Genomic DNA, 63,143 nt, shown 5'->3' on the forward strand with positions numbered 1-63,143 from the left:
CCGGAGCAGCATTGCTCACACCCATGCAAGTGGATGGGGTACGGGGTCCGAACCCACATCCGCCCTCCAGGTGGCATACAGCTACTTTGCCTGTGGGTTGACACAGTCTGCGATTGGTATCCCCTCGATGAAGCAAGTGGATGAGCACCCTGAGATCCTCCTTGTAATCCATTCGTCAACCCACGTCAACCCACTCGATCCACCGAGCGAGCCCGTATCCACAAAGGCCAGAAATGTCGAGCGCCGCATCCGAGTCCGCTCGTGGGCGTCGGAAGAAGATATAGACCCAAGCTAGGTGACCATTCTCGAGGGTTAATCGTCCATCCGACCCACGGCCGACCCACATGCACAAGGATATCCACGGTCGAGGCAGTAAATGTCCACGCTCGTCTGCAAGTTCCCCCCGATATACAGCGGTGAAGTGGTGGGTGTAGCAGCCGCTGACCCACCTACCGATCCACATTGTGAGAATGACTGGGTCAGTTGGAATGACTCGACGGATTTCAGCAAGTGTGGAGCACCACCCAAAGCACCCGTATGGTAGATGCGAATCCACCCAGTACCGCAGGTCGTGTCCACTTACGCTTGAGGGTTCGAGTGGGTTCCGTATGTGGAAGGGCAAGCACGCTTTCGCCGAAACCTGCGCTCGGCGGCAGGCCAACCCTGTCAAAACATGGCAACGATGGATTGTGCGATGAGAAAAGGGCCGTGATTAAGCAACATGTGTATCATATAGCCTGACAAATGCCATGAGCCGAGAGCGTCATGCTACAGACCAACGACGTACCTTGGGCGCTAGAGAGACGATCTTGCCCCACCCCTTCGTCCTGAGGTCCGCGCTGACCACACCACCTATACGCGTGCCCAACATCTCCTTCTTGTTGTTCAACAACACCGCCGCGTTGTCGTCGAAGCGGATCATCCGGCCGTCCGGCCTCCGAACCGCCTTCCGCGTGCGGACGATGACGGCGCGCCGCACGTCGCCCCGGCGGACCTTCGCGGCCGTGGCAGACGACGCGGCGGCGGCGCTCACGGGTCGTGCGCGCTTGACGACGCAGACGATCTCGTCGCCGACGGTGCCGCACCCGTTGTTCACCTTGTGCTTGAGGACGTTGACGCACTCGACGAGGAGCGCGCCCGAGTTGTCCAGGACCTGCAAGAAACACCTTTCAGAGATCGCGTGGTGTATCTCGGTCGTTCGGACTGACATTGAGGGTGCTCTTGAGGCCAATCATGGCCTTGTAACAAGAGCCGGAGGTTGGTGAGAAGGAGGTAGCGTCACACGCGTGTAGAGAAGTAACCGAAGTAACAAACTTTTGTAGACCAAGTTCTCACGGTCAGAATCGCAGGCTGGTATTGCTCGGAATTCCTGCCGCCAAGTTTGACGTTGTCAACGCTCAGGTAGCTCGAGCATTCGCAGTTCATTTAGACTTGGTGCATGGTAGTGTATGCGACGCTCATGCAGCGGCGGTGTTGCCCACTTTCCACACCTCCATCCCGCCCTCACCACCGATACCGATGATCCCTCTCGCGGTGTCCCAGTCCACGCCGAGCACCTTCTGCCCGGATCCATCCCACGTCTTCAGTGATGCGAGCGCGCTTTTAGTACTGCGGAAGTCCCAAATGCGGGCGACACCGTCGTACGCGCCAGTCACGACCTAACAGCGGTCAACATGAGCATCCCCGGAAAGTGGAACAGGACAGAAAATATTGCGTACCTGCTGGCTGCCGGATGGGCCGACGCAAACACACGATGGCGTCGACGGATGGGGTAAGCTACCCGAGGACGCTGAGAGCGCGGTAGCATCTCCTTGCGAACGTAAGTCGTAAATGGTGACGAATCGATCCGTCGAAGCCGTAAGAGCCGTATGGCCATCCGCCGTCAAGGCGAGGTCAAGGAACGGCTTTTCAGACGCGTTCTACCGGAGAGAAAACGTGAGCCGGCATCGAGGACACCAGACGTATGGAACGTACGATAGTGTTCGTGCAAACTCCCATCTCCACGTCCCAGGAGCGTACCGTCGAGTCGAATCCGCAGCTGTACGCCACAGGTCCCGACGGAGCCCAAACGGCCTTGGACACCCTCGCCGTATGACTCTTCATAACCGCCGTAGGTGCCTTGCGCCGCGGCTTGGCCTCCTCGCCCGCCGAGTCCGCGACCTTTCTCCTCTTCCTGTTGCGCTCGCCGGTCGTATTGTGTATCGCGTCCAACGGCACCTCGTCCTTCTGCGGGATAGTGGTATCCCATACGCCGATGAGGCCGTCCCAAGAGGTAGTCAAGATGTGCGTTCCGGCGCTGTTCGAGCTCACAGAGGAGAGCGGTGCGGTGTGGAGGTGCAGCGAAGCGAGCGTCCGTGAGGACGGTGCGTCTGCGTTTTCAGAGTCGGGGCCGAGAGAAGGCAGCGACGTGAGGTGTGCGGTGAGGTCGTGAGAGGCGGTGGCTACTACGGGGGAGCCAGCAATACGTTGGGGTACGATGCACGCAGAGGTTATGGGGGCTGCGTGGAGTGCTACATCGTTTAATTTGTTTTGAGAGTAGTCGAAGGTCCGCAGGTGGCCGTCGTACGAGGCCGTAACGAAGTAGCTGAAGCGAGCATTAGCAAAAACGTCCCCTGCAGCATAAAGAGTCCAAACAAACCCTGGCACCTTGCAGGAAATGGAGGAGACCCAGTCCTCGTGGGGTAGCGATGACATCTTCTGCGGCGGCATCACGGATTCTATGTACTCGATTTGAAGCGTTTCTTCCTAGGTGCCTCCTTCGGAATCAGCACATGCAAAGAACGCAACGGTCGACCTGAATTCGCTCACCGTATTCGCGCCGAGTTCGCCGAGCGAGCCTCGCAATATTTCACCATCGATGAGGAAGTCGAAGGGGATCGGCCTAGCGAGAGCCAACGCTTTGTTGACGAGCTGCGAAAGCTGGTATCGCTTCCATGATGCCGGAATGAAGAATTTTTGTGAGGGCAAGGGGTAAGGTGTATGGGTGTGGAAGATAACGGGCACGGAGAGCTCAGAAGATGTCGAGGAGGATGCCATGGTTAGGCGAAGAGGCGGTACGTTGGGTGTTGGCCGGGTGCTGGATGCTGGCCCTGATATGCGCGGGTACAAGCAAAATGAGCCCCTCCTCAAATGCCTGGGAATATATTTCCTCTTCCGCGAGAGCGGTTATCCCCCGAGTTCAGGTCAACCTTGTAGTCCCTTCACGGCAACGACGTGCTCGCTCATCGAGGCTGTTGTACTCCAAATCGTCGATGCCACGACCAAGAATGACCACAGCAGGACAGCTTCTGATTATGGTTCCCGCCCTGCACAACGAGAACAAGGAGAGAAGTCCCGAATACGGATAAGGTGCGTCCTTCAGGATAGCACGTATAAAGACATGTCTCATCCTGAACGTATCACACCTTCAGGTGCTCATAGCGTCTGATAAGTGACACGACCTCTTCACCCTTCGCACACTTCCCTTTGTCCAAAGTACTTCGAGGCCGACGGGACAGCCATGCCTGAAACCACCCAATCTTTCGAAGGGCTCACGGAAGCACGTCAGCGATTGGAAAATCGTACCGTGTTCCGACACGACCATCGACACTGTTTATGCAATATGCCTGCCGAGATCATCAGGCGGATTCTCGATGATCTAGCAGCCATGGACATCCAAGGCCTGTTTCGCTGCTTCCAGGTTGGCCAACTTCTACTATCATGATGCCTTAGCTCAAGCGCCTCCAATTCGCATTTATGGTTAGACAGCCAAGGTGTTCTACAACGTCTATCGAGATTCGCTGGCACTGCGGTATAAGGTTGCTCTAGCTCTCGCGGGCAAGGCCGAAGGACAGCAAGCCTCTGACGTCCCGGTTGCCCAACGTCTGCAACGGTTAATGGAGTATGAGCGGCGCTGGGCACAACTCGACTGGACTTCGACCAAACGCTTGACAAATCGTGAATTGCTCGACTTTGACTTGCGCAGCGGATTCTTCGCGTCGACCATGCCAGACTGCGGCGTGTTGGCCATTTTTCAACTTCCCTCCGCGACGCGTGGCATCGTGCTGCGCGGTTCCGAGATGTCATTCGACTCTGATTGCATTCAACACGTCGCCGCGGACGCCTCTCAAGATCTGATCTGTGTCTTCGAGCAGCCGGAATATGCGTGGGTTTTTTGCTATGTGGTTCATTGTCCCTTATCTGAACGGGCTCTTAGACATGGCATTACGGACCACCTTATAGTATACGCGTTCAGCATCTCTACGGGCAAGCGGCATCCATTGGGGAAATACACCACAATGCTTCGACATCCATTTCCGAATTTCAGCGCACGGGACCCGTCAGTGTACGGAGATTATGCAGCTGTGTTACTGCATCCCCGGCGAGGCGCGCGTGTTCCGTCGAAATCTCGTGTACGAGATCGCAATCTTATCGTATGGAATTGGAAGACCGGCCAGACTCTAATGGTGAGTGTTCCATGACGTGGATTTACTCCCAAGCCGACCATATCATAGGATATAGTCGGAGAAATCCAATCGTACACTTTCCTGACCAACGACCTCATATTGCTCGTCATCATCGAGCCTCACGAGCCCACGCCTTTCTTCGAGCTCAGGGATTTGAGTGACGGCACCGGTACGCCTTGTCACTATAGTCACCAGCCGTGGCGGCTTCGCCTCGACTTCCCACCCACTCACCAGCCCGGAACCATCACAAACTTGCGTCTAGCTGCCAACGCTGGTCCCAAGTATCCCAGAGTTTCCGTTCCATTCTATACACCACATGGCAAGGGCATTGTCGCAGCCACATTCGATGCCTCTTGCAACGTCCAAGGCGACAAACGAGCGCATCAGACGTCGTGGGCGCTCGTCATGTACCTGGAAGACTTGATTAACTTCGCCACTCAAGCGCGTGATGTGCCTTTCGGGCGTATAACCTGGAGCGAATGGGGGCCTGAGTTCACGCGCCTGACAGAAACTCCCGCGCAAGGCGGGGACGCCCGGTGGTTGACCTTCGGCTACAGGATGGCGCTTGCGAACTCTGACCCTTCTGGGATAACTGTGTACGACTTTAATCCCTTCCTGGCGGCTTTGCGCAACGAGATGAAGGATGTTCTCAAACATGATGCTGAAGTGAACATCGTCACGGAAGTAGAAACTGTCGAAATGCCTCGCGTATGGACCGAGCCCGTTACCACGTCGTTACCTTACTCGAAGCGCATGCACCCTGTGGACGGCGAGATCTCTCGTTGTTCCATTGGCGAAGACAACATCATCCTATCTGTGGTACGTTGTCAGCCCTCTGCTTTCTTCGCGTCCGTTTTAAGCGTCCTGGTCGCTAACATGAGTCCATTAGACATGGGAGGATAATCAAAAGGATCCTATGGACAAATACGAGGAGTTGTGGATCTTCAGTATATAGCCCCAGACGTCTATGTAGCGTATTCATTTATATTTATGAAAGATCAGCCTGGCTGGCTCCCGACAAAAAACCTGAGGCGACTTGACTTCGTGCAAACTGAGCACAACAACAACGTTGCCATCGGCCTAGTGCTAGATGCGCGTAACATGGGACGCCGCGTTGCTTTCAACCCTAACCGCAAATGCTGTCACCTGTTGACACGGCCAATGCTGTCCGGGTTCCTGAATCGAACGTGTAGGCTAGGGAAACACGGCCGGATGGACCATGCAGCGGCAAGGAACGTCCTCAACCGAAAGAAGGATATCTCTGAACGATCGCCCATTGTCCTACGTATACGATGCTAGAGCAAACACAGCGCGCATGGAGGTGAATACACACCCATATAGATAAGGGCAACCTCATCGCTGATCACCGTTCAATCGCAAGTCGCTCGAGTGCGAACAAGGGCCTCCCTAGTAAACAGCTGCTTTCACTGTTCTGGTCGCGCTGCTGAAGGCATCAAGCATGCATATATCCCGAGGCACTGAACCTTCAGATATCGTCCCAGTCAGTGCGGAAACTGAAGATGTCCTCATCGCCGAACACGAACGTGGCCGCTGCTTGTGCCATCTCCCGGCGGAAATCATCGATCATATCTTGGGCGACCTGGCGACGCTCGACATAAAGTGCTTTTTCCGCTGCCTGCGAGTGAGTGGACTCGGGGCGTGCTCTCAAAGCTCACCAGGATCTTCTGTCTGATCATACGATACTTAGGTGGCGAAGATTTTCCTTGATGTGTACCAGAATTCGGCGCCGCTGCAATACGGGGTGGCACTGATCCTTGCGGGCAAGAGTGATGGGTTCGAGAGCTGTGATATGCCGGTCCCTTCTCGCATGCAACGGCTGATGGAACACGAGAGACGATGGGCGCAACTCGACTGGAGCGCGCTCGAGCTCCTCTCCAAGATGGACGCGGAGAAGTTTGATATGCGCAACGGGGTTTTCGCTCACAACCACTTGAGCCCCCATATGGTACCCATCTTCCGACTTCCCTCAGCAACGCGCGGCATCGCGATGGTCAACTGGTGCCTATGGTTGGATGAATTTAGGGTTCGAGACATTGCTACGGACGCTACTCAGGACCTGATCTGCATTTTCGAGCACACAAGGCAGTGAGCATGTCGTGCGCGCCGTTTCCACGTCAGTAGTCTGACTTGTTGTTCTTCAGGCCTCATTCACCGAACCTTGTCAAAGTGCACACGTTGACCCTTTCCCACTCCCGGCCGCATCCTCTAGGACTTGCCACTGCGACGTTTCAGCATGCATCAAAGGGTTTCCAAATTTCGCAACCTTGTATATACGGAGATTATCTAGCTGCGCTCATGTTTTGGGATGAAAGCTTCGAACCATTCGCGCCAAGTACGCCCGGCGACCGGCTGACTGTGTGGAACTGGAAAACGGGTCACCTTCACTTGGTGAGCGATCCATGTTCTGCGGACCTACCCGACGTGCCACCAACAGCATCACAGGATTTCATTGGGAACATCGACTCGTACATCTTTCTGGGTGATAACCTCATCATGCTCAGTACCTTGAACCGACTATCCAAGGATGCGCCCTTCCTCGAGATCAGGAGCCTGGTTGATGGGCCCAGTGCGCCCAATAGCCCGCACACCCAACTCTTGCACGGCCTCCGCCTCGACTTTCCTACCCCGGAGTCGACCGGATCATATCGCTTTGATTCGGTTGTGATCACCAGCAACGCTGGTCCCATACGACCGGGCGCTCATCCTCCGACGCCGTTTTACACACCGTGCGGGAAAGGCATCGTCGCGATCGTGATCACAGCTACTGACCGGGAAGATGATCACTGGCAAAGTGTATTTGTTGCGCACCAAGAGGATCTCGTTCGCCTCGCCGCGAAGGCTCACGACGGCCAGTTTACGCGCCGGAGGTGGAATGAATGGGGGCCACAGCTGACTCGAATGGTAGCAGAGCCGGGCCTGGATTACGATGATCACCGCTGGATGGTCTTCGGATACAGGCTGGTGGCGCATGACCACGACCATTCATACACAGTTTATGATTTCAACCCGCTCGGTAAGGCTTTGCGCCAGGAGATGAACCGCCATGGCGTGCACGTTGTCGGAGAACAGTTCGTCTCGCGACCAGAGACCGACGATACGTTGGGACCTTTCGCGGGCCCCATCACCACGTCTTTGCCGTACTCGAAGCGTGACCTCTTGTTGGACAGCAAGAACCTCCCATTCGACCCCGATTTGGTACAGTGTCTCATGATAAGCGAAGATAACATCATTGTGCATGTGGTATGTATGTCGTACATTCTGGACAGCCGCCGGGATCGCTCATCGTACTGTACGCAGAGGTGGCCGGATGGTCAGGAGAACCTGGACGACACAGAGGACGAATTCTGGTGTTACACCACATAGGAAAACTCCTATCCCAAGGTTTCCGGATACGCGGTTACAACGTGTAACGGAAGCTTGGAGCTCGGTCCCCGAGCGCCCGAAGTTGTTCCGGGGAGTAGTTGGCGACGTTCGTAATGGAGCGTGCCCTGCGCTGATTGATCTTCATGTACGCCAGCATGATGACTGGTACGACGACCAGACCGATGCCAACAAACATGAGCTCGATGGCATCTATACCACATCAGTATATCAGCATGGCTTATGTGGATCGGAATGCAACTTACGACCCAACACGTATTTGGGAGCATCCTGAGTGCGATAGATATTTGACGCGACCACTCCTGCGAGTTGGTCTGAGGAAGAATCGGATTATCTATTCCAGCTGGTGCTTACCCCCAAAATTGCCTAGCGCGTGGTTGAGCATATGGTACACTAATCACGATATTGTGGCAACTCACCGATCCCTACGTGTAAGGCGATACCAGCTCCTCGTTTATAATGCCCTGCAATATTGTTTCCTAACCTGCGCTTCTGATTAACGATCGATGTGTCGGATGGCAGGGAGGCTACAAACCATGCTACAACTCCGGCAACTGTCCCATATCCCCCTGCGACGCTGCGGCCGACGTGAGCGAGGTAGTCTGTGTGAAAGAGCGCCGATAGCCTTACATGAAAAAGGTCCCGAAGTACTTGACGCCTACATGGACAGGCGCGATGTTAATAGAAAAACCGATGAGGCACATGACCAAGCCGGCGAGGATGAACGGGGAGCGTTGCTTCAGCTTGTCAGAGTAGTAGGAGCAAGAGATGATTGTCAGAGCTGCGTCGTAACGTTAACGTAAGATATGGTTGGCCTAAGAGTTGTCCATACTTCCTAGGGCGTACGGCGGAACCGTCAACAACTGACTGACAGTCGTGCTGAATCCAAACCTATGACAGGATTAGCAACAATCAGTCACTCGAGAGCTGGGCTTCCACGAACCCATTTATGATAGAGCTTATAACGATATGATTAGTAAAGTCATTAACGAGCTGCCCATGGATACATACGGTAGGAACAATGTGATGCCGAACACTGGGCCCAAGTTCAGTGGACGCGAATGAGGGAAACGTCTATTACGAACCTGGTACAATAACACACATGTACACGATTATATGCGCCCACACTTGCCAATCACACAGAGCGGCAACGACGTGGCGTGGCTCAAAGTGTTCTTCCTCCCCGATTGCGGAGTTGTCATATCCTGTAGATAATGAAATATTAAAAGATGTCATGCAAGTATTCATATGGAACCGACTTTTCTTCCATAGAACGTAAGCCCTCTCCTTTTCCGTCAGGAACGTAGCCGACTCGGGAAAGTCGACCATTACTGACCATGGCTGTTAGCATGAACGTTGCAGGATGGGAACAGAGGGAGTGATTACCCAAGAAGGCCAAGATCCCGATGCCTACAGTGGCGGAACCTTCAAGAATCTGTGTGGCATTGCATCAATGCCCACTCTCATGGCCATAGCTATTGAGTCGTACGAATATCCATGACCTGGGAAAAAAAAAGTTGGCTCGCTTGCGACAATCACATTTCAGAGAGGATTATTACCACCCCAGAAGTCCGTGTGTTCCGCTCATGAAGCTGATCGCGAAGGCGAGCAAGCCAGAGAAGCCGCCTGCGCCGCATTCAGGTGACAAAGAGGCGTGAAAAACAGTTCAGCTGACCGGCCACAGTTGCCGCACTATAGAAGAGTCCGAGGCGATATCTACTCGGATGCGAGAGTCAAATAGATATCCCATTGAAGCGGAGATGGCGCAGCGTATGACGTACTGTAACATGTGTCGCGGGTACCATATGGACATGCTGTTGATGCACAAAAGTCAGCTTCGTTCAATTGCCGTGCGGGGCTTCTACGCTTGTAACTCACTAGTATGCGACCCCAGGAAAGAACCCTGCACAGCGAAGCAATCAGCTACGACGCATGATGATGATCATACGGGTGGTGTAGAGTATACATACCTGCCTCGGCAACTCCAAGACATGTACGGATGCCCACTAACTGGGGATATCTGTGTGCATGTATGAGAGCGAGGACCCAAGAGCGCTGACGCGCATCGTACGTCTTGGCTAATCCCATCAATGCGCTGTCGTGGACGCTTAGCCGACGGCTACACACATGTAAGTCATGATGAAGCTTACGTTATGGTTCCCCAAGCGACCTATCATCGACAAAGGGGGAGATTATTACCAGCCCTTTGAGAGTAGGTCAAATGCTCACGGTTATTCCTGGTAACCACCTGAGAACGGTGAGTAAGGTATCCAATGACATGACAAGACGTACGCACCTTGAGGGCCTGAACTTCTTCAAGACTAGGCTGGGGTTGCGTTAGCCCGGGAGCCTGAGAGAAGCGTCCCGTTGTACCTACTTTGATGGAAACTCAAAGAGACAGTATGGCTAGGAGATATATGAGATCGCGCTCCTCGTGATCCAAAGGAAGCAACATACGATGAAGAACATCATCTATAGCATAACATGTTCCAGGTAAGAACTAGCATCGAAGCAGAGCACTCACAAGTGTGATGTTGTACCGATGGCCAGTTAGGTGCAACTGGGTCAATAGCCCTTGCAGCTTCGCATTCCCTGCACACGAAGATGAGCGCTAAATGCGATGAGAACGAACGCTGTGCTTACCGATGTTGCCTAGTACGGGGTCAGATACAAAGATCACAGCGCAGAATCGTCACGCACTTCGATCGACCTGGGATCCCAAATACATCAACCACATTATTGGAATGAGTCGAAGATCGATCTTGCGGTACAGCTTCCGTTCTTCTTCGGGGGTGAGCTTCATCGGCGGTGGTTGGAGGGCCTCCTCGGGTCGTTCGGTGTGCGAGCTGCCGTCGACGGTCTCGACCATCGCATCTACCGCAGGCTTCTCATCCTCTATGGCGAAGCGCTCCATGCTGGTGTCATCGACGATGGCCATGCTTGCTGTCGAGTAAGGGACGAAAAGCGCGCTCAGGCACGCCTCTCGAGGCGCAATCTCAGGTTCAGCACATAAAGACGGTCCAAGATTGCGCGACTGTGGGGCTGGGATAGCCCGAGCCTGTTTTGGTGCGTGGCGAACGCCTGCACGAGAAGGCGAAGAAGCAGAAGAACGCGGCAGATCGATTTAGACCATTGTGAGGGCACTCGTGACCGGCTTGAGAGGATATTTACTATCGTGGAGTGTATATCAACGTCCCTGAGGAGATGTGACTGCGCTTGAGTTCGCCGTAGCGTGCGACAAGGAAGGGGTGCGGGCGGGGGGTCGCGACGAACATACCCGCTTCGGCGTCAGCAAAGACCGCGAGCCGCGTTCGTCGGGGAGCCGGTTCTCATGCCAGCAAGCGTCAGGGAGAGCAAACAGGGAGACAGGTGATGTGTGAGATATGCGACCATGATATCGTGTTTATTGCGGCCAGTCATCGTTGGTGGTCGTCGCGTCCAGGAGAGCGATGAATGATCACGTGGACCTTCAGTCAGACCGTGGCCGGCGGGATGGATAGCAGCTCACAGCCCAGGGGGTGAGCGCATCCCATGTTCGCCATCACAGCGGCCAGCGAGCAGGCCAGTCACTGCCAGGACCATGGCCCCCGCCACGTCCAAGGGCCTGTTGCCTGTCGCATGCCGATACGGTGCGTTCGTCCCACTGCTCACCGCCGCGCAGTAAGTAATCGAGCCTGTGCCGCCCTACAGTCCCGCTCGACCTCTGGTTCACGACCCATCTCGACACGAGGTGGAACTGTAAACAGATAAAGCACTGGATCCTCTCCAAATGCCTCCCCGAGAGCAACGCCGACCCGCCGCGCGCGGTGTCGCCCATCACCTTCGCCTTGCCGTCGGAGGAATCCCTGCCCTTCGGTTCCGAGGGCGCATGGCTTGATCTCGTCGAGGACGACGAGGTTCTCTCATTTGGGACGACGAGGCACAGCAAATCCACTCGGTCTCCGTCCACCCACAGCTTCGACGATGCCGCTTCTCCGACGTCTTCCACGTCCGAAACGCCCCTTCATCTCAAATATACCGTCCTCGCCTATTCTACCGGCCAGATCCTCGAAGATCAGGCGCACTTGGAATGGTATCATCTGCGCCCGCACGAGCTTCTCGAGGTCCATGAAGCCGGCGCCATCGCCTCGCTTCCCCGTCGGAACATCCTCAACTACTCCGAACCGTACTTCGAAGCCCGCGTGAAAACCGTCAGCGTCTTCTGGTCCGGGCCTTCGGAGGAAACGAAGAGGGCGTACCAGCGCAACGCCCTTCCGGACGGCGTTCCGGTGCCGAGGCGGCACAAGTCCAGGTCGGAATGGGCAGACCGATGGGTCGTCGTGCGGGGAGGAAATCTGATACTCTGTCGCGATCGCATGGTGAGAAGTGTATTACCGTCGCCCGATGCGTTCGCCACGCTCATATCAACCGTGGGCAGGAGCTTTCCCAAGCCTACCACTTCCCCGTCGCTTCTTTGAACTCGTTGCAGCAACGCGCAGATGACCCTCTCGTCATCCGCGCCTCGTTCGGCCCTTCCCCGAAGGCCCACGATCCCGAAGCGGACTCCTCCGTTCCGTCTTCCCCCGGCCCCGGCACGACTCCGCCTCTTCTTCCCTTGACGGAGCTTCAGGGTCGGAGAGGAAACACCACCCCGAGACAGATACCTACCCCTCACAATAGCCTAGGAAGATCGAAGAACAAGCTGAGGCCGGTTCCTGGCTCTTCCGCATCGACGACTACGCGTACGGATGACGAAGATGTCGAACCCAGTACCAGAAGTGCTGCGACGGACTCGGATCGTCCCGGTGGCATTGGCGTCAGTGAGGGAGCACGGGTCGAGTTGACCATGCTAGACAAAACTGGTATTACGTTCTATTATCATCGCGAAAATCTGGATGCTGAACAGCTCTGTAGCCCACGAATGCCTGTTGCGTACCCTACACCGGCTATGCCGCGACCCGGACCCTCTGGTCTGCCACTCCGACTTTCTCCCGTCTCAGAACCCATTTCATCACTCCGAGGGACTCTGGAGCCCGTCGTCCAGCCCGCCCGAACCATCTCACTCCCAGCGGCCCTTTAAATTACGCGTGCACATCGACGAACCCTATATGCGCCACACGGTTCGCTTCCCGGAGTGGCGGCAGGAGATCGCGACGAGGGCCCGTTGGGCAGGTATGGGCGTCCCGGCGGCACGGGAGCGTGTCCCACCCTCTTCTTCTTCGAAACGAATATCGTGGCCGGAGGTACTGAGCGCTCAAAGCCCGGGATCGGACGACCCCTATTCGGCCACCGTCCGCGGCGGGAGCTCCGCGACACGCGCGAATTGGTCAGAAGACGAGGCGGAGGCTGAGGGGGAGTCGGAGGAGCCCCCGGCGAGCCCGTTGTCTGCGTTGACTTGGGGAGGAGAAAGTGCGAGCGGGTCGGAGGACGGCTCGACGCGCAGCGAGGTCGAATGGGAGGGGTGGATGGACGACCTCGAACGGCAGAGCGCGATCAAGAAGGGCAAGATGCGCGCGCTCTCGTCGTCCCCGCCCAGCGCGCCTCCGTCGCCGCTGCGGACCCGGACCGTAGGCTCGCTTTCGTCCTCGCCTACTTCGGGCCAAGAAGACCTCGCCTACTCGGGCCCGTTCGCGCGCCAGATGGAGATTGACCACGACCACGACCCGGAGCGGACGACGACAGCGACGTCAGCTGCTGCTGCTGTGGCGGGCAATCATCTACTGCGCCATCCCGGTCCGAGCATCATCAGGAGCACGGTCACCGCCGGGAACGCGAACAGGAAACGAGGCGGCGCGAGCAAGGCGGACAAGAAGCCTAGCTCGTCAAAGGGCAAAGATCCTGCCTATGGCGTCTCAAAATCGAAGAAAACGGCGACGAGGGACGAGCCTCCCGCGTCCGCTGCGGCCGCGCCTCGTTTGCGGAAACCCACGTTGTTGCGGCGCAACAAGTCGAGCCATTCGATCTCGGCCAAGTCGAACGTCAGCAGCGCGTCGGAGGTGCCGGTACTCAGCGAACAACGTGACGGTCAATCCGGTGATGGTGCTGGTGCTGAGGGGTCAGGAAAGCTTGGGATCGGACGGCGGTTGTCCGTGCGGTCTCGCACGCAGAAACCCCGCCAGGCGGCGGGGGGGTAGAGTCACTGCCAGGGTTCCGCATTACGAACGAAGTCTGGATTACTTTTTCTACGGAAATCCATATTTCATATAAAATGGCTGGTTCAGATGCGGTTGAGACATAAAGTACAAACATACTTTCAACGGAATAATATATCCTTATAAGGGAGGTCACCTGCCATATAAGTATATATTACTTGTGCAAGCTATCTTTGTATTGAATGTAACAATCACATTTGAACCAGCCATTTGATATGAAATACGGATTTCCGTAGAAAAAGTAATCCAGACTTAGTTCGTAATGCGAGACCCTGGCAGTGAGTGGGTTATACCGTGCATATGTGGAGCTTCGCGTGCGCATCGCGACCGCACTAGATCCGAGACAAGTAAAACAGACCGGTAGCTGTCCAGAAACCCACTGATGTAGCCAACTGTGTGATTTCGTGCAAAACTGAGTGCTGAGTGCTGAGCGCTGAGCGCTGAGCATGGGCTCCGCTATTTATTCAGTCGACATAGAGCTTCTTTACCAGATATTCTTCAGGCAGAGTTGTATTCGCCATGTCCAGCCACCACCCGTACGCGAGCGCGTGCGAATGAATCACGGTCACATGACCCGCCAGAACAAAGGGCGCGGCGACGGTCCAGTGGCTTCGTGTTGTCGGTTTGACCCACAACCACACTCGCAGCCTTCTGAAGGAGTGGCCCTTACTTGCCCCCAGCGGTGTCACCGAACACAGGGCCACCAGTTGCTCCTACTATAATAATCTCAGTGAGCATCATGTTTTTCGCCGCCAGAGTCCAGCCGCTGACTTCGCCATGTCTTCTCGCAATGTCACTCCCCCCCCGCAACCCAGAGGACCATCAAGCGCCCCCGTCACCTGTAACTCAACCCCTTGCAGCGCGAGCCGCTTCACCGGCGAATACACGCACTCTTCAACTAAAGCCATCACTAAAGCCGTCACAGTTCCTGCCATCTCTCACTCTCTCAAGGGAGCCATGCTGGACAACGTCACTGGGCTTCTAGACGTCGTTTTTCCGAACTCTGAACTTCCTATGCGCCTTGACCACGCACTTGCTTACGTCTCCGATCCTGAGAACGGGTCTGACTGCCTCTATCGCGAAGGCCAATGGACTGGTTTTGCATCGCTGCCGGCCCATAATCCCCAGTCGCCAGGAGAACGTGAAGAAGCCGTTTCCCAGCAGTTCAACGCTATTGCGGACGCTGTATCACGGTGTAAGGCCTTCCGCCCCTCTAAAGCCACCGTTCGCTGTTGGACGGGTCACTTCGCCACCAGGCCTTTAGGCGATACCAACCAACCGACGTTGGAGGCCTGCCAGAGGTACCCGGACGGCGTGTTACTACCTCAGGTCTACCGCGATCGTCCCGGTGACGCTCTCAGACAGGATGCTGTGGCGTTTTTGGAAGTCAAATCCGGTAAGGATGGCGCCACCCCGGGGACCAGCTCCGCGGGGGAGCTGAAGGAGAACGTTCGATTAGCCTTTGGCGCTCAGTACGACAGACGCTTTATCCTCGGGATCACCCTGGTTTCAGATTCAATGCGGCTCTGGCGTTTCGACAGGGCAGGAGTTCTGCAGTCGAGAGAGTTCAATATCCACGACAGTCCTGACGACTTTCTTCGTGTGGTGTGTGGGTTTGCCTTCGCCAACCGTGACACTCTCGGCTTCGATCCTACCGTCTCCGAACCCGATCTGTCTGGAGTTCGGACGATACAAGTCAAAAACAAGCGTTACAAGATACTGGACGTGTTGCATATGTCTGGCACGCTCAGAGGTCGAGGGACGATTATCCTCCGTGTACGCTCCGGGAGGAAAGGAGGCATGTATATCATCAAGGATTCGTGGGTCGATGTTAGTCGGCCAGAAAAGGAGTGCGAAATTCTGGAGCGCGCGTCCAAGGAAAAGATAGAAGGAATTGTGCACATGTTGACTCATGAGCGGGTCAGTTTTCACGGCGCGGTAGACTCGACGAAGACTATTCGCGAGAAGCTGCACATGGTCGAAAACGTGGACAAAAAGAGCGGTCGCGCGCCCGAGACGCGGGAGCATTATCGCCTTGTTCTGGAAGAATCAGGACTTTCTTTGCGCCACTTCGCTACCCGTCGAGAGTTGCTCAGTGTCTTGATAGACGCCGTCGAAGGTGAGCAGTGTCTTGATCCCAGGCGTTCGTAGATATCTGATGGGATCGTCTGTAGCTCATCGTCGAATGTACGAAGATCTTGGCGTGTTGCATCGTGACATCAGCTTCCGCAACATATTGATTTTGGACGCCGAAGATGACACAGAGAAGAAACAAGAGGGAGAGCGTCCAGGTCGCCTAATTGATTTTGATTACTCCAAGACCATGAATCGACCCACCGATAACGATCCGGAGGAACACAAAAATCATCGTTCCGTGAGTTATACGTATCGTCTGTGAATCGTTTCTCTAACATCGACGTTCGCACAGGGAACGTTGCCATTCATGTCGGTTCACCTTCTTGCCAGCGAGACGCCGATCGAGCCAGAGGTGCACCATGATCTAGAATCCTTTTTTTACGTCCTCATTTGGGCGTGTATCGTGCTGCAAGGACCGGGACGCTACAGAGAACCATTCGACGCCATGACTACCCAGTTGCAGGACTGGCTTGCCGGAAACGCGGAGAGCTCTATCTCAAATGCGAAGTTTGGTCAAATAGTTTCTACGAACTCTTTCGAACGGCTGTTGTCGGACTTCCACCCATACTTCAATCCCTTGAAGCCCACGCTCAGGGCGCTTAGAACCGCACTCAAAGTCAACCAATGGGGCGACCCCAATGGGGAGCGCTCGACATACGACGAATTTCTCGCTGCGCTCAGGTCTGGTCGCGATGCTTTACCTCTCGTTGATGACCCGCCACCGATGGCCGGGCCTGTGGTTGCGGACCAGCGCCGTCCTCGGAGACAGGCAGCCGTCCGCAGTCACACGACGCTTTCCTCAATGGCTTCCTCGAGAGGTCAGAAACGCAGTCGCCAGGAGATCGAAGACGAAGATGAAGCAACTTCAGCGCATCAGAAACCCGATTACCGCAGCAGCAACCATAACGCGGGCTCGATTGGCACCTCCCTATCGGGAAAGAGGCGCAAGTAAACCTTTAAGGGTACTTAGCTGCTTTAGAATACCTCCCTTAATATTTACACGTACTTCAGCTGCATATCATAATACTGTATGTTTGCTTCTTAAATTGTACAAACCAATGACACCAGGAACGCGCACGGAAGCGGTACCGCAACCAGTCTCTCGATAGCGAGCGTTTCATCGTGCAGCACGAACCCGCTCTTGAACGGGTCCTGCGGGTCCTGATAACCATGGGTACGCTAGGTGCAGGACGGTAACCGACGGCAGCCTGGATACAGAAACTGGGTAACTTTCAATTGCACGCACTGTGCGTGATATATAATGTTCTAGGCTGTGTTCGAGTAGAAAAGCGCCACTCACCTTCGCAGCTTGAGCCGCATTCTTTACGTTGACGTGAGTATCGCATGGAAGTAGCAGCTAAAAGGCAGTAATGTCACCCTGCATCGCGGTGCTTACCGATTTCCGGGCTGAGAGATAACTAAGGCAAGCTCAGGCGATGCCTTCCTTGACCTCGTTAATGACGAACTCGAGAAATACTCCGCAACACGAGCTCGACCTTTGTTAACTCGCACATACAACTATCGGTATCGTACAGTAATGCGTATGCAGTTTGTTGGCCGGAGGCGTTATATTTGCGATGTCCAAGATGCGCTCGCTGTCACACCCCTGTACACAGTACAGCCTACCGTACGCGATTGCGCGTCGCGTGAGAATGAGTCACGGTCACATGACATTCCGGAACAACGGGCGGGGCGACTCTCCCACGCCGCTAACGCTACCGCCGCTCGCCTGAGCCATAGCTGGTACTCACTGTTCTCGGTCTTCCCGGGACCCATGCATCGACGCCTCCTCAGGCCTCAGGGTTCATCGTACTAAGATACATCACCGGTCACCCCGCGTGCACCTCTTTGTTACATGCGAGTACGATGAACATTCGGGACTGCTCTACCACCCCGCGACTCTTCGCGTGCTGACTGGGATGCTGGTGTGTTCGGTTCTTGTAATCTCCATGCCGTACCCGCTTAATCAGACGCGGAAGCTGATTCATGCGAACGAAGAATGTACGCCATACCCATTCGCGACCGCGCATCTCCTTCGTGATGGAGCGTCGATATAAAGGCTTGTAGGGGGTTGTTTTTTCACGGCAAAAATCAACCGGATCTCTGGCGTTGACCTCCTCCCCCGGATTCCCTGCGCCAACTCCAAACACTCCCTCACCGTTTCGGTTCTCAGAAGATGTCATCACCGACGCCAAAGCTGTTCCAGGAGATCACGGTTGGGGACGTGACGCTCAAGCATCGCGTCGCATTGGCGCCTTTGACGCGCTTCCGCGCGGACGTCAACCATGTCCCGTTGAACATCGTGCGGCAATACTACGAGCAGCGAGCCCGCATTCCTGGCGCGTCCCTCTTTTCTTCGTGCTCCCTGGCCACTCTGTGAACCAACCTCGGATTGATGTTACGCAGGCACTTTGCTGATATCCGAAGCTACTTACATCGCCGCCAAAGCCGGTGGCTACAACAACGCGCCAGGGATCTGGAGCGACGCTCAGATCGACGCGTGGAAGAAGGTACAGTCGTCGCAGTTTCCTTTGACCAGGTTGACGAACGCTGATTTCGATGTGCTTCCCGCAGGTCACCGATGCGGTACATGCACAGGGGTCTTTCATATACCTCCAGCTCTGGGCTCTCGGTCGCGCGGCCAGCGGCGACGTGCTCAAGAGCGAAGACCCCAGCTTTGACGTCGTCTCCGCATCCGACCTGCCCATCACCGGCTCTAAATTCACCCCGCGATCGCTGACCACGGAGGAGGTGAAGGAGTATGTGCAGTTGTACGCGACCGCCGCGAGCAACGCTGTACACCGCGCCGGATTTGATGGCGTCGAGGTTCATGGTGAGCGAGCATTGAGTCGAGGCGTAATGTTGACTCGCGCTAACGTGGGATGTAGGCGCCAACGGCTACCTCGTCGACCAGTTCCTTCAGGACAAGAGCAACAAGCGTACGGATGAGTACGGTGGCTCCATAGAGAACCGCGCCAAGTTCGCTCTTGAGGTCGTGGACGCGATTGCCAAGGCCGTCGGACCTACCAAGACCGCGATTCGTCTGAGCCCGTGGGCCGATCTCCAAGGTATATCCCATTCCTCCACTCTGAATCCCACCTCTCTCAACATCTCGACAGACATGCGCTTGGACGATCCGATCCCGACGTTCAGCTACGTCGTGCAGCAGCTCAAGTCCCGCCAGCCGGATTTAGCGTTCATCCACGTCATCGAGCCGCGCGTCAAGGGCACGGTCGATATCGACGGTGGCGCGCCCGCGGGCGAGTCGAACGACTTCATTCGCGAGATCTGGGCTCCGCGCCCGCTCATCTCCGCTGGCGGGTACAACCGCGAGCTCGCACTTAGGAATGCTGAGGACAAGGGGGACATTATCGCGTTCGGAAGACACTTTATTGCTAACGTCAGTCTCATCTTGCGAGCCCTCGGCTAACTCAAGGATGCTGACACACGGTGGCTAGCCGGACCTGCCCCTGCGCTTGGAGAAGGACATACCGCTGCACCCGTACGACCGTTCGACGTTCTATACGCCCGAGAGCCCGGTGGGATACATCGACCAGCCGTTTGCGGATCAAGAGACGGAGACGTTCGTAACCAAACTCTAGATGATCGCAGAAACACATTACATGATAGGAGAAGTTCGAGTTCGACATGTATACCCAAAACCATTGTTTCCGATGGCGTTGAGATCTTATGTTGTAGGGTTAGGGTCGCGAACGTCGGACCTCTTCCGCTGAAACGGCTCCCGCCCCGGGCCGCTCGATGCAGCGTTGTCCTGCTTCAATCAGCGATAGTCGCTTGGTAACCTCGACAGCGACCTAAATCCTCTGGCTCCAAACCTGGTCAGGATAAGAATCGGTGAAACGCGGAGGCATTTCGAGGACGCTCCGTTCACGTGTGATAATCATGCACGCACCGCTGGCCTACGACTCGTCGCCGGCCCGTCACAAGATTGTTCTCTCAGGCCGTTGCCACACAAGGCGAGTAGCACTAGACAAGAGCATGGGTGAACGAAGCGAGTTGTGATGGATGGTGTCAGCTGGTGGATTGCGCGCACATCGTCCGCGCTGAGGCATTAACCTCAAGTGCTTCCTGCTACATAAAGAGAGCCTGGAAACGTTGGACATGGTCAACCATCATGCTACGGTGGATCGTTCTGCTGTGCCTTTTTGCAGGCCAGGTGTTCTCGGTCGCGACATTTACCAATCCGATGTATGCAACAACGATTTTTTACCGCTCCTATACTCACCTTGCCTCCGTAGAAAGCAGACCGATGGCTCTGATCCGTTCATGGTATTCCATGAGGGATACTACTATCTGACTACGACGACCTGGACAAACATCCAGATCACCCGTGCCACTGTAAGCTCCACGAACGGCCTGCGCAGTCCGTATTGGGTCTAAAGAAGTGCAGACTATCGCAGGCCTGAAAACCGCATCGCCCAAAGTCATCTGGACCGATAGCACTGCTTCTAGGTGCTGCAATATCTGTAAAAAGTCATGCTGCCTTTCCGTGGATGTTGACTGACCGAATGTACAGGGGCACCCGAGATTCACTGGGTAGATAACGCGTGGTACATGTTCGTAATCTGCCGACGTCAAATATCTTCGTGGTTAACTCAACACCTGCCACCAGATACTACGTAGCTGGAGAGAGCGACAACATTCAACAATCAGTTCATACACGCCATCAAAGGCTCTTCGTACGTACTCAAACAGCCCCCTCGCCGAATCATAGGTTCGAAGTTTCCCTTAACAGAAATATTATCTGGGACTCCACCTGGAGCTACGCCTCCCGCATCGCCATACCTAACCGAGATGTACGCTGTTCTCCGGCGTTTCATCAGTGATTCCTGACACGTTGCAAGGTGTGGTCCATTGATCCGACGATTCTCGTCTACGGAAGCAACAACTATTTAGTCTATTCCTCTTGGGATGGAGACGATCAGTGCTTGTACATTGCGTCAGTCGCGAAATACCTTCTATACAAACATTGTCTGACATTTGCCGTGTATCTACAGCGAAATGACCAGCGCCACGACAGTCGGCAACGCGGTCAAAATCTCCACCCCGACCTACAGCTGGGAGCAAGTCAGCGCGAACGTCAACGAAGGCCCAGGTACGTCACTTCGGTTCGCCGGGCATCTTACAGAACCTCACTGTCGCCTGTCGTATAGCGCCGGTAAGCTGTGAAATGCCTCGATTTGAAGAAGCACTCCGTTACTCACTACGCCTGATAGCTGTATCACGGTGGGAATACTTGGATAATTTACTCCGCCTCCAGTTGCGCCGGAAGCGGGTACAAGCTCGGCCAGCTCACGCTCACGGGAACTGATCCGCTCAGCGCGTCTTCGTGGACCAAATATGTAAACCCAATTTTCCAGTCCGCGAATGGGTATGCATCATGGCGCTTCCGTCCCTGCGTGCTAGCGATTGACTGACGGGATTACTTCAGTAACGACGAACCGGGCCACAACGGCTTCTTCCTCAGCTCGACAGGGGACGAAATTTATATCGTGTTCCACGCCTCGGCGACGGATCCGGCCGTGTGCGATGGCAGCCGGTACACGATGGTTCAGCCTGTCTATTGGTCGGTGCTCTCTTCCGCTGTCTGTGGACCTCGACTGATAAGTTGTCACCAGGCACACCGATGGGACGCCGAACCTTGGCTCGCCCAGGGCACTCACGGACGCCATCCCGGAGCCCGACTAACCTTGGGGTATGCTGAGGGATCCGGATTCGCTGGGGAGGATGGGGTTCTCCATGGGAGTTGACGTATTTTGTATCACTGGTCCCGCCAGTTGTTTTCATGACATTGCCACGACAACGCGTGTACATGTATAGCTATTTCGAATGAAAATTATACGAGGTTGTGATGTAAACGGTTAAAGGAGGGTGAGAAGCAGTGTAATGCAGCAAGGCATGGGTCATAAGATGTTGTACGAGAACATAATCGCCATCTAACAAAAATCGGTAGGGTATGTTCAATGCAGATGGATGAGAGGATTAGCATCTGACATGGCAAGCTGAACAATTAGGGGGTACGTGTACGAATGAAATGATGCGGCGCGATTAAGGCGAGAAATACACTTATCATCGGAGCATGACGACACAGAACATGGGAACAAGAAGGGTCGGGGAAATGATAAAACGTTCCGACACGCCTCGGTTTCTTCAATAACGTGACCCAGGGCCGTACGCGAGTTGTCCGTATTCATCGTAGTACGCAATGTCGCGCAATGCCCTGCGAGCTACGTTGAACGCTGGCTGGCCCCTCAATGGCATATCAAGGGTTAACCCGGCCTCGACCATAGCGTCGGGAGGAGGTATGGAATCTTGCACGGCGTACGGAATAAATTCGCCGACGTCGCCGTTGGAACTCATATTCGGCGACAGCGAGCGCTGCGTGCTGAGGTTGGACCGCGCGTAAACCTGGTACTGCCGCGTTCGCTTGTGTATCCCCCGCTTCGATTCTGTGGGATATTCGCATACGAGCTTGCGGCGGGCGCATTGACTAACGGTCACAGTGTCAGAAATGTTTTGTGCGAACAGAGACATATGTTTACTCACTCGCAGGTACGGTCGCCGCTGGATTCGGGAGGCTGGCCACAGGCAATTTTGCGGTCCCGGCAGAAAAGGCAGGCGAGGATGCGCCTGGGTCTGCTGCTGCTTGTCTGGGTCGGAGCCGTCTGTGCTTGGCAAGATGCGTGAGTCTGAGCATCCTGAGGAGCATTCGCCTGTGGCTCGGGCCCTCGCAAGAGACGTGTACTGGTTTGCAGTCCTTCCAACAAGTCAGCGTGGTCGACGTGCTTCTGGACATCACGTAGATTGTGCTGAAGAGGTTCACAGTCGTCGATGGACCGCGGAGTGTAAGAGCGTCCGGTCCCGTGCGCCCTTCGCGGTCGCTCCTGTGCGCGAGACCGAGATCTCGTGGACGGACCATGAGCATGCTCGGGGAGGGGATATGGCGCTGAAGGCGAATGAGACCGGCGGCGCACAAGTAGACTTCGTTTGACCGAAGAGCCGATGGACGGCGCCGCGTCAGCGCGGTCGCTCGCATGAGCAGGCGGAGACGGTGCGATGCGACGGTAGCGCGCAGTCGAGGAAAACTGCTCCAACCTCTGGGTCCGCGTCGGCGGAGATCTCGCGGCAGACGGCGGCGGTGAAATGGTCTGGGGCACGGCATTGTCCCCTTCGCTGAAAGGAGCAGGGTAGCTATAGTCAACATCGTAACCTCCTCCATCCATCGACGGTATCACATGCACGCCGTGTCGACTCGCATAGGCTGCATCCGCGGCCGACAAGGTTGGGGACGGGGGCCCGTAGCAGAAGCCTACAGGTATCCCATCGAACTCGGATATCCAGAATCCGTTCTCGTCAGCGAATACCACATTAGGATCGGATCGAATGGCGAGAGAAGAGAACAAGCTCGGCAGCACAGCGGTATGAGACCCGTGTGGAGACACGTCCGATCCTGTGGAGGCTACGGAGGGCGAGTAGGACAGCTAGGCAGCGACGAAGGGGGCTCAGGACGCGCTCAAAACGATGCACGGTGGTAAGCTCACGTCCGGTTCCGAGTCCTGATACGGGCCGTGGGCAGTTGCCAGCCCATAGTCATCCATCGCAGGCATGGGTGGAGGCGGTCGCTCGTCGTCCACAAAAGGACCGTGCAAAATGTCTCTGTCCGGTACTATACAGTACGCGTTGTCATGCAGGGCAGCCCAATGGCAGTGATCATGGAACGAGTACGCATCCATCGGGTCGCGCGGGTCGCCTGGGGCGAAGGTAAGATCGGCAGTCGCCTGGAGGAACCGCGAGAGGGAACGACCGAGGAATTCAGACGCGGTCGCTCATATTCTTATTCTCATCCTCGGCGGATCCAGGGCGGGGCTTGAGCACGAGCCCTTCCGCTAGAACAGGTCCAGAGAAACGAACGCCACGTGCTCTCGCGCCTGCAAGCGCCCATCCGCGAAGTAGCAGGCGGCGCTGCCTTACCTCTTTCGCTTCTGCTACTCCCATGCTCACCCTCGATCGCGACCGCCGGAGCGTGTATCCAGCATGGCGCTGCCGACACATACTCAAACATACCCACTCGTGCCGGGAGCAGGAGCGCCTTCGTACGGCAACATACACTGTTTTTACGTCGCCCAACGGCATGCTCTCCGCCAAGCCATCTGCCATGTTCGCCCACGTTACATTGTCTCTGCGACGATGCAGAAAAATTCGGCCCTCCGAACAGTTGTTCATGCTCCGAAACGTGGAGCGCCGTAAACCAACTATGGAGACGCTCACGGTTATCGATCGATTCACAACTGCATCGCAGATGCCTTCTCGCCCCCTTTTCATACGTTTCGTCTATGGATGCATCCGACAGAGTTCATGGAAGCATGCAGCTGATCACCACTGGCTGTATTAAAAGAGTTTCATTATCTTCTGGGCCTTCAGTGCTGCTATCACTTTGACCCCCTAACCCCGCTTACCCCACTCGGGGCGGGATCCGGACTGTCCGGTTGAATTCCTGGTGCCTGTTCTGGCCACAACGAACCTACCGCATTGGGGAGTACAGCGTCGCGCGATGATCTGCGTCATTCCTCGCTTCACCCAGCGTGTGTGCTCAACAGTCAGCGACGAGCAGTCTTCCTGGCTGTCAGCGGTCAGCAAGCCCGAAAGTCCCTTACGCGTGGTCCGCCCCTGGTTCTATCATAATTGCTCCCAGTTCACGCGGTACAGTCTGGCCGCAGTCAGTCGGCGGTGCGCCTCGGCAAATCAGCTTGGTGATGTCGGAGATAACGACATGCCTCCATTCCAGCCTATTCTGACCGTTCTGTTCTTCGAGTTCTAGTTGCGGTTTCTCTTCACCTCAAACAGTCACCTCGAGCCATGAATTTTCACTGGCTTCTTAGGTTTATATTGGCGGCGACATCCATGCCTAGGACATGGCATCCGCCTGGACCAATCGAACGTCTTCAGATCGCTCGTAGCGGGGTCAAAACATTCCATTCCTGCCAATATCTACCGTCAACGTTCTTCTTACCCCGATCGCTGCCTTTCTGAGCTCGCTACTGTGCCTTTGAGAGGCCGTTGCCAGCCTCCGGGCTATCTCCTGCTACCTTGCGACGCTTAGATGAAGTTCCATCGAAGGAGCGTCATGCAAGTGCTGTGACGTCTCGTTCATTTTGTTGCAGGTATTCTATGGCGCCCCTGTTCACGCTGACCGTTGTTTCTATGAGCTTGGTCGTCACGTTCATCTTCTCGAAGAACTTCCAGGTTCATTCACCAAATTAATCCCGGCACGCCTGTGATCCGCATTTGTGAATGGTCGTGCTCGGAAATACCCCGAAGATGACATGCGTTCCTGTTTCGAGCTCTGTAATCTTGGACTTTCGGCGCTCTTCTATCTGCACATTGAGATCCACCCTGCGCAGTCCGATACCCTCATATCGATGGCGAAGCATCACATCGCGCTCACCGTACGATTCTCCGTATCTGCCTTCGGCGGCCTGTTTGGGGCGTGTTAAAACAAGGTTAGCCTTCATTCCAGGGCACGTCGTGGCATTCGTCATGTGTTGCCCAAATTCGCTCGGATAAGCGTCTATCCAGTCACCGAATGTATGCAAACCGTCGCATGGTTGATATCGACTCTTCACCGGGTCACTCGGAGCTCAGAAAATAATAGGCCGCTTTTTTGGGATCAACGTCTCTAAGGGGCTAATCGGCATCGATCTCTGAGAACAAAGAGCTCATCCGGATCAATACAGTATTGGTACCGCTCGTACTGGGAGACAGCTAGGCCGCAACGCCCATCCTATCGCACCTGTTTGCTACCTACCTGCATTTTGGAGACCTCGAGCCTGCTTCAAGTCAGCGCATGTTGAACATTGGATGAAATATGCTTCTCTCCGACGACACATCGCCGTGCTTCTTCTTCCCCCGTTCCATCGGTCCGGAAGGAGATCCACCACCGGCAGAGATTCCTCAATTTTCCTCCAGGAACTCGTATATTGAGACTCACTACACTTGTACTGCATAGAAGCATGCCGAGTAATTATTCGGTCCAGGCGATGCTAGGGCCGTTGGTCTCGAATCGGTCGTAGGAGGGGCCCTATTGACGTAAATAACCTTTTTTTGGGTGGTACGTCTGGGACTGTATGAACGGCTTCCTTTCAAGTCCTGCCAACTGCCTTCGCTGGGAAAGAGACTGCTCCTGCGATTTGCAACACTCATCAACCGGATGCGCACGGATCTCAACTACATATGCACTTCACTCTACGCTGTTGGCAGCCAACGGATCATTATTACTATATCATCCACACGGCATCGCTTATGCTCTTCTTGCTGGGTATGGTCCTTGACACGACCCGGCGAAGTCACGGAGAGAGTACGCGGTTCAGCGGCTATTTTTTCATATTTTATTATTATTTACAACCGCATGTTCGAGCTGTCTGCTGTTCCTGCATTGATACGGATGATATCGACGAAGATTGTTCGTCCGACGGTTAAACGGGCTAAGCACGCGACCCTGACCTCCCCGATCAGCTGGACAGCAGCTAGCTGATACTCGAGAGGTGTAGGTATGAGCGTGATCTCTAGAAATTTGAACATACTTACTGCAGCACGGTGTGCCGCAGCGGTCACAGAGTCAACGCAAGATAAGCTCTTCACAAGTGCGAAGCATATTTCCATGACGACTTCGCAGTTTCCTTGGGGGTGAGCGAACACAAGGAAGCCCTCTCGTTAGACTGCATTCACGTGTGATCTGGCGAAGAAGCCATCGCGTACCGAGCCTCGAAGCCTGTTCACCCATTTTTTTTCTTTCGAAAGATCGGCCAGATGCGTCCAGGGCGCCTTCGCCTTAATTACAAAGATGCGACGGGCTTGATCTCAATTCATCACGACATCGTGCAAACGCTTCCGAGAAGCATTGGACAGTCAACACCGACCCAATATCCTTGTACAAGACCGCTACATAGTGACGGAGCTTCCTCCCGATTTTAATTTTATATGCTACGTTCCAATACGAGGCCCTGTGCAGTAATGACAGCTAGGATAGGAAGAATGAAGGGGGTAATTATGCCACACAGAAATAAACACCAGCTCATCCGTATATGCTCAGAAATCGCGAGCCTTGTAGTCACTCTGCGCCTCATGATCGAAGCCGGTCTGCCTGCCGCTGTCGTCCTCGGCTACCGCAAAGGTTTCCATCTAATTGGACAAATTTAGAAAGAACACAGGTGACGGTGACGAGTAATATATTCACCTTCACATGAACACCGGTATCAAGACCCGTTGCACGTGGCGCAGTGACGCGTCCACTGGATAGTGGTGCACTGCCGCTGCCGCTGCTAAGGAAGGCGGTTCAATTGAAGTCACCTCGAGAGGAAGGCGATGCGCTCACTAGACATTCAGTGACTGGCTGAAGTTACTCAGCCGGCGGAACGCGCGGGTAGCGACGATCTGAGTAGCTGGTGAGTATCGGCCGAAACACGACGGCCGGTCCAACTCACAGTCGAGGCCGTGGCCGCGGGGACGACGAACATGATGCTCATCACCGCATTCAAGTTCATGACCATGAATATAGTTGCGATGGTGTTGGCGACGAATCTGTATGCGTTTCGCAAGGTAAGAGACGAACGAGGAGCAGGCTCGAACAGAACACATACGCGATCACGAAGTAAATCAGACCGTCGGTGAAGAGGAGGCGGGTGAGCGAGCTGTGTCCGCTTCGAGGTCGTGCCAGCTTGACTGCGTTGAGGAGCATCGTGACGAAGTCAAAGCACATGGTGTATATGAATAGAATGATGCTGATTTTGAGGTTTGTATGCGTCACTGCACACCCGCCCGTACCGGGAACGGAGATGGCCGTCACTGAGAGACCTGTGAGAGATCGTAAAGTTAGGATTGAATTGAAATACGAAAACAATGCGGTCACGCGTACCTTGGAACAAAATTGCCCAGTGACCCAAGATGACGAGGACTAGCGCGCCGGTGAGGATCTTGTTGTCTGACCAGACGGCCATAGTGCGAATAGCAAGATTGAGAGATGGCAGGGCAACCGACGCATCGCCGACAAACTGGATGTACGTGTACAAGGGTGTACATTGCAGCGTAGACCTGGGAAGCAGCGATGCATGTAAGCAGAGCATACGCTACTGAACGGTAGGAGGCGACGTACGAGTGCGAGTTTTGTACAATGGCGAATCCAATACATACTCCGACCATACTATATCGATTGAGTAGGTAGAAGATCTACGTTTCCTGAGTAACCGACCACTATCCATGAAGAGAATTAGGACGTACCATAGGCCATCGGAACCGGCGCTTGCCAGTAGCGATGTCCCAGTCGAATTGGAGAGCAGTGGCCCACTCCCATAGGTAGAGACCGATGCAGGCGTGCACGAGGTTATTGAAAACCGCTATAATTCAAATTGATAATAATAACGAGGTAATCTGAGATTCATCTCGCATCGGGCCTACGCGACACTCACTGGCGTCCTGAGTGATCTCTGCCTCCGAGTTCCAGTCGACCATAGCGCTTGTGAAGGAAGAGGGAGCGGGGGGAAGGAGGGCGGGCGCGTTTTCATTTCGGGGATTACTGCACGCTTTTCAGTGACCCTGAGCCGTCGGCGACTTCTCGTCAAAGGGTGGGCTAGAAAGGTCCCGCCCAAGAAGCGTCTGTGGCGGCCTAAGCGAGAGCAATTCAATTTCGGTTAGCAACGGTGCGAACCAAACTCAACTTTACGCACTTGTAATTCCGAAGCACATCTTCGTGGACTTGGGTGTCCGTGCGCGATGGCTCGAAGACGAAGACGAAAGTATTGTATGGGTGTACGATACATCGCAAACGTCGGGGCATACGAAGGCTATCTTTGGGCCGATCGCGTTGGATGAGAGGTTGATCCCCGCCGCGGCCAAGGCAACATCACGCAGCGTCGAAGCGCTCCGAGATGTGTTTGCCGGGTCACGTGAGCAACAAGCTTGAACGTTTGCCGAAATGTGGGGCACCCCTGCAGGGGATATCTCACGTCGAACCGCGAAAAAAGCTATGTTATTGCGACCGAAGAATGGCCCGCTGATGCGCTCATGGAGTTTGAGTGTGTCTCCACACCAGGACGCGATACGCTGCGCCATCCGTTTCCATGCAAATGAGCACCCGCCTTTCGTAAGTAACGTCCATCGTGTGAGGGCATCGATGTCGTTCTGATGTCACTTAGGCAAGCCTTCTCCGTGTCGCATATTGCAGTCGATGGATGAACGAGGAGTAGTCGGGCAGTCATTTTGCACCAGAGCCGACGAATTCGGGGGAAGTTCGGGAATGTCAATGTAGACGTGGGGAGCGGGCGGGATTAAATTGAGCACACATACAGAGACGAAGCCTTCCACACAGTGCTTTCCATTTTTGCGGGATTCTTTCGAGAATTAAGTGCCATCCCATTCAGATGAATTGCCTGAGTGGCGTTCCTGGTAGGAGGAGTTTCACAGGCAGTCCAAGCCCTCACGCGAGTTTCAAGGGTATTCTGTCTACACACGAGATCCCCGCCGTCAGCATATATTGCCCTGTTGTCTCAGCCACCAACGGGAATGCGCACGGTACCTCGGGCAGCGCAAAGAGACACTGAACGGCGAATCAGACAAGACCGGTGGATAGGAAGAAGGCGGGTTGGGAGGCTATCGCCGATATGCCGCCCACAATCTTGATTGCGGCTTTGAAGAACGTTAACCGTACAGAGTATGATAGCTGAGCCAGAGTTACAGTGCCGCTTTGAAAGCAGAAGTGAGCATAATTGAGGATCCGAGACACGCATGAGGGCGGGGCGCTAGGGGGTCGCCCTGACAAAGTTATGGCATGCCGCAGACGATGCCTTGTCAGAAAGACATCCAGTAGACATGGGATGAGAAGCAGGCGCAATGATACCTTTCGGTGCCTTATTGCCTCTGCCAGATACTGAGACAAGAGGGGTGTCTTGGCGAAGTTGAGGAGCAAAGTGAAACCATGAGACATTCTTACGGATCAAGATATCTCCCACGCTTAGTTATGTAGGTATGTTGCTCTTTCTCCGATCCATCCTCATCTATTCATGCTCTACGCTCAGAAATGCTCCCTTTTCGAAGACTTGAGAGTTTTGCTGGTATCTGCACTCATGTAAGAACTACGCTGCGAATGATTGCTGTACACCCAGAGGATACCAGCCAGCATTTGGCTGTAGCGGTCATGTCTACCCTCATTCCTGTCGTAAATTCCTCCGTGACCGTTCATTCCTCTTTGCGACTATCTAACACAAGAGGCTCGCCGCTGGCCGAGCAACTCTGCCCCTCCCCTGCTCGGTGAGACCACGTGGTGAAACGACCTAACGACTATCGGCGGCCTGCCCATCTCTTCTCGAAGTGAGCGTCCACCGGTCCGTGAAGTGTGATATGCCAGGTCGTCTACTCGGAACGTTTGTCGAGCAACGGGCTCGAGGATCAACAGGCAAGGCACATATAAAATCACCTTGCGCTTTTCGCGTCCCAGCGGGGCGCCACAATGGCACTCCGTACGGCGTTCTTGGCTCTCGCAGTGATCTCTTTACACGCTTTGCAGATTTTGGCGGCGAACGTCAAACGCGCACCGGCTCTGCCATCCTGTGTCCTCAATTACGCGCCGTACTCTCACCTGTGGTCCGAAGAGCAATGGTGGCCATCGGACATCGCCACGCACGTCCAGCACGTCGTACCCCGAGGTCGACTACGTTGCGGTCGCGCCGTCTGTGACGCTCGCCAACTTGTCCTCCCTCGCCTCGGACGTGTACCTCACCTCGAAGGACGACGTGGAGGACAACCCGGTGTGGCTGCTGAGCGCGTTCAACACGCCGAGTTCGACGGGTTACAGCGCGGCTCCGGCGACTATCATCGCGGTCGAGAAGAGCGATGAGCCGACTGGTACGCGGTCCGCATTCGTATGCCAGGGAATGAGCTTTGACCGATGGGGCGATCAGGTCCGATCGGAAAGAACTTGGCCCGGACGACGGTGTGCGAGAAGGACGATTGCACGATCGTGACTTCGATATGAGCGAGTAGACCCGGCATCGCAAGTCTTGGTGGATTCGGGCAGAGGCGGCGTCTCGGACCGCGTACGTGTGCGCATGTATCATAGGGCGGAGATGGATCAAAACCAGAGTAAGTACGATGAGCAGACGGTATCGGATCTTGAGCTCGAGCTACTGCTGCGAGGCCGTACGGTATGAATCGGAGGGCACCGGGGGCAAATGAGAGAGACGGCGATAATATAGGAGGGCGATGGGGCGGCTAATGCGATCTGAGAGGGCGTTGAGGGGGCCCTAAGCGTTCTCGGAGAGTCCCAGGCCAGCGTAAACGGTGTAGCCGACAGGAGCCATGGCGGCGTCGGGGGCCAAGCGGGGCTGGGAACGGGGCGTTATCACGCGTTCAATCCGGATCCGCGGCCGACTTGTTATGTGCATAGACCACAGACCTGATCAGCTCCAGCTGCTCCGCCGCATACGACCTGCGCTCCCTCCCACCTCTGACCTCCACCATGCCATCCCCGTCTGGCACCCCGTCCGTCTCGCGTCGCGGCAGCGGCAGCGTCACCCTCCCCACCGGCCAGACCCTCGCCTTCCACACCCGCACCCAAGATGAGAAGAGCGAAGATCTCCCTCACGCAACCAAGAAGTACGCCCCGATCCAGCTCGTGGTCGTCGCCCGGAGCTGACATACGTGACCCCCCATGCATCTCCAGGACCATGGCGGATCACCTCCGCAAATACGAAGCTCTGTGAGCACGGATCCTATCGGCTCCCGTCCGCGAATACGAGCAGACGGACGACCCTCTCACATCCTAGCTTTACCCTCACCCCGCAACGCATGCGCATGATCGTCGAGGCCTTCAAGGAGACCCTCGAGCTCGGATTGTCAAAGCCGGAGCAGGTCGTGGTACGCCGATCCTCCTCGGTCAGCTCTGTTTAGCAGCAACTCATGGAATGAAGCCCATGTTACCGACGTTCGTCTTCGGCTGGCCGACCGGCAAGGAAACGGGCGACTACCTCGCCATCGATCTCGGCGGCACCAACCTACGCTGTTGCTTGGTCACCATCGGCGGCGATGGCAAATTCGAGATGACGCAAAGCAAGTACCGTCTCACGGAGGAGCAGAAGCAGGAAGGTACGTAATCGCCGCTTCTCCACCCCTGCACCTTCCGGTTACTTTCCATCTGCCTAGGCGGGGAGTAGAGGGACTGACTCGTGGATCACGCCGTGTAGATGGCCAAAAACTCTTCGATTTCTGCGCCGAGTGCCTGAAGACCTTTATCGAAACACACACCTACAAGACCGGCGACTCGGAAGCAGGCCTCATCAAACGAGGAGATATCCTTCCTCTCGGCTTTACTGCACGTCGCTTTTCCTCCTCGCGTGATGGCTGTTGACTGGTTTTTCCCGATATTAGTTCTCGTATCCATGCGTGTATGTCGTCCTTTCCCCCCTGTCATTCGCACCTGAGCTTAAGGACTGTGTAGCCAAGAACGTATCGATCACGCTGTGCTCATTCGCTGGACAAAAGGCTTCGGGGCGGCCAACACCGAAGGGAAAAACGTCGCGGAGATGTTCCAGAAATCCCTCGACCGATACGTGCGTGCCATAAACCGCTCTCTCTCCTCTGGACGGGATTGCTGAAGGGATAACGTCATATTGACAGCAAGTGCCGGTGCGCCTCACCGCCGTCATCAACGATACGACCGGAACACTCATCGCCTCCCACTACGTCAACCCGAGGACACGCATCGCCGTTATCTTCGGTACCGGCTGCAACGCGGCCTACATGGAGCGCATAGGCGACATTCCCAAGATCGCCCACCTCGGCCTCGATCCGGATGCTCACATGGCGATCAACTGCGAGTGGGTGAGTGCAGCTTTGATCCCTTCGTCTGACGAGGACGATGCTGATTCACGTGTGCGTGACGCAGGGTGCATTCGACTCGTTCGAGCATGAACATCTTCCGAGGACAAAGTATGATCAGATCGTGGACGAGCAGTCGAACAAGCCCCATGAGCAGTCGTTCGAGGTAAAGAGAGCCCATCCTGCTCCAACACACGTCGAGCTGATGAGCACATCCGTGTGCACTAGAAACTCATCTCGGGACGGTATCTGGGAGAAATCTTCCGGCTGGTCGTGTGCGAGCTCATCGATCAGGGTCAAATGTTCCTCGGTCAAGAGACGTACAAGATCGAGATAGCGTACTCGTTCGACACCGCTTTCCTATCGCTCATGGAATCGTGAGTTCGCCGTTCGCCTTCGTTTCACAATCTCTCCGTGACGGAGCTTGACGGGGACTGCCTGTCCGTTCAGGGATCCCACCGACGAACTGCTCATGATCATCGGCGTCTTCTCCCACTTCTTCGCCCTCGAGACGACCCTGGCCGAACGGCAGTTCTTCCGCGCGCTCGCGAAACTCATCGGCAGGCGCGCGGCGCGGCTCAGCGCGTGCGGCATCGCGGCGATCGTGAGCAAGATGGGCTACCTCGAGGAGGGCTGCGCGGTTGGCGCCGACGGGTCGCTGTACAACGTGCGTTTCGTGGCTCGTCCACGCACACGCTGAGAGAGAGATGAACGGAAAAACCTCTCACACGCGTCGTTTCTCCTTCTTTTGCTATCTAGAAATATCCCGGGTTTGCGGAACGCGTGCACGAGGGTCTCCACGATATCTTTGGCGAGAAGGGAAAGTGGGTGTTGTGCTTCTTCTCCGCGCATATGGTTGGCGTCATGACTGATGCTATGATTCAAGGAATATCGTGACCTACCACGCCGAAGACGGCAGTGGTGTTGGAAGTGCTATTATTGCTGGCGAGTGCACCCGCTACTTCGCCGTCGATATCTTTCTGACTCGCGTCGTCGTTCAGCAATGACGAAGGCCCGTAAGGACGCGGGAGTGTTTACCCACGTCTAAGCAAAGGAAAATACAGTGCACCGGATATCTAATGGATGGCGTGTATACTCGTGATGTGTCGCGTTGACGCCGCATAGACAAAACGAAACGAACAATGTATTCCTAGTGATCCTCTATTGCTGAACGTCGCTGCTCTCATTACTGGAGCTATCGATGTTGATACATACCGAGCCCGGGCTCTGATCATAGCGTATACCTGAAGTCCGGTGCTCGGTCGCCCAACCTCCTCAGTTCGGCCGGATCGTAGTCCACCCTCCCGTCCGCCTCCGCTTTGTCCCGGCGGGCGTTGATGCGGCGGTAGTTGAGCACGACGATGGGGACCGCGATCATCCCGATGCCGATGTACATGAGCATGATGCCATCTGCGGAATTCAATGGTTCAGAAACAAACATGGGGCGACGAGAGGGAACCGATAACGTACAGCCAAGGACGTATCGTGGAGCATCCTGAGCGCGGAAGATGTTAGACGCCACGGCGCCTCCGAAGTTGCCGATCCCAATCTGCATCGCCGTACCGACGCCGCGTTTGTACTGGCCCGAGAGGTTGTTCGCCAACCTGCGACATCAAGGCGTGAGGGGTTTTTCCAAGGATGCGGCGCCGTTCGACTAACCATGCGACCACAGCAGGAAAGGCGGAATAACATCCGCCTACGATGAAGAAGGTCCCCACTGCACGGGTCCTTGAGATCGTGTCCGAGAAAAAGTGGACGAAAGCGACTCACGGTACTTGGCACCGATGGACACGGGGGAGATGTTGATGGAAAACCCGATGAGACACATGATGTGGCCGATGGTGACGAACGGGAACCTCATCTTGATCCTGTCCGAGATGTTCGCAAAGATGATGATGAGGATCGCTAGGACGTTCGACGCGAGTGTCAGAATCCGCAAACTGGTACGCCCGCGCCACAAATACACGTACTCGCAAAGACATATGGTGGAACAGTCAACAACTGAGTCGTCGCCGTGTCGAACCCGAATCCGTTGATGATCGACCTGAGATTCTTCAAATCAGTATGAACGCCCTTCAGAGCAGTCTCTTGGACGTACGGTAGGAACAGGGTGATGCCAAAAACTATTTGCAGCTTCAATACGGGTCGAACTTGGGATAGGGCTGCAAACTCACCTGGCGTGATGATTGAGGTATGCACCAGGACATGTAACCACACCTGCAATAACCGTAAAGTCCCATCGTCAGGTCGAAAGCACTGACCGACCGACCTGCCAATCAGTGAACGCGGCAATCAAATGCCGGGGCTCGAAATGTTCCTCTTCGCCGACGGAGGAGTTGTCGTACTCTGTCGCCAAGTCAATCGGGGCAGAAAACATCGACCATTGACACGCACTCTTTTTGTGGATCACATAGGCTCGTTCTTCAGGAGTGAGGAACGTTGCAGTGTCCGGAAAATCGAACAGGACTGTGGAGCGTGTCGGTCCCGAGCGCGATTCCAATAGTGGTCCAGCATGCATACCGAAGAAAGCGATGAAACCGACCACGATAGTCAATAGGCCCTCGAGTATCTTTGGACGTCATCAGTAAGAGGGACAACGAGGATCGCAAGTAGTGGCGATCACTCACAAATATCCACGACCATCCGAGGAAGCCGTCGGTGCCGCTCAAGAAACTGATTCCGAACGCCAGGAGACCGGAGAATGCACCTGGGTACATATATTCCCGTCATAGAGCGTTCGCGGTTCGACCCTGACGCGCTTACCAGAGGATGCGGCAGCGCCCCAGAATACTGCTATCCGATATTGAAGCTTGTAGCGGGGGTACCAGATGGACAAACTGTCGCGGCGATCAATGTTGGCCCACGCAGCGATCAAATCGGTTGCTCACTAGTAGATAACGCCAGGGAACAGACCTTTATCACACGTCAGACATTTACGGTCAGGAGTAGACTGCGAACAAGAGACCCACCGGCCTCCGCCACACCAAGGAGAAGGCGCGTGCCTACGAGCTGCGGATAACTACGAAATTTAAAGTTCATCAGATGCCGATGAACCTCGCGGGGAAGAATCGATCACGCACTTCTTCACAAATCCCATGGACACCCTGTGGGGAAGACCATGTTCACAAGGCCGTCACCGCTTAGAGGTACAGCGCAGCTTACATTATGATGCCCCATGCAACCTGGGAGTGAACAGTGTGTGAGCATAGGCATGCTCCGGGACGTAGACAAAGCCTCGAACCGTGATGCCAGGGAGCCATCTGACCGTAGTTGTTCATGATCAATGTGTTGGGACGACGAAGATAAGACGCACCTTGAAGGACGAAGCCTCTTAAGGACTAGACTGTGACCACGAGGGATCAATGGGACGTTGAGGGGCACGATTGAAGACACATACTTTGCCGGGCATTCAAACAGACAGTATGGCTGATTGATGCACGCGGTGAGCACACAAGGGACCTCGGTACAATGCACGGACGTACGATAAAGTACATCGTCTACGTCGAGGTCAGTTTCGTAACAAACACGCTTGAGATGGCTCCACATACCAAAGCAATGTTGAACTGGTTACTGGTCATATGCAACGAGGAGAGGATTCCTTGAAGTTTGGCATTCCCTGCGCAGCGTAGCACCGATGAGCATTGTTTATGCGTGGTGGTTTGGGAGATGTACCGATATTTCCTTCGGGAAGTTGAGCACGATGCCGTAAGAAATCGAAGCCCTGTACACATACCTCGATCCAGGAAAGATACCAAGTACATGGCGGTGAGCATGGGCATCAACCGGATGTCGATCTTCCTGTACAATCTCTTTTCCTGCTCGATAGTGAGCTCGGGAGGAGGAGGGCCTTCATCGACGCTCGGGGCCACTTCCTCGAAGACCTCGATGCGTTTCTCGAGGCTGGACGCGGAGGCACGGGTTTCTTGGGCGATCTCCTTCATGGTGGGCGGATCCAGGTTGGGTTAACCCCGCATCCGCTGTAGATAAAAGGGCAACGATTTGATAATGGACCCAAACGGCCGTTACGCGGAGTCCTATCCGCGCGCTTGCATGCCCCCCGTGTGCATCTTGAAAGCGAGGGGAATGGGAAAACGGAAGCTAAAGGTGGAGCGCAGGGATCAAGAAAGGATGAATGGGGAACCCGGGACGTTGGGCGTTCTGTGCCTGCGTTGGACGCTAGAATAGCTGGAAGCCAATGGCAGCGCGACGAAGCGTGAGCCGGCCTCATATGACCTCGTCTTCTCGGACCGTAGCACGGGCTCGTCCAGTGAAAACGGCCTGAATGTGGTCGTGGATGGCAGTCGCGGCGTCTGCTATCTTCACTGCATGCATATGTAGTCCGAGAGCTGGCGTGCGCTTCCGCTCGCCCCTTCTTGCGCATGCCAAGAGACAGACGACGGTCGAACAGTTAGACGTAATGTGGCGCGGCAAGTGGGACCTTCGAAGAGAGCTTATTTCCCGAGCGGCATGTGAGGGCGGGAGTCGGGACGACCACGTCGAGGTGGCCGCTTGGGTGCTCGCAGGCCCAACGGGAGACGAAGACGTCCCGGTCCCAACGAAGGCGAACGATGCACAGGACCACGACGCGGGCCTCGCTAAGCTTGGGCTATGAATAGCACGTTAGCTGCCACCACGAGGGCGCGTCCGACGCCATTCACTCGTTATCATCGACCGCTATGTGCAGGGCGGGAGTCCTTCGTAGCGTTCTGTGGGTGGCGGTCAGCAACGTCACCAACAAAAAGTGCCCAACACGGCAGTCGAACAACTTGCGGCTATAAGGAAACACTCCTGCCGGCCTGCTCTCCTCTGACCCGGCCACGGAAAAACAGCACTTTTTCGTCTTGTGGTTGAGTGAACATCGCCCGGGACCAACACCGACACTGTGTTCCAGCGTGAGCATTCAACCGTTTCTTATGATACTCCATCGTCGTGATTGGATCGTCGAGATCTCGATGGACGAGACTGACAAACCTCAAGCCGCGGCGATCTGACATGCCGACGAAGCCAATGCGACCGCAGATTGCAGTGGATCTCCGCGATTTGAGAAGCGTCACCCTGGCCAACGGTCCTGCGTGGAGGCCGCTTACTACAGTGCTCCTAAAACTGAGCGAGCAACCCTCGAGGGAGAAGGGTGATCGACGACAAGCACCTCAACCTTGGTTTTGTCTCTTGCTCGTACGACCACACGAATCGATAGCTGGCTTCGATCTCCCATGGCAATGAGGAGGATAATAACAGGAAACGACAGCAATACAGTGCAATGGGTGGGGTAACATCGTTGCAGGTGGGTTCCTCCATAAATAGATGAGAGGAAGGAAACGGTCACCGTCGTCCGTCCTCGGCTTCCGAGTATAGTGGCGGAGGCGCGCTCCCGAGCTCCATCACGACCGCCTGCTGCACGGCCTGCATGCGCGACATCTCGGCCCTCAGCCTCTCCACCTCTTCCCGCCATGCCGCATCGCCCGAGGACGAGGACGAGGACGGCTGGGCGGCGCTCTGGCTCGACGAGCCGGATCCAGACCCCGCGCGAGCGAGGAGGCGGTCCTCCTGCTCTTGCATCTTGCGCGCGTGCTCCTCTTCGAGGGCGGCGTGTTTGGTCCGGACCGCGTTAGCGCCTTCGTCGAGCTCTTCCGGGGGCGAGAGAACGATGGCAGGCGGAATCGCCGCGTTACCGGTCCTCGCCGGCTGCGATGCCGTCGCCGTAGTCGGTGGAGCTATGCCCGACGGTTGCGGCGATCCGTTACCAGGAGGATACGCATGGGGCGCGACGTGCTCGTGAGACGAGGTGGAGGCCGTTCCCGGGGAGGATGGAGCGCCCCACGTTGGTCCACTTCCACCCGAGTTCGTGACCGATGGCCGACCCTGCACATCTAGAAGCTGCTCCCTCGACGCGTCAGGCCGGCCACGCGCGACGGCGGCGGAACCCGCGAAGGGGAAAGAAGGGTATGCCGACGACGGGCCGTGGCCGTATGCGAAATCGTACCGTTTCGGCTCGTCGTCGTCCAGGATCGGTTTTCCCGCAGCGACAAAGTCGGCGTGGTTCGCACGTCTGCGTCTTCGCGCGCGTAGGCACACCACCAGGATAATCGCAATAGCCGCTAGCGCGACGGCGCCGGCGACACCTCCGGCGATAGGTCCGGCTGCCACCGAATGAGTTTTCTCGCGAAGGGATGCAGTGCCGGTCGTTCCGGTGGCAGCAACAGAAGACGTTTGAGACCCATCGTCCCCTCCCGTCGTCGTCGTCTCCGCCGAGGTCGAGGTCGCCGACGCGGATGAGCTTGAGGCACCCTTTTTGCCGTCGCTGTAATCACATCAATCGCAATATCGAGACGAGGGCGAGGTGGACTGACTCGTAGGTAGCAAAGTCGAAGAACGTGTGCGATTCCCCCAGAGATTGGATCACGATCGAGTGGTTCTTGAGGTCGAGGCCTTGCTTCGCGAGTGCGGACACGTTGTAGTTGAACGTGAGTTCGTCCGTAGCAGATCCATTGGGTTGATGCGTGAAGGTGCCGGCGGAGGATCCATCGAGAAGGAAGGAAACGTTCGTGTTCGAGATAAACTCCGGGGGCGTCTCCTTGTCGATGTAATCTGAAGTCATGAAGAAAATCTCGATGGCGGTACCTGTAAAGCAGCCATCAGATGAGCACATCGATAACAACGTTAGTGTACGCGCCAACAAAGTGGAAGGTAATCAATCGAGGAGCATCATTTGGACTGTCGCTCTGCGAATCCGTGTACGTGCCATTGAAGGGCAGGTCCGTGTACGGATCGCAAGCGGAACACCCAGAAACCGCCGTATCCCAGTCACTCGCGGGGGTATACACCGGGACGACACCCGTCACGAAGTCACCGAGCTGGTCATCGATATATTGCAGAACGCCGTTCACGCCGCCGAAAAGACCATGTCCAAGGACCAAAAACGCAAAGGAGCGACGAAAGGCGGTCAGGGAGACCATCGACTGCGACTCGCTGGCGAGCAACCGGTAGGGGAGAGACGAGGGAAGAGCAGAACGCAAGGCAGCACGACGGTGAGGATGATCGACGAGCTATATCCCCCGGCAAAGTGCCGCCCGTATCTGCCATTCGATTGACAGCCTGGAAACGCTAGCACCGCATATGCGTATATTCTATAGCTTCACTCGTAGGTCATGTTGTAGGGAGAGGGCATAACCAGCCTCGATGTATGATTACCCCAGAGCGCGGGAGATGGCGGGATTCAGCAGCCAAAGGAGTTGGAACGCAGGAAAGGTCGAATAGGGCACTTTGGCGGTGCAGGAGTGGCGTGGGAGAACCGGGCTTTCGTTCGATTTCTCCGACGTATTCGGGACTCAGCAGTACTCAGTAGTATTCAGTACTCTCAGCGCTCAGCCCCTGTACCATCCGCATCGTGCACGAAAGTTGTGCTTGCCTTCGAATCGTCTGTTCCATCGCTGTCTCGACGATACATCTCCCAGCACTGAAAAACAATCGGCGACGCACGCGTGCTGAAAACTTGACATCGACCCGCACCATCGTGGTGGTCAACCCGAGACGGCTTGGGTGCATTATTATGCACCCCTAGAACCTGCGTCAAAGTCGGAAAGGACCAAGCTGGACAGAAGCGATCGTCTGCTGTGGTGTACACTCCCCATTTTCTCAACTCTGATGTAGTTGCGCAAGCAAAATACTGGCGAGTCCGCAATCGTGTCGCACTGCGACCATCTGTACAGCGAGAGGCAAGGACAAGGCACTTTATATTTGATATCGTGATTTCCAGGTTCTCCTAATACAGCTCAACCAATTCTCAACCATTCCTCTTCGGCACACAGCGCTCGTAGAATCCGCAAAATAGTTTCTAGGCACCGGGACGACATTCAGCAGCAGCCCGCACCACGAACAAAACACCCACAGAACTCATCAGACGACGGTGCCGGTCGAAGATGGTGTGGCAACCCAGGTGACCACAGAGGTGCGCTCGACCATCCAAGGGGCTTGGTCGACGAGAGTGAAGTACTTCTTGGTCGCCGTGTACGTTGCCGGCGATGTGTCGATGCTGGTGGCGGTCACGGAGACAGTTGTCGTCGCGTCAGGTGCGGGGTTCTGGCACGGATGCGTAAGCTATTGCGGCAGAGATGTCTCACAAGGACTTACAGGGGCTGCTGTGGCGACGGCAAGGAGTGCGGCGAGGATCGACAGGGTGAACTTCATCGTCGCAAAGTCGAGTGGGAAACTGGGAGTCGTTCGTTGGGAGATCCAGGACGTCCTAGATATGGGAGGGCGGTTGCGCGGTCTATAAGACCGGCATACTGTGCAAGGTTTGCGACCATCGGCGTCCGCGCGCTAGTGCAGATGAAACGGGCGGTACTTCTGCGCAAAGGTCGTGCCTGGTATGGTCGGCGCTCCTCATTCGGTCTACCTCCGGTGCGCCCCTTCTTCCCATCGAGAGGCGCTAGTCGGAGTGATCGATGCATTTATCAGGAGGGCCTGAGTCGTCATCGTTGTTTGTGCCAACCAAATGGGATGGTCTGGGAACTCGGGCGAGTTCAGGTGCCCCGCCGCGTCCGACGGGCGCGAGACTGTGCAGGGCACACCGGTGCCAAGGCTGGTGTGGGAATATGAAGGGTTCGACGTGGGAACGCACAATTAACGCGCTTTCAGGGCGGTCCATGACATCGACAAAGGCTGTGGTCTCTCGACGTTGCCTGGTCGGGCCAGGAACAGGATGACAGGGTCGGGCGCGGACCTGCGTCCCGAACCGGATCGACTACCGCGGCATCATCGGGTCCGAACGGCGCGACTTCTCAGGATCTTCGCATACGGCCTCCTCGGCACAGGGTTCCACTTTGAACCAAGGCGATGGACGGAGGGAAAGTGGAACAAGGAGATGGACGGAGGGAACGCAGCATGTCAAGATTGGTGCTGAAACTTGGCAGAGGCCATGCGGACAATCCGTATTTCAGTGATGACAACATTCCATTTTAACATTGTACGGCCACAGGATTTGGTACCAGAATACCTCTGTCGGGTGTGTGACATATTGTCAACCGGTATGGCTGTCAGCATTCCAGAGGCTATCCAACGCTCGCTCCATTCACGCTGTCGTTGAACAGGATGTCATACGCTAGCAGCATCACAGCGCTGAAGGTCGCTTTGCTCCCCAAGGAGCGCCTCTTTTTGACGCGCAGTTTGCAGTGCCACCGGCGTGAAGATCGCTCGCCGCCCAAACTGCGTCTCCATCTGATGCCGTGTTTGCAATACCCATGACGGCGATGCAAAGCCATGGATACGTTCTCGGGGAAGATGAGCAATCATAACCTCGAACCTTTGCGACAAAGGTAGAGCATGTGCGCACACGCCGCATAAGCGATCGTGAATGCTACGATGATCATCAGGATCTCAATAGCGCTTCAGCAGATTCAAATGTCCATCTCTTAATTGATATTAGACAGTATCGAACAGTGTGGAACTTCGGATTCCATGTCAGATGTATCGTCATAGAACTTTGGTGAGTGTTACTCTTGAGTTAGCTCGCTCCCTCATTTCACAATGCGAAGGGATATTTAGCATCGGCGGAATGAAGAGTCATCAATCTGTCTTTCGAACCGCTTTACTGGAATCTATTCCCGCCATCACTTGCTCCCCGCTACCACCGGAACTATGGACGTGATTGTGGTGACCGGCGATGCTGTGCCACCCGACTATGTATGCGCACCCACTACGCTTATTCGAGCCTACTCAGGGAGATTCTGCGGGGCGGAATGCTACAGATCAGCTTGCATGAGCGCCAGAAGGGCGAGACCGACGCGCCCCGACACCCAGGCGGCACGTACACCGTACCGTCCGAGCAGATCCGGCGTGGCATGTCGGCGTTGAATGGTACCTAGATCCTGTTCCGTCGTATGTGGAGAAACACGTTTCAAGCTTGCAGTCACATCGGGACGGTGGTATAAGTACTGCTCACTGGGAGACCAGGAAGGACAGCAGCTTGCGGCTACACCGTGAGTCCGAAGCGTCTTTCAAACACCATATTCTTGCGGTCAGCATGGGACGCTTCCAACTCTTCAACGTCGCTGCTGCCCTGCTTTCGTTCGTTGGCAACTCGCTTGCTGGTATCGGCCCCGTCGCCACGATTCCCATCGTGAACCGCAATTTATCGCCCGATGGGTTCCAACGCTCGTAAGTAGCAGTTGACGACGACGAAAACTCCGTTTATTTACAATGTTACAGGACTGTGCTTGCCGGCGGTACCTTCCCTGGACCAACAGTCACAGGGTTTAAGGTGTGATAAATACTGTCGGCATTGCCAGCTTAGAATAACACCGTCCAGGGAAATGAGTTCAAGCTCAACGTCGTAAACCAATTGCAAGATGTCACCATGCTGAAGTCGACCTCAATTGTGGGTGTTGATATGTTATCACAATTTACCGAGAAACTGATACATTCACATCAGCATTGGCATGGCTTCTTCCAGAAGCATACCAATTGGGCTGATGGACCCGCCTTTGTGAATCAGTGTCCAATCGCTACAGGACACTCGTTTTTGTACGACTTCAAGGTTCCAGATCAAGCTGGGACGTTCTGGTACCACTCGCATCTCTCCACGCAATATTGCGACGGGTTACGGGGCGCATTTGTAGGCGAGTATTGCTGCTTCTTGATCACTGACTTCGCCTGAACTCGATTATGCATACAGTCTACGATCTTCTCGATCCGCACAGACTTTTGTACGATATCGATGATGGTAAGTAATACCCGGTTGCACAGGCTTTTTACTCAACCTCTGACTGTCTCGAAGACAGCACCATAATCACACTCGCGGATTGGTACCATGCAGTTGGTATGTTTTTTGATTTATTGTATGTATTGAATTGAGATTGATAAAGTCCCCATTTAGCCCCCACCATTGCAGTAGGGTATGGTCACACACCCATGTTGTTTTGACGTGTACTGAGACCACATAGTGTCGCGGATTCCACCCTGATTAACGGACTGTAGGTGAATTTCGTTGTACCACGAAAGCATATACTAATGCTACAACCGAAGCGGCCGTTATGCAGGTGGACCGTCGTCCCCTCTTGCTGTTGTTCACGTCATTAAGGGTCTCCGCTACCGCTTCCGCCTTGTGAGCACCGAGTCATCCCTGTGATCATCGCCACGCAGTAACACGCTATATTAGGTTTCGATTTCATGTGATCCGAACTTCACGTTTCAAATCGACGGTCACAAGTTCACGGTGCGTTACCTCGGGGTTTCAGTAAATTTTAGACGTTGAACGATGTTCATTCGTCCTAGATCATCGAAGTGGACGGCGTCAATACGCAACCCCTTGTCGTGGATCAAATCCAGATTTTCGCCGGTAAAAAAATATGTCCTTGGAATATAACAAACGATCACCTGATGCATACGTGTGTAGGCCAACGGTATTCGATTGTGATGAAGGCGGACCAACCTATCAACAACTACTGTATGTGACTTCTATATTTCGCTTAAGGGCACAGACATTGATTAGGACTTCAACCAGGGATTCGCGCGAATCCCAACAATGGCGCAGCGCAAGGATTTGCCAATGGTATCAATAGTGGTATCCTTCGCTATTTGGGCGCCTTGCCTCGTGAACCCACGACCCCGCAAGACACGCCCCAGGCACCTCTTGTAGAGGCTAACCTCGTCGTAAGGATGGCCAGACTACATGTCATGCACTCGTACTCACGCTATTTTAGCCTTTGGAGAACCCTGGAGTCATAGGACGCAAGTGCGTCGATTGCGCGGATGTCAATTACAATCTGAAACTGGACTTCGTGAGATATTATCCACAATCTTCCAGCAACGCAAGGCTCATATTTGACGTAGAACCTGCATGGTGACTTCAAGTTCGATATCAATAACGTTACATTCGTGCCTCCGACTGTGCCCGTGTTGCTTCAAATCCTAAGCGGAGCGCAGACCGCCAGTCAGCTACTACCGACTGGAAGCATTTATCCATTACCGAAGAACTCCAGTATCCAGCTATCACTTCCTGCGGGGACAACCGCTCCGAGTGCTGGCGGACCCCACCCGTTCCATCTTCACGGGGTTAATTACACTTCTCGTTGATTACTCTCAATACTCACTCTTCAACCCAGCATAACTTTGAGGTCGTGAGATCCGCCGGGCAAAGCACGTACAACTTCGACAATCCTCCTCGTCGCGACGTCGTCAGCACGGGTGTTTCTGGTGACAATGTTGTAAGCGTCTCTCGCTTGTTGATAAAATATTAGTCCTCTAAAAAGAACTCTGCAGACGATTCGGTTCTTCACGGACAATGTCGGTCCTTGGTTCCTGCATTGTCATATCGATTGGTATGGGCATAACCTCGGCGTGACGATGTGATTACTCAACTTCCATTTCAGGCATCTCGAGGCTGGCTTTGCGGTAGTCATGGATGAAGCTCAAAGCGATGTCAAGGCACAAGTTCCGGTTCCCGGTATGCCGATATTGGCATCGCCATATTCATCATCTGACTATTTCCGTCAGCTGCCTGGGACCAGCTTTGCCCAATCTACGATGCACTTAACCGTGAGTACCCTGCGAAAGCATCACCTACGACGACTAATTGAGGTGTCACACTCTTAGCCACACAGATTGGTGGCATCAACTGAGCAATATATCTATTTGAGCAGATCTATCCTGGATCACCGAGTGGCCCTGTATTTCTGACCGCAGTGATTGTGAATTCGTACTCTTCCGGACTAGTCTGACGGTTTGCTGGTTGATTTATGCGGCTATTTAGTGTTGTAAACGCCTCGCTTTGATACATGTACATTGAGTAATAATAACTGGTACATAATATCTAGGGTCAAACGTAACTGTCATTATTGTCGGATGAATTGCTATGTACTTGAGAGCAGCTATAGTGCGCTTTCGGGCTTTTTTCCGAAGCATCGACCAATAAGCTCTCGTTATTGCATCGCGAACTGCGAGAATTGAAGATGCGCCCTAATCCCACTGGTACTATGCTGCAATAGGAGATCCAGAATTCGTTGGTCAATCTCGAGGGAAAAGCCCATTGCACATACACACGATGCTCGTGCTACTAGCGAGGCACCAGGTTCATCGGAATTGTAAGGATCTGTGCATGAACCTTGAGTGAGGAAGAAGGGTTAGGTCGCCGATCTCCATGTGGAGAATGAGATGGAAGACAGCACTACGGTTCCGCTTGGACCATGCACTGAGTTAACGTGCCAGGGCATAGCCATAGACTACTTCGGTCTCCTGCCGATGTGTTGCGTTCGCAGAATCGCCGAATCGGGTCCACTAGGATTGCACACCGATCGATGATGACGCAGCACAACATCCGCGACCGCGATTGCACATACAAGAGCAGCACCGGTCCGCTGATAATGAGAGCACGAAGTGCAGTACAGCGATGCTATAATCGTTTCACTGCCAGGGCAGCTGTGTTGAAACCCGAGAGCGATGCCGGTGAAGCTGCAACGCCGTGATATTGTCGTTCAGACGCTGTCGATCCAATATGGCTCCGAGGGCGTCGCACGTCGGCATTGGGAGGCCATTAAGGGACATGAACTTGGCGTGTGTATGGACGATGATGGTCATTGGTCCATTCGAGTAGCGGCCCCTGGGCGTCACCGAGCGTGGGCGAGTCGATGGAAGCACGCGCAGCCACCGGTGCGTTCTTTGTTTCCTGCGGTCATCCTTCCCACCTCTGTCACAAACCGTCTAACACACACTCGACCCCGGAGAACTCGGTGCTGCTTAGACCGTCTTAGACCATGTACCATAACATCACGGAATAGGAGACCTTTCGCCGGCTCCGGTGTCCTCGGATGATTGGCCGTCATGCATCCGATGCCCGTATTTGCCCCGCAACGCGCCCGGGCGCACCTGGACGCGCCGACATTGCGCTGGGCGCTGGGTTCCTGCGACAGAATCAATCCGCTCAACACGGTGTGCCGGTATACTGCTAAGCACGGGCAATGATGACTTTACTTACTGATCTTCGTCTCCCGAGTTCTGTGCAGTCCGTACCTGGCGTCCACTCCAGTGCGGCGGTCCCAAAGCGGCCTTCATCCCGACGTCCCGAACGTCTTTAGTGCTCCGCTTGCGGTCCCCACGATGACCGTGTCTACCCTCCAGAGCGTCTCTCACACCAATGCGCTGTGACAGGTACTGTCCTGCAATGCCGCCCCTCATGAGGTATTGGCCAATCTGGGTCTGGTTCCTGGATTTGAAATGCTCGATGGGCCGCCTAACTCAAAGCGCTGAACTGCCTCAGCCCACTGAACATTGGCGCTTCATATGTTAGACATATAAAAAGACCACTCTCGCCGCCCGTGTTCGATACCGAGGGTCATCACCACAGGTCTTTGCTACATCGGCTTTCTTTCGCTGATATCCACCGCGCCGCGCCCCATCTCGTAGTCTATCCTGTTTATCCTTGCAGCCGCCATGAAGCATTCTGAGTCCTTACTCGCGTTCGTCGCGCTGTCTCTCTCTTTTGCTGCCACGTCGTTTGCTGGCATTGGGCCTATCGCCAATCTGCCCATCGTCAACAAGGTCATCGCCCCCGATGGCTTCAACCGATCGTAAGTCTATGATTGCTTTACCTCTCTATACGTATTGACATACCACAAAGCACGGTACTCGCTGGAGGTTCCTTCCCAGGACCTCTCATTACTGGGTTCAAGGTCAGCACACTTGATCCTGGAAATTGCATTTTCAGTCTGAAAACCAGAGCTACAGGGCAACGAGTTCAAGCTGAACGTCCAGAATCAGCTGACGGACATAACTATGCTCAAGTCGACGAGTATCGTAAGTGTCCGTGCCCCAAGCAGTGTAACTGTACTTACCCAAGACCTTCATGCAGCACTGGCATGGTTTTTTCCAGAAAACCACGAATTGGGCCGATGGCCCCTCGTTTGTAAACCAGTGCCCTATTGCGCCCGGCAACAACTTCCTGTACGACTTTAAGGTCCCTGGCCAAGCGGGCACGTTCTGGTATCACTCCCACTTATCGACCCAATACTGCGATGGGCTTCGCGGCGCCTTTGTCGGTGAGTACACCGATGCTGTATTCACGTGCTCTGTTTAACAATTGTTCCAAGTATATGATCTCCTGGACCCCCACCGACTTCTCTACGACGTAGACGATGGTTAGTACCATCTTAGGTTGTAGATGCTCGGTCGAACTAACGGCGGCATATGCCAATCAGATTCCACTGTCATCACTCTTGCGGATTGGTACCATGCCGTCGGTGAGTCTCTGTCTGTTCCTGACACCCGACGACGCCGCATTCTGACAATGTGCCGAAGCTCCTACTATTGCCGTTGGGTGAGTGGGTCGAGGAAACTGATCGAGTATTAGAAGTGACATTTGCGTAGCGTCGCTGACTCCACCCTCATCAATGGCCTGTGAGTATATCGTTGTCGTTTCAGATTATCGACTGATCCACTCCTACAGTGGTCGCTATGCTGGTGGCCCATCGTCGCCACTTGCGGTCATCCACGTCGTATGGGGTCTGCGCTACCGGTTCCGTCTAGTAAGTTATATACAACTCAGAACATCTCACTCGGGCCGTGACTAACCACCGGACGGGCAGGTTTCAATCTCTTGCGACCCAAACTTCACCTTCCAAATTGACGGCCACAAGTTCACTGTAAGATGAACAGATTTCGATATAGGCCCGTGATTCTGAATTATCTCCCAGATCATTGAAGTCGACGGCGTCAACCATCAGCCACTCGAGGTTGACTCGCTGCAGATTTATGCGGGTAAGATGCCCTGTGCCAGGCACTTAACGCGTGCTAATACCCTGCCCCGAAGGTCAACGTTATTCCATCGTGCTGAAAGCCAATCAGCCCATCAACAACTACTGTGAGCATTGAACCTGAAGTTTGCGTTATCTTACTCAGTGACCTTCCAGGGATTCGTGCGAATCCAAACAATGGCGCTGCTTCGGGTTTCGCGAACGGCATCAACAGCGCCATCTTGCGTTACGTCGGCGCAGGTGCCTCCGAGCCTACCACCGCGCAGGACACTTCCACCTCACCGCTCGTGGAAGCGAACCTTGTGGTATGCTGAATGCGTCTTAATCCTCTTGTCGTGGGCTGACATCTTGTTCAGCCCCTAGAAAATCCCGGCGTCATTGGGCCGAAGTGTGTTGACTGCGCCGATGTGAACTACAACCTGGCTCTTGATTTCGTGAGTAGCTTCACATTGTACGCGGTGCCGAGTGACAGGCTGATACCGTTTCCCAGAACCTTAACGGAGACTTCAAGTTTAACATCAACGGGGTGTCTTTCGTTCCGCCCACGGTTCCGGTCCTCTTGCAAATTCTCAGCGGAGCGCAGACCGCCAGCCAGTTGCTGCCTCAGGGAAGCCTGTATGCCCTACCGAAGAACAGCAGCATCCAGCTGTCGCTTCCGGCCGGCAACACAGCACCACAGGCCGGCGGTCCTCATCCGTTCCACTTGCACGGTGTAAGTGCCGCAGTCCCTAAGACAACATGCCGTTCGCTTATGTTCCTCAGCACACGTTTGAGGTCGTTCGTTCTGCTGGACAAACCACATACAACTTTGACAATCCTCCGCGCCGCGATGTCGTTGCCACCGGCGTGGCTGGTGACAACGTGGTATGTAGTCGGCCCCCTATTCCTGTGGCGCGTCTGACCGACCCATCCAGACCATCCGATTCTTCACGGACAACGTTGGTCCCTGGTTCCTCCACTGCCACATCGATTGGTACTTTTCCATTCCCTGGTAAAATGTGGTTGTATCTCATACAGTCGTTTGCCTTTAGGCATTTGGATACTGGTTTTGCCGTTGTTTTCAGCGAGGATCAAGCCGACGTCCCCGCACAGGTTCCTGTTCCCTGTAAGTCTCCGGTCTAGTCCCTCGGCGCGCGGGTGCTCACCGTCGATATCTAGCCGCTTGGAGCCAGCTTTGCCCCATATATGACGCATTGACCCGTGAGTTCCTGGCGCTATCCACGGCCCTGTGGGATCATATTGACCCGATATCTCTTCAGCCAATGACCTGGGCGGTATCAACTGAGCTTCGAAAGCCGGACGAGCAAGCTAATGACCAGTCTCCTCTCACTACTTCAAATCAATCGAAGGGTTCTTGTGTGGTGGTTTTCGGTATAAATGTATTCATCGGTCTAAGCGTGCTGTAGTTTGTGTTTCTGTGTAATAATCGAACCAGTTCAATCGTATCTTATCGCCGACTCAGTCCTGAACAGTGAAAGCCGCCGGCACCCGTCACCACGTGCGAAATCTTGGTGCTCCAGATACGCGCTCAGCTTTTCGACTGCCCACGCCGATGTGGACGAGCGTGCTACTCGGCGGTTCTCTTCATCCTCAGATTAGCCCCAGCGACATCACGCGGTCCTCCCGTGGAAGCTGGGAACCGCCCCCGACGAGCTCGCTTTATCTACGCCGAACGTCGACACGCTCGATGGCAATCTTTCCTCGAACGCCCGGTCCTTGCAAGGCGTTCTTCTCCAACTCGAACGACGAGCAAAGATGAAGTGGCAAGTACTCGCACTTACCTCGACGTTAATGTCCACTGCGGAAGCTGTTCTCAAAACGGCGCCGCTGGTCAACGAGACGTTCGTCGGGAATGACTACAATTTCGTGAGTAGAGTGCATTGAAATGATCGCATACTGTGGAAAGCAACTGAGGGACTGTACAGTGGAACTGCACAGAGGACGGTTGGGACCTCACTCGCGGGGCCTCCTCCAATGCCATCACGCTGAATGTCGGCGGAACAAAGAGCCCCATCATCGTTGCCCCCGAGAAGAGTGCTCTCATCCTGATCGACATGCAAAGTACGCTCGTTACTGTGTTGCATATCATATACAGCGTTGCCCACCCCGTATCGAACAGACTACTTCATTCATCCAAACCTCTCGTCGACCTCTGTGGGCCGCGACCTGATCCCGGTCATGAACGAAACGATATTCGCCTTCCGCAAAAACAACATCCCTGTTATGGTGAAGTTTCGTCCCCCATCAAGATCTTAACGTATTCTTATCCCACACTTCTCCTTCCAGTGGGTGCAATGGGGTCTGACTGAATCTGATGTCTACTACATGCCTCCCGCCTTCCTCTCTGGCTACTACACCGAAGGACCCAACGGCAACACCACTTTGGGAGACGACATGGGAAACTTAATCCTCGACGGAGTTGGCACCAAGGTGGCCATGGGCCGAAAGTTGATGAGGGGCAGCTGGAACGCCGAGCCATTTGGCTCTCTCAATGACACGATGACCGAGGGTCTGGCGCAGGGCACCGACTTGCACTTTAACAAGAGTATGTTGAGTGCTAAGTTATGTGAAATACGCGTTAATTCTGTCTTCGACAGACCGACTATCTGGTTTGTGGGGCGCGACTACGCCTCTCGACCATTATCTCACGACGCATGGGATCACAACGCTATTCTTTGGCGGCGTTAATCGTGTGTTCTTTCTTCAACAGACGAGTATCGGAAGCTCATATATTCTTGTAGTCGATCAATGCGTCTTCGGCACCATGTGAGTCATCCTTGAAGGTTGCGCTCAGCCGGAGCTGACGGTAACTCCAGGATGGACGCCTTCTATAAGGGCTACGATACTATCCTCGTAGAGGATATATCCGCTACAACGTCGCCGCTCTGTAAGTATTCTATCGCGCTGCTTTCGCACTGAATACGCTGACACGGATCCGCAGTTGCCACCCAGATGACCGACTACAACATTGAGGGCTTTGGTAATGCACCGGACGGATGGACGACAAACTCGACGAACTTTCTCCCTGACTTGATCTCTCAGTCTTAGAGCTGGAGGTGCAGTGTAGTACAGCCCTTTGGCATCCATGTCAAGGAGTATAAAATTGAGTGGGGGGCATTACAGTATCTTGACAGGTTGAGTTGTCAGCATTCAATGAAACATTTTTACTGCCACCCTCGCCAGCTTAGGCGTCAAATACATGCTCAGACCAAGCCGAACCGGGAAGGCGGCCTGTGAAGGAATCCGTGAGCCGAAAAGCTTCGGATTTTGATGCCATTGAGGGCACGTACCTTGACAACCAAATACGCAGCTGCAAAATCGACGACTTGTCTCATCTTCAGTCCGCTAGCTCCTTCGATGACCCGGTCGCGCCATCGCGAACTTGGGCTTTCTTTCCCCTCCATGCCCTCGAGTGCCTCATGTATGACAGCGCCTTGATCTTCGGCGTTTGATCGTTCCCTCCTTCTCGCTAGACCCTCGAGAACCCTCGTCCTGAATTTCTTCTTATCCTCAGGTGCATCTTCCACCGTGTCGATCGCCTCTGACACATTTTCTTTTTTCATTGCGCGCCTCTCTCGTACCTTCTGCACAAGGCTCCATCCGCCACCTAACGTCCGCCTCAGCCCTCCTTCAATCGCATCCTCGACGGTTCGACTCGAGTTCCACGGCAGGGGCTGCTTCAGTGCCCATGCCGCTGTAGGCCCCGCTAGGAGGGCGTTGGAGGAGCCGGGAGCGACGGTGCTGAACCAATAGTAGGCTGGCAGGAGCGAGCCTCTCGCGATGGCTTGGTGCAGAACGAGGAAGGTAGTAGTGAAGAGGATTGGCCGCGCTCCGAGCGTAACCGGTCTTGGAGCTCGAGTTGAGGTGGTCGAGGGAGGAGTACCAGTGTTGCGAACGGCAACCGTTCTCGAGAGGTTTCTGCTCTACTGCCTGTGAGCTACGTCGCCGTGATCACGATATAGACACGCACCTGGTGTAGCACTCCTCTGTTGATGCTCGTGCGAGCGAATCGAACCGTGTTGGAAGCAATGTTTGCACCGTATGCTGTCCTCAATTGTTCGTCCTGGGCGAACATTCCAGACAAGTCCTTGCGTCGAAGTTGCGATGATCACGCAGGCGGTCGTTGGAGCAATCACAAAGATATTCCGATTGATATTTGCCTCAAGTCGCCGTGAGCACGCAGGTCAAGCTGGTTCAATTGCAAGCCACGAGCCAAACGCTGTCGATGCTGCTCAACCTTCCGACCGAAGTCTGTCTTCACATCCTCCAGTACCTCTCGCTGGCGGATCTCTCTAGCATAGCATCGGTCTCGAGATCATTTCAGCACTTCATCCATACCCAGGAAGAGACCATCTATCGGAATGCAGCCGTCTTTCACGCCTTCATACCACCTCGCTACACCATGGTCGACGTTCAGCGCGCTTGGAGCTGGGCGTATGACCTCAAAGGGTGGAAACAATTTTGTGCGCCGCCTCTGTTGTACCATTGCATCGAACGATGAAACACTGATACATCGTAGGTCGTCGATATATATCTTTAAACCTCACCTGGGAGGGGCACGGTGTCGCTCTGGAGGGAGTGTATTCTACACCCGGCGGAGACGTCAATTCCGTGGACGTGGCCGACAACGATCAGGTCATTGTTACCACCCATGCTGCAGGTGGCCTGAAGGTCACGGATGCTCATACCGATCAGCTGCTATGGGCTTTGTCGAAGGTGAGGACATTCAGAACTGCGACCAGCCACTGGGGTGCCCGCAGGCTAACATATGGGCTCAGGACTACGTTGCGCCGAACGCTAACTGTGCGTACTCAGGCGGTTATCTTGTCATCTTCCGCCGCTCGCCCCCGGGTATCGAAATCTGGCGTCGTCCATCGGATGGTGCCTCAGCTTCCCCCCATCAGGCGGTCCTTCCAGGTCTGCAGCCGATTCCGGAGCAGGAGCGATGTGTGCCGGACGTTCTGGGTAACTTCAGGTTGAACCCGCACGCCTTCTTGGGGTTCGATGGGACGATCTTCGTTTTTCGCGTCCGGTTCCGATTTCCGTACCTCGCCGCTTTCTTGGCCATCGAGGGAAAACATGGGCTCCACATCTGGGACGTACGCTCTGGACACAAGAAGGGCCCTCTGCTGCTTCCGGTGTTTGATATCGACCTGAATGCCCAGCGCCTTGTTGTCGCATGCCAGCGCGGATTGAGCTTGATCAACTTTGAGTCTTCCGAGGAGAGCAACGACCAATGGACCGAGCTGTCTACCCTTCACCCCACCGATCCTGGATTGCGCACGCCAGACTCCCGTCGTGCTGCCGCCTGCAAGCTTACACTTCCGTCGGACTCAAAGAGCGCAGCGAATACCTTGACTTTGGCCGGAGGCAAATTCGAGACGATGGCGGCAACCCGCAAAGCGAGGGCGACGAAGAGATCGTACATATTTAGTACGTTGATACTCCGTCCAGCACCCCCTGTGCCGGCGAGCGCACGGGCCTTGGTGGCGTATCAACCACCGGTGATGCCCACCTTCAAATCTGGTGAGCGTTCTTAGAGCGTGAGCGTTGCTTCGGTTTCCTAAGCTCTTGCAGTGCGGATTTCAACGTGCGGAAAGCACCTTGCGGCGTACACGGACGAAGAGTTGATCTATATCGTGTGGGACTTCGAGCGCGTCCTGCACGGGCGGGCGACCTTTGACGAGGTCGCGTTTAGCTACGACATGAGCGCCTGTGGTGCTTTGCTACAGATGGAGTGGGCGCCGTTTGTAACGCGTCTTGTGGTCCATGCGGTATGCAATCGTCCGCTCTTGGACGGACCCTACTCGAGAGTACTCAATCGTTGCATCATAGGAGAATAGCGTCTTCGTGCTCAGCTTCGATTTCCACCGACGCTGCGCATTTGTTCGCCACTTGGACCACTTCGCCTCGCAGACGTCCGGGTTTTTTGAGCACTTCAGCCCGGCTTACGCAGGGACCCTCGCGGTAACCTCGAGTGGGATCTGGATGAGGCGCAGAACGCAGGAGATAGCGGCGGCCTTGGGCCTCGAGGCACCCGACGAGACTCGAACTGGTGAGCGTTCTACAAGTCGACTGCTCGCGCCAAGAAATTAATCCTGATGATTCGATCCCCAGGCTCGGGAGTATGTTTCGTAGATTTCACCGTCGCATTAAGCGAACAGCAGGCTTAGGCGGCCTGAACAAGGTCTTCTGTTACCCTCCTGCGCCAACATTCGAGTGTTCGGACGTACGAGGCAGATCAGGCTTGCATCGTGCTCTTGGGTCGCGATAAGCGCCAAGGGGAAGATGTCACCGTAATACTAATAGGTAGATGATAGATACTGCACTGTCTTGGTACGGCCGATCGTGATGTTTAGAAGAGAGGAGCCCCGGTAGCCTCCGGTAGCCACGGCCATAGATCGTGGGAAACTGAACTTTACTTCTACGACCAAGTTCGAGCTGAAGGACAGCGTTCAACGACAAGGTCGACGCCTCGGGTCCTGGTCAGTGCTCTGAACGACTGCATTGTTGTATCTTTGAACGCGTGCCCATGTCCACATATATGGATGTTCTATCACGGATCGGAATGCTGGGTGTACTCCTTTGTTGTGACGGAATGTGCCTACGGCGCACACGTCAATACTGCGCCTGCTGGCTGTCGACGTCTTCTCGATAACAACCTCTTCCCCTGGCGATATCTATGTATACAACGTGTGTTATCCACTTCGCGAAGCCAGGGCGCTCGCTATCTCCGTGTGAATGTCTTCCTAATGCGAAGAAGGTTCAACGAGTTGTGCCTACTTATCTCCAACTTTACGATTGGCGTGCTTCTCATCTGCAGCTGATAAAGGTCCGAGGCGTGGCTCGAGAAGACTGACTGTGACACCCTACTTTGCGCTTTGCAACCATGTCTGCTGCTCGAGTGCAGCCTGCTTCTATGGACTCGTCCAAGAATCCGCCAACGAGCTTCGATGTTACAGGCGAGAAGACGCTGGAGAAGGAAGCGTATGAGGTGTATTCCTTGCCTGTCAAAGATGGGGATGAAGACGAAATCAAGGAAACAGGTACTGTGTCCTTCGCGTGTTTCTACTGGCCTTGGAGATTGACAATATTCCTCCTTAGACTATACCTCCGATGATTACCAAACCCTTCTGAAGAAGATAGATAGATATCTTCTACCCCTCATGTAGGTCGTCGACCAAGACATTCATCCTACCACACAACGTGAATGATTTTGATCGCATATGTCAGGTGGGTTTGTTACGGAATCCAGCAGACGGACAAGACTTCTCTCGGCACGCAAGCGGTAAGGCACATTGACTAGCGCGTTCAGGACACGGACTGAAGACGCATCTAGCTCTTTGGCTTGCGAGAAGATACCCATCTGAAAGGACAAGAGTATCAATGGTTGACAACGATGTGAATCTTTCCGCCTACCCATTTCTCACTAGTCTAACCCGATCGCATCAGCTTCTACATCTCCTACTTGTGCGGAGAGTTTCCCTCGAACTTTCTCCTGCAGAGGTGGGCTTTGGGTCGTACCCTGTCCATCTACATGCTGTGCTGGGGTGAGGAACTCGTCCTGATGGCCACGATATGCGCTGACCGACGATGGTAGGCATCTGCGTGACATGCATCGCTGCAGCCCAGAACTGGGGGCAGCTCATGGCACTACGAGCGCTTCAGGGTCTGTTCGAATGCACCATCTCCCCCGGCTTCATTCTCATCGTCAGCACATGGTATCGCACGGAGGAGCACTCGGCCCGAGCCTTGTTCTGGCAATCAGCCAACGCTGGCTTTGCAATCGTCGCGGTGGGTTGCCATTCCATATGCTGCTGCTAAGTCGCATTCTTTCAGAATTGTCTGATGCTTTGGTCTTGCGTCCTTGCAGACACTGATAGAATACGGCATCGGCTCGCACGCACAGAAACACGGGGGCATCGAGCCTTGGCGTGCCATCTCTCTGTTTTTGGGATGTTCGACTATAGTATGCGCTTTGGTGTGCTTCGCGATACTGGGGAGTCCTAAGGAAGTGCGGTGGCTGAATAAAGAGGAGAAACGAATGGCGTGAGCGTCGACTTGTACACGCACTTCGAAATCTCACTGAACATCTCGGTTAGTGCCGCGCGGATCGTGAAGAATAAATCTGGGCGCGACGTGACAGGGACCAAGTGGAACTGGGCGCAGGTGTACGAAGCGTTCCTGGATCCCCAATTCTACTTTTGCGTGATCAACGCGTTCTTGTCGTCCGTGCCCAATGGGTAAGCACCGTGTTCAGAGGTGATGCTCCCGTAACGGTCGCTGAGTGTGTGATTACAGCGCCTTGACCACGTTCGGGAGCCTTATGTATGCCTCGTTCGGTTTCACCGAGCTCCAGGTACTACTGGTCGACATCCCACGTAATGGTAAGAAACCTGGTTCTGACACGATTATTGACGCTCATCGCCGGCTGTTGGCAACAGTGGTCAGCCTTATCATATTTTTGGCGGTTGGGATATACACACGACGGGTGAAGAATCGGCGTCTCTGGATCATGACCGCCGCTACGCTGCCGCCCTTCGCCGGACTGATGGGATTAGCCTTTCTCCCCAACACGGCAGAGTTCAGATGGACGAAGTGCGTTTCTATCCACCTTCGATGAGGACCCGCCTGAAGGTTGCCATAGATGGGGAATGTATATGATGACCGTACCCTTTGTGTTGGCTTTGTTCCTCGCGTGGACGCTAAGTAAGTCATGTCCGGTTTTCGAGGTTCTATACAGGGCGCCAATCCGACGCAACAGTCTCTTCGAACGTCGCCGGACGAACAAAGAAGACGATCATCTCCTCGGGTACCTTCCTCGGGTACTGCATCGGCAACATGTGCGGCTCCCAGATCTTCAAGACCAAGGATGCTCCGCGTTACATTCCGGGCACCATCGGATGCGCCATTTGCCTCGGGGCCGAGTTTCTTCTACTGCTCGCGTGGAGGATCTACTATACGTGGCAGAATCGGAGGCGAGACCGTCGCGCGCTCCAGTCTGGTCTTTCGAGGGAGGAGCAAGAGGCACTCGGAAGACAGATGGGCGAGAAGGACATTACAGATATTAATAATCCTCATTTCAGGTGAGTGTGCCAAGCGTCAGGGACGATAGGACGTGAGCTCAAGTTAAGCATCACCGCGCCGCGCAGATACACTTTGTGAACGGGCGAGAGTGCGATGACCTCCGCTCGGACGTAGTTGATCACGACGTATACATGATGGATCGGAAAGAAGCACCCAAACGGGGCTCGATGTACTTCTAGACCCACCCACCCGCTTAAACATTTGTCATGAGTAGGCGAGGATGACGACTGAGTTCGTGAGCATCGAACAGCAGCGCATGGGGTGATTATAACGAATCGTCTAGTAGAATCCAGCACGTTCTCTTAGAACCAAGGAAGCCAGTAAGCTCTGCGTTCGGCGGATCGAATTCGAAGAACAGTTGAGCAATACGATGCGGCCGCTAATCGGTGGAAACGAGCTCGCTGAGTCGCAGTAGTCAGTAACGATGGATGTAACGTTCACTCTTCCTTGTTTTGAAAGATTACGACTAGCGACTGGCTCTGGTACACTGACGGTACATCAGCCTGCCTACGGATGGCATGGGATCCGGTCTACCGTCTGACCGAGGAAGAGAGAGAGAAGGCGGATGCGGCATCGTCCTCGTCCGCCATCCTGCTCGGCACGTGATAGGCTATCTCATCATCATCTGGGTTTCCTCGATAAGCCATGACATCGGCGTGATATAAAGCGTCATCTCGTCTTCGTGTCGTCCTCTCTCACCCACCACCATTGCACGGGGAGACGTCTACTCTTTCACTGCACTACTTGAACGACTTGGTCTGCAATCGCCGAACATGACTCACACTCTCCCCGACGTAAGTCTCCGGTTGACGTAGTGCAGCCGGTGCAACGGGCCAGAAACCCGTTGCGATCCCCGAATTAGTTCCAGGATTGAGTGGCCATATTTATAATGCTGACTTCGGGATGATCGGCAGCTTCCTTACTCTTACGATGCGCTCGAGCCCTTCATCTCGCGCCAGATCATGGAGCTTCACCACAAGAAGCACCATCAGGTTAGTCCAATCCGTGTCGTTCGCATCGGGCTTGTGCTTACAGTCGATTCTGTAGACCTACGTGAACTCGCTCAACGCTGCTGAGGCTGCCTACGCCAAGGCGTCCTCCCCCAAGGAGCGCATCGCTCTCCAGGCCGCCCTCAAGTTCAACGGTGGTGGACACATCAACCACTCTCTCTTCTGGAAGAACCTCGCTCCTGCCGCATCTGAGGGCAAGGGCAACGGTGGCGCGCTCAAGGACGGTCCTTTCAAGACTGCCCTTCTTGAGGGTTCGTGCTAGTGTGCTGGATGTCGGGCGAATCTTGACGATTGCGATAGCGTTCGGCTCCCTCGATGCGTTCAAGAAGGAATTCAACACCACCACCGCTGGCATTCAGGGCTCCGGCTGGGGCTGGCTCGGCCTGAACCCCCAGACCAAGAAGCTCGAGATCGCGACTACATCCAACCAGGACCCTCTCCTCACCCTCGTCCCCATCATCGGTGTCGACGTCTGGGAGCACGCTTACTACCTCCAGTACCTCAACGTTAAGGCTGACGTGTGTCTCTCGCCGCGATAATTCTCCGAAGGTATATTGACATAACCATGCCTTCCTACAGTACCTCTCCGCCATCTGGAGCGTCATCAACTTCGACGAGGCTGAGGCTCGCTACAACGCTGCCCTCGGCGGTGTTGACCCTGCCACCAAGGTGAGCCTCCTGGGATTACTCGTCCGTGTCTTCGACGCTGACCTTTGCTCCACCGATCTCTACCGATGCTGCAACCCCAAAGCTCTAACTCTTGACCGATCGCACCGCGACATCGCCGGCATGTACAACTTGAGTGTAAATTGACTGAACAGCTTACCTGTCAAATCAAATACCACAAAGTAGGGCGTTGGTGGCTGTCTGATTATGGGGAGGGGTTTGTAGATGGAAGAAGAAAGTGACCTTGTACCTGTATCGTTCATGAAAGTTGAAGAAAATCGAATGCTTGGGTTTTCGCAAAACGGGCCCCGTAGATGTTCTACACAAGATGATGGACATGCCAGTTGTTCGATATTATAATACACTGACTCTAGACTCCGCCTGCAAGTCCAGCATGGTGCTTCAAGGTCAGACTGTCCGAATCTACCCAGCCCGTCTCGGACCACCACACTCTCGGTACGATGGTATAGAGCTCCCTCACGATCTCCCTCATAGTATGGCTCTGCATCCCATATACGTGCAGCGTCTCAATTCGCTCGCTCGACTTGCTCCGATTGCGCGCGTGGATCACGTCCCGAAGCGCGCGAAACAGTGGCTTCTTGTCCCTTTCGCCAAACTCAACCGCGAGCATCGTCAGCTTGGGGAGCAGCGCGCGGCGGGGTTTACGCCGCCTTTCCGAGTCCCGCGCAGGCTCTGCAGCGAGCGCGGACACGGCCTCTAGTGAGGTCGAAAGGAGCTCGAGGTGGACGAGCTCGGGCGCGGAGCGAAAGAGCGTGCCCCAGCGCGGGACCGGGCCGGGCACTTCGAGGTCGAGACGCCACGCGTCCGAGAAGGGCAGTCGACGGAGAACCTCTGACATGGCCGCGCTGCTGAGCGGGTCTGACCCGAGGAAACAGGACAGCTCGCCGATGAGGTCCGCACGGTCTGGGCCGCACCAGGCGCGAATGGAGGCGCGGGCGTCGAGCGAGACGTCGAGCGCGTCTGAGGTACGTCCCGCGCGGCGCGCGTTCTCGAGGTGGTCGCGGAGGTAGGCGACCACGGAAAGGAAGGTGTCCTCTGACCAGTCAATTTGGCGGTCGGCGGCACCGCATTCGGCGACGAGCGTGCAGGTCGCGGGGAGGGAGAGTGCGGAGAGAAGGGCGTGGCACGCCTGGAGGTCGTCATCGACGCGGAGGAGGCGGAGGTGCGGCATGTATACTGGGGCGGCGGAGGCGGCGAGCGTGGCCCGTTCAAAAGCGTCGTGTCGGAAGAGGGTCTCGAGCAGGATAACGGTCTCAAGCGTGGGTGTGTTCCGGATAAGGTCCACGATGTCGAACGCGTTGCCGAACTCGGCGTCGGTGAGGTGAAGGTAGGTCAGAGATGGGAAGGCGGGTAAAGGCGGGTCGACAACAATATTATGAAGCCGAAGAGCGGTAAGGGAAAGGAGGGAGGCGGGCAGCCGTTCCAGAGTCGTGTCGAAGACGAGACTCGTGCAGCGGAGGTAACATAGACTGACGTTGGGGATGAGGAGGAAGAGGTCGGGGAAGATAGGGCCTACGTCATCGAGTTCGCCGTGTATATGCACGGTGCGTATCCGGTGCCCATGCTCGAGCAGGATGCGGCCTAGGACGCCACAGTCCCGAAGGAAACGATCGTGCTTTAGGCCATCACCGCGGATGACGACCTCGACCGCACTGGGATCTACGACGTACAAGTCGAGGGGGACGTGTTGCGAACGCTCAATCGAGCGCTCCACCCATCGCGCGCAGGAGAAGTCGAGCCTGTCCCAGAGCGCCGCGCAGGCGAGCGCGGCGTAGCGCCATTTTCTGCACACGCGCGTGACGGCGGTCCAGCCATAGGAGACGGCGTGGTGCCCCGGTGGGTGGGAGCAGCGTAGGAAAAGAAAGATCTCGGCGAGGACCTCGGGAGGAAGCCTTCCGCACGGGCGAAGGTCGTTCTGGCGAATGCGGAGCAGACTGACGGCGTTCTCGAGCGTTTGTATCTCATGCTCAAGCTTTAAATAGCCTTCGGTGCTGGTTCGGGCATCTCTGAAGGGTGCTACGCGAGGGTCGCATGACAGGGTATCCGCCAGCGACTCGACATAAAGATCCAACGCGTCTGGGGCTGTATTCATGATCTCGTCTGTGCCGTCAACCTACGCGCGGGAATTGGCCGGTCTGTTTAGAGAGAGTGTGCCTAATATCGGAATGATCTCGACCGCTCACTGGCTAGTGCAGGGTATCGAGATGGGGATGGCTCTAAATGCGTATATTGGGCCCTCTTCTGGAAGCACCAAGTTCCACAATTCCCCGATAACGCAGCGACTTCAGGTTCGTGTCCGGTGTATGAGTATCTTCGAGCTCAGGTTGGTCGGGAGAGTTGGTGATGACGGAAACCTTTGATTCCGAAAGCGCGGTGCGTTGAGTAAAGCAGGATTCGCTGCCCGGGTGAAAGAGCAGGGATGCTGTCGATCACATGCTTCACTGAACGCCCCAGTGGTGTCCTCGTTGTTAATTGATGTGTTGATTGTAACCCCATTCGCGCTCTGCAACGCTTCATCGGTTCCGTATCTGCGCCATGAGGGCATTGGTTTCTCCCTCGTACTCGTCGATTAGCTGCGCGTGATGTGAAGGCGCATTTGGCTGCACTATACCCGACCTGATGGCTACCCCTCTTCTACAAAGACACTGTCCGGGGCTGATACATCGGCTTGCGTTAACCATTGCGGCCTGTGCACATGCTTCATGTCAGCTATATGATAACATCCACCAGCGTCTTCGCCAGCTACACATGCCCGCGGTCACCGTCTCAAACGACACGTCCGCAACACTTGATATCGCCTGGATCCGTGTTTGTCCCGTCGCATTCACCAGTTATCTTCAGCCCGGCGAGTCGTGGACAGAAGAGTGCGGCCCTGGTTGTTCACATTCGAAGACCGCCGACCGCCGCGACCTGGACTAGAGCAGCCGGTTCACGCCCGACGACTCCGCAGACACTAGACGGACCCTGGAAGCCGTCCTTGCTACAGCAGACGCCACCTTCGGAACGCCGGAATTGCTTACGGGCGGAGTGAGGAGAGCGCCTGGTACCTTTATGAGCGCGGAAACCGTGATGCGAATTTCAGCGCGGCAAATTCCTTCGTCCGTTTCGTTGACATCAGGAAAAACCGGAATTGATAAAAACCTCCTAAAACGTACTAAAACGTGCTCATTTAGTAGCTTTAGAGGGTTTCGGTACCCAATAAGCGACTCTTTCGATAGTCCGATTTTTCCTGATGGACTGAAGGTCTGATTACGCCCACCCCCGCCCGGTAGATACAAGGATACGGGAAAAGTGCATGTCCGGACTCGTGTGTCGAAATAATGGGACTGTCACCGGACTCGAACCGAAGATACTTGTGATTCGGGAGGGGGATGGCGCTTATCGTTTGGACGAAGGGAGCGGGTAAGGTCTGATGGCCTAAGCTGGCTATATCATCAGATCCGCGGTTACATTTAGCTGCCAGTCTTCCGACTTCTTCTTGGGACTTGAAGCTGCGAAAGCACAGGTGGTACCGGCGATCTCCCGATGTTGTAGTACGGTAAGGCAAGCTGTACTGTACATGACTCAGGACTCAGTTTGTCGTACTTTCGAAGTGCGATGTGATGCAGAAACGCTGCA

At 55.0% G+C, this 63,143-nt stretch overlaps 20 protein-coding genes across 20 annotated transcripts in view; 12 read left to right on the top strand and 8 right to left on the bottom strand.

Moving 5' to 3' along the window:
* The window catches only part of PUNSTDRAFT_81271 (Clavaminate synthase-like protein), a 1,869-nt gene extending 1,451 nt beyond the window's left edge, over positions 1-418 (top strand). The window contains exon 3 of the mRNA XM_007379570.1: positions 20-418. The gene's annotated coding sequence lies outside the window, so the exon portion shown is untranslated. The remainder of the gene's footprint in view (positions 1-19) is intronic.
* Positions 419-728: 310 nt separating this feature from the next.
* On the bottom strand, positions 729-1,235 carry PUNSTDRAFT_130344 (ribosomal protein L14; the record flags this gene model as incomplete). The annotated part of the gene is made up of 3 exons (XM_007379571.1): positions 729-737; positions 788-1,153; positions 1,209-1,235. 3 exons carry the CDS (start codon positions 1,233-1,235, stop codon positions 729-731), a joined length of 402 nt encoding a protein of 133 aa, XP_007379633.1.
* A 154-nt stretch (positions 1,236-1,389) lies between these two features.
* Positions 1,390-3,036, bottom strand: PUNSTDRAFT_118117 (ribosome biogenesis protein YTM1; the record flags this gene model as incomplete). The annotated part of the gene is made up of 5 exons (XM_007379572.1): positions 1,390-1,658; positions 1,719-1,919; positions 1,975-2,584; positions 2,639-2,745; positions 2,809-3,036. The coding sequence occupies 5 exons, from the start codon at positions 3,034-3,036 to the stop codon at positions 1,458-1,460; spliced, it is 1,347 nt and encodes a 448-aa protein (XP_007379634.1). The 3' UTR covers positions 1,390-1,457.
* Positions 3,037-3,601: 565 nt separating this feature from the next.
* PUNSTDRAFT_140942 (uncharacterized protein) lies at positions 3,602-6,990 on the top strand (the record flags this gene model as incomplete). Its single annotated transcript, XM_007379573.1, has 9 exons — positions 3,602-3,679; positions 3,744-4,144; positions 4,196-4,445; positions 4,494-5,264; positions 5,335-5,392; positions 5,948-6,087; positions 6,154-6,551; positions 6,608-6,854; positions 6,909-6,990. Coding segments are annotated over 9 exons (2,424 nt in total), but the record flags the coding sequence as incomplete, so codon positions are not given.
* Positions 6,991-7,003: 13 nt separating this feature from the next.
* PUNSTDRAFT_140943 (MFS general substrate transporter) lies at positions 7,004-10,813 on the bottom strand. Its single transcript, XM_007379574.1, has 27 exons — positions 10,548-10,813; positions 10,491-10,499; positions 10,372-10,439; positions 10,305-10,319; positions 10,225-10,253; positions 10,144-10,173; positions 10,077-10,095; positions 9,998-10,017; positions 9,919-9,942; positions 9,818-9,867; positions 9,726-9,750; positions 9,629-9,661; positions 9,523-9,563; positions 9,407-9,473; positions 9,337-9,349; positions 9,234-9,282; positions 9,107-9,178; positions 8,933-9,052; positions 8,859-8,883; positions 8,791-8,805; positions 8,680-8,738; positions 8,478-8,628; positions 8,267-8,424; positions 8,202-8,213; positions 8,093-8,149; positions 7,763-8,039; positions 7,004-7,706 (listed from the first exon to the last, which is right to left on the bottom strand). The coding sequence occupies exons 1-26, from the start codon at positions 10,783-10,785 to the stop codon at positions 7,864-7,866; spliced, it is 1,575 nt and encodes a 524-aa protein (XP_007379636.1). The 5' UTR covers positions 10,786-10,813; the 3' UTR covers positions 7,004-7,706; positions 7,763-7,863.
* Positions 10,814-11,427: 614 nt separating this feature from the next.
* On the top strand, positions 11,428-14,084 carry PUNSTDRAFT_124144 (uncharacterized protein; the record flags this gene model as incomplete). The annotated part of the gene is made up of 4 exons (XM_007379575.1): positions 11,428-11,476; positions 11,538-12,205; positions 12,265-12,688; positions 12,741-14,084. 4 exons carry the CDS (start codon positions 11,428-11,430, stop codon positions 13,958-13,960), a joined length of 2,361 nt encoding a protein of 786 aa, XP_007379637.1. The 3' UTR covers positions 13,961-14,084.
* Positions 14,085-14,755: 671 nt separating this feature from the next.
* Positions 14,756-17,066, top strand: PUNSTDRAFT_130349 (uncharacterized protein; the record flags this gene model as incomplete). The annotated part of the gene is made up of 3 exons (XM_007379576.1): positions 14,756-16,097; positions 16,153-16,352; positions 16,407-17,066. The coding sequence occupies 3 exons, from the start codon at positions 14,756-14,758 to the stop codon at positions 17,064-17,066; spliced, it is 2,202 nt and encodes a 733-aa protein (XP_007379638.1).
* Positions 17,067-17,972: 906 nt separating this feature from the next.
* Positions 17,973-21,931, top strand: PUNSTDRAFT_140946 (FMN-linked oxidoreductase). Its single transcript, XM_007379577.1, has 19 exons — positions 17,973-18,039; positions 18,094-18,115; positions 18,182-18,453; positions 18,521-18,624; positions 18,689-18,947; positions 19,003-19,182; positions 19,234-19,514; positions 19,573-20,091; positions 20,151-20,323; positions 20,374-20,473; positions 20,526-20,601; positions 20,652-20,695; positions 20,759-20,814; positions 20,871-20,931; positions 20,980-21,074; positions 21,133-21,251; positions 21,352-21,506; positions 21,567-21,701; positions 21,754-21,931. Exons 3-8 carry the CDS (start codon positions 18,291-18,293, stop codon positions 19,714-19,716), a joined length of 1,131 nt encoding a protein of 376 aa, XP_007379639.1. The 5' UTR covers positions 17,973-18,039; positions 18,094-18,115; positions 18,182-18,290; the 3' UTR covers positions 19,717-20,091; positions 20,151-20,323; positions 20,374-20,473; positions 20,526-20,601; positions 20,652-20,695; positions 20,759-20,814; positions 20,871-20,931; positions 20,980-21,074; positions 21,133-21,251; positions 21,352-21,506; positions 21,567-21,701; positions 21,754-21,931.
* Positions 21,932-22,043: 112 nt separating this feature from the next.
* Positions 22,044-23,913, bottom strand: PUNSTDRAFT_140947 (uncharacterized protein). Its single transcript, XM_007379578.1, has 3 exons — positions 23,677-23,913; positions 22,682-23,616; positions 22,044-22,625 (listed from the first exon to the last, which is right to left on the bottom strand). The coding sequence occupies exons 1-3, from the start codon at positions 23,866-23,868 to the stop codon at positions 22,286-22,288; spliced, it is 1,467 nt and encodes a 488-aa protein (XP_007379640.1). The 5' UTR covers positions 23,869-23,913; the 3' UTR covers positions 22,044-22,285.
* Positions 23,914-27,083: 3,170 nt separating this feature from the next.
* PUNSTDRAFT_49408 (uncharacterized protein) lies at positions 27,084-28,668 on the bottom strand. Its single transcript, XM_007379579.1, has 9 exons — positions 28,597-28,668; positions 28,409-28,524; positions 28,284-28,357; positions 28,047-28,222; positions 27,772-27,985; positions 27,616-27,712; positions 27,507-27,565; positions 27,369-27,453; positions 27,084-27,313 (listed from the first exon to the last, which is right to left on the bottom strand). The coding sequence occupies exons 1-9, from the start codon at positions 28,637-28,639 to the stop codon at positions 27,221-27,223; spliced, it is 957 nt and encodes a 318-aa protein (XP_007379641.1). The 5' UTR covers positions 28,640-28,668; the 3' UTR covers positions 27,084-27,220.
* A 2,909-nt stretch (positions 28,669-31,577) lies between these two features.
* On the top strand, positions 31,578-34,204 carry PUNSTDRAFT_81279 (uncharacterized protein). The gene is made up of 14 exons (XM_007379580.1): positions 31,578-31,777; positions 31,845-31,880; positions 31,948-32,038; positions 32,092-32,266; positions 32,365-32,492; positions 32,549-32,565; positions 32,619-32,730; positions 32,798-33,001; positions 33,066-33,164; positions 33,227-33,375; positions 33,449-33,665; positions 33,758-33,822; positions 33,885-33,943; positions 34,000-34,204. Exons 1-14 carry the CDS (start codon positions 31,641-31,643, stop codon positions 34,044-34,046), a joined length of 1,536 nt encoding a protein of 511 aa, XP_007379642.1. The 5' UTR covers positions 31,578-31,640; the 3' UTR covers positions 34,047-34,204.
* A 25-nt stretch (positions 34,205-34,229) lies between these two features.
* Positions 34,230-37,378, bottom strand: PUNSTDRAFT_96783 (MFS general substrate transporter; the record flags this gene model as incomplete). The annotated part of the gene is made up of 22 exons (XM_007379581.1): positions 36,732-37,378; positions 36,671-36,679; positions 36,547-36,614; positions 36,481-36,495; positions 36,396-36,424; positions 36,312-36,341; positions 36,240-36,258; positions 36,161-36,180; positions 36,079-36,102; positions 35,968-36,017; positions 35,887-35,911; positions 35,762-35,835; positions 35,626-35,705; positions 35,519-35,567; positions 35,268-35,464; positions 35,173-35,215; positions 35,097-35,121; positions 34,969-35,042; positions 34,769-34,903; positions 34,658-34,715; positions 34,469-34,602; positions 34,230-34,408 (listed from the first exon to the last, which is right to left on the bottom strand). Exons 1-22 carry the CDS (start codon positions 36,937-36,939, stop codon positions 34,230-34,232), a joined length of 1,545 nt encoding a protein of 514 aa, XP_007379643.1. The 5' UTR covers positions 36,940-37,378.
* Positions 37,379-37,972: 594 nt separating this feature from the next.
* Positions 37,973-40,219, bottom strand: PUNSTDRAFT_118125 (uncharacterized protein). Its single transcript, XM_007379582.1, has 3 exons — positions 39,672-40,219; positions 39,349-39,619; positions 37,973-39,299 (listed from the first exon to the last, which is right to left on the bottom strand). The coding sequence occupies exons 1-3, from the start codon at positions 39,952-39,954 to the stop codon at positions 38,321-38,323; spliced, it is 1,533 nt and encodes a 510-aa protein (XP_007379644.1). The 5' UTR covers positions 39,955-40,219; the 3' UTR covers positions 37,973-38,320.
* Positions 40,220-40,894: 675 nt separating this feature from the next.
* PUNSTDRAFT_110749 (uncharacterized protein) lies at positions 40,895-41,185 on the bottom strand (the record flags this gene model as incomplete). Its single annotated transcript, XM_007379583.1, has 2 exons — positions 40,895-41,077; positions 41,129-41,185. The coding sequence occupies 2 exons, from the start codon at positions 41,183-41,185 to the stop codon at positions 40,895-40,897; spliced, it is 240 nt and encodes a 79-aa protein (XP_007379645.1).
* Positions 41,186-43,019: 1,834 nt separating this feature from the next.
* Positions 43,020-45,615, top strand: Pslcc7 (laccase; the record flags this gene model as incomplete). The annotated part of the gene is made up of 20 exons (XM_007379584.1): positions 43,020-43,153; positions 43,205-43,256; positions 43,305-43,373; positions 43,428-43,610; positions 43,671-43,701; positions 43,773-43,814; positions 43,872-43,890; positions 43,939-43,968; positions 44,021-44,099; positions 44,154-44,210; positions 44,270-44,333; positions 44,391-44,441; positions 44,499-44,647; positions 44,698-44,775; positions 44,828-45,049; positions 45,100-45,201; positions 45,257-45,315; positions 45,367-45,440; positions 45,491-45,532; positions 45,590-45,615. The coding sequence occupies 20 exons, from the start codon at positions 43,020-43,022 to the stop codon at positions 45,613-45,615; spliced, it is 1,563 nt and encodes a 520-aa protein (XP_007379646.1).
* Positions 45,616-47,422: 1,807 nt separating this feature from the next.
* On the top strand, positions 47,423-50,075 carry Pslcc8 (laccase; the record flags this gene model as incomplete). The annotated part of the gene is made up of 20 exons (XM_007379585.1): positions 47,423-47,559; positions 47,610-47,661; positions 47,717-47,785; positions 47,841-48,027; positions 48,079-48,126; positions 48,187-48,228; positions 48,287-48,305; positions 48,356-48,385; positions 48,435-48,513; positions 48,574-48,630; positions 48,682-48,745; positions 48,798-48,848; positions 48,898-49,046; positions 49,098-49,175; positions 49,232-49,453; positions 49,504-49,605; positions 49,656-49,714; positions 49,773-49,846; positions 49,900-49,941; positions 50,001-50,075. The coding sequence occupies 20 exons, from the start codon at positions 47,423-47,425 to the stop codon at positions 50,024-50,026; spliced, it is 1,587 nt and encodes a 528-aa protein (XP_007379647.1). The 3' UTR covers positions 50,027-50,075.
* A 457-nt stretch (positions 50,076-50,532) lies between these two features.
* PUNSTDRAFT_140954 (Isochorismatase hydrolase) lies at positions 50,533-52,934 on the top strand (the record flags this gene model as incomplete). Its single annotated transcript, XM_007379586.1, has 10 exons — positions 50,533-50,607; positions 50,667-50,802; positions 50,861-50,967; positions 51,028-51,286; positions 51,339-51,431; positions 51,483-51,507; positions 51,558-51,628; positions 51,683-51,972; positions 52,032-52,664; positions 52,712-52,934. The coding sequence occupies 8 exons, from the start codon at positions 50,533-50,535 to the stop codon at positions 51,787-51,789; spliced, it is 873 nt and encodes a 290-aa protein (XP_007379648.1). The 3' UTR covers positions 51,790-51,972; positions 52,032-52,664; positions 52,712-52,934.
* A 165-nt stretch (positions 52,935-53,099) lies between these two features.
* On the top strand, positions 53,100-55,100 carry PUNSTDRAFT_49414 (uncharacterized protein). Its single transcript, XM_007379587.1, has 6 exons — positions 53,100-53,204; positions 53,261-53,457; positions 53,520-54,267; positions 54,319-54,515; positions 54,577-54,796; positions 54,859-55,100. The coding sequence occupies exons 1-6, from the start codon at positions 53,144-53,146 to the stop codon at positions 54,912-54,914; spliced, it is 1,479 nt and encodes a 492-aa protein (XP_007379649.1). The 5' UTR covers positions 53,100-53,143; the 3' UTR covers positions 54,915-55,100.
* Positions 55,101-55,630: 530 nt separating this feature from the next.
* PUNSTDRAFT_110754 (MFS general substrate transporter) lies at positions 55,631-58,434 on the top strand (the record flags this gene model as incomplete). Its single annotated transcript, XM_007379588.1, has 13 exons — positions 55,631-55,787; positions 55,846-55,909; positions 55,975-56,029; positions 56,081-56,142; positions 56,194-56,291; positions 56,342-56,535; positions 56,615-56,790; positions 56,844-56,984; positions 57,043-57,128; positions 57,186-57,339; positions 57,389-57,450; positions 57,506-57,827; positions 58,299-58,434. The coding sequence occupies 13 exons, from the start codon at positions 55,631-55,633 to the stop codon at positions 58,432-58,434; spliced, it is 1,707 nt and encodes a 568-aa protein (XP_007379650.1).
* Positions 58,435-58,601: 167 nt separating this feature from the next.
* PUNSTDRAFT_96795 (manganese superoxide dismutase) lies at positions 58,602-60,687 on the top strand (the record flags this gene model as incomplete). Its single annotated transcript, XM_007379589.1, has 6 exons — positions 58,602-58,622; positions 58,743-58,820; positions 58,876-59,089; positions 59,139-59,356; positions 59,418-59,507; positions 59,590-60,687. The coding sequence occupies 6 exons, from the start codon at positions 58,602-58,604 to the stop codon at positions 59,593-59,595; spliced, it is 627 nt and encodes a 208-aa protein (XP_007379651.1). The 3' UTR covers positions 59,596-60,687.
* Positions 60,688-63,143: the final 2,456 nt, after the last annotated feature.

This window comes from Punctularia strigosozonata (genome assembly GCF_000264995.1).
Source record: "Punctularia strigosozonata HHB-11173 SS5 unplaced genomic scaffold PUNSTscaffold_1, whole genome shotgun sequence".
Lineage (NCBI taxonomy): Eukaryota > Fungi > Basidiomycota > Agaricomycetes > Corticiales > Punctulariaceae > Punctularia > Punctularia strigosozonata.

Coding starts and splice junctions, on each gene's coding strand:
- PUNSTDRAFT_140947 (XM_007379578.1), bottom strand. CDS start 23,868: ATGGATGCGTACTCGTTCCATGATCACTGCCATTGGGCTGCCCTGCAT. Junction 23,617..23,676: donor ATCAGGACTCGGAACCGGAC/GTGAGCTTACCA, acceptor GTCGCTGCCTAG/CTGTCCTACTCGCCCTCCGT. Junction 22,626..22,681: donor AGCGGCGACCGTACCTGCGA/GTGAGTAAACAT, acceptor TGTGACCGTTAG/TCAATGCGCCCGCCGCAAGC.
- PUNSTDRAFT_140943 (XM_007379574.1), bottom strand. CDS start 10,785: ATGGCCATCGTCGATGACACCAGCATGGAGCGCTTCGCCATAGAGGAT. Junction 9,868..9,918: donor TTGATGGGATTAGCCAAGAC/GTACGATGCGCG, acceptor ACATGCACACAG/ATATCCCCAGTTAGTGGGCA. Junction 8,884..8,932: donor CATGTGTGTTATTGTACCAG/GTTCGTAATAGA, acceptor ACTTGGGCCCAG/TGTTCGGCATCACATTGTTC.
- PUNSTDRAFT_118125 (XM_007379582.1), bottom strand. CDS start 39,954: ATGGTCTCCCTGACCGCCTTTCGTCGCTCCTTTGCGTTTTTGGTCCTT. Junction 39,620..39,671: donor GATTACCTTCCACTTTGTTG/GCGCGTACACTA, acceptor GCTGCTTTACAG/GTACCGCCATCGAGATTTTC. Junction 39,300..39,348: donor TTCGACTTTGCTACCTACGA/GTCAGTCCACCT, acceptor ATGTGATTACAG/CGACGGCAAAAAGGGTGCCT.
- PUNSTDRAFT_140946 (XM_007379577.1), top strand. CDS start 18,291: ATGTCATCACCGACGCCAAAGCTGTTCCAGGAGATCACGGTTGGGGAC. Junction 18,625..18,688: donor AGATCGACGCGTGGAAGAAG/GTACAGTCGTCG, acceptor TGCTTCCCGCAG/GTCACCGATGCGGTACATGC. Junction 19,183..19,233: donor CCCGTGGGCCGATCTCCAAG/GTATATCCCATT, acceptor ACATCTCGACAG/ACATGCGCTTGGACGATCCG.
- PUNSTDRAFT_49408 (XM_007379579.1), bottom strand. CDS start 28,639: ATGGTCGACTGGAACTCGGAGGCAGAGATCACTCAGGACGCCA. Junction 28,358..28,408: donor GCCGGTTCCGATGGCCTATG/GTACGTCCTAAT, acceptor CAGGAAACGTAG/ATCTTCTACCTACTCAATCG. Junction 27,986..28,046: donor CTGGGCAATTTTGTTCCAAG/GTACGCGTGACC, acceptor GATCTCTCACAG/GTCTCTCAGTGACGGCCATC.
- PUNSTDRAFT_81279 (XM_007379580.1), top strand. CDS start 31,641: ATGCCATCCCCGTCTGGCACCCCGTCCGTCTCGCGTCGCGGCAGCGGC. Junction 31,778..31,844: donor CTCCCTCACGCAACCAAGAA/GTACGCCCCGAT, acceptor ATGCATCTCCAG/GACCATGGCGGATCACCTCC. Junction 33,165..33,226: donor CCCATGAGCAGTCGTTCGAG/GTAAAGAGAGCC, acceptor CGTGTGCACTAG/AAACTCATCTCGGGACGGTA.
- PUNSTDRAFT_49414 (XM_007379587.1), top strand. CDS start 53,144: ATGGTCGACGTTCAGCGCGCTTGGAGCTGGGCGTATGACCTCAAAGGG. Junction 53,205..53,260: donor CAAAGGGTGGAAACAATTTT/GTGCGCCGCCTC, acceptor GATACATCGTAG/GTCGTCGATATATATCTTTA. Junction 54,516..54,576: donor CGCGTCTTGTGGTCCATGCG/GTATGCAATCGT, acceptor GTTGCATCATAG/GAGAATAGCGTCTTCGTGCT.